The sequence below is a fragment of the Lactuca virosa genome, chromosome 4 (assembly GCF_052849685.1).
Source record: "Lactuca virosa cultivar CGN04683 chromosome 4, Lactuca_virosa_CGN04683_v6, whole genome shotgun sequence".
NCBI classification, from domain to species: Eukaryota; Viridiplantae; Streptophyta; class Magnoliopsida; order Asterales; family Asteraceae; genus Lactuca; species Lactuca virosa.
The window spans coordinates 41,381,699-41,453,787 of NC_136429.1; the positions used below are offsets into that span (position 1 = coordinate 41,381,699).

Sequence of the window (72,089 nt, forward strand, 5' to 3'; positions counted from 1 at the left end):
AGTTGATCCAGCAGGTCCGTAGCAGACTACAGACTGCGCAGAGTCGGCAGAAGAGTTACGCCAAGAGGAGACGTTCGGATTTGGAGTTTCAGGTGGGAGATATGGTCCTCCTGAAGGTATCACCCTAGAAGGGTGTTATCAGGTTTCGAAAGAGGGGCAAGTTGGGCCCCAGGTTCATTGGTCCGTTTAGGGTTTTGGCCCGGGTGGGTCGGGTCGCTTATCGGTTGGATCTTCCAGCAGAGCTTAGCCAGATCCACAACACTTTCCATGTTTCTCAGTTGAGGAAGTGTTTGGCGGACGAGTCAGCAGTTGTACCCTTGGAGGATATTCAGGTTGATAGCGGCCTGAATTATATTGAGAGACCCGTTGCGATCTTGGATCGGAAAACGAAGACCTTGAGGAACAAGGTAGTCCAGCTAGTGAAGGTGCAGTGGCATCACCGAAAGGGTTCAGAGTGGACGTGGGAGACCGAGGAGGAAATGAGGGAGCATTATCCAGAGTTGTTTATAGATTCAGCAGCAGCAGACTTCGAGGACGAAGTCTAAGATAAGTGGGAGAGAGTTGTAACGCCCCATTTCTGGTATGTAATTTAAATAAAGTAATTTTCATTTTCTTAAGGGATACTCGACGAGTCTGTAGCCCAACTCGTCGAGTAGAGACGGGGTGTTCACGCATTTTAAGTTGGCTACTCGGCGAGTCCATATGAAGGGACTCGGCGAGTCTGCCTGTCTGGATGAAGCCCTAATTTCAAGGGTTTGTACCCTATATAAACGTCATTATAGCCTCCCACCCCAGCCTCCAGCACCTTTAGAGCATTTCCTCTGTAAACCCTAGCCCCCATTGTTGACCTTGAGTGTGTTTGTGCTAGTTTGGAGGTTTTGGTAGATAAAGAAAGAAGGAAGATCCAAAGGAGAAGAAGAAGATCCGGAGTCTCTTGATCATCAGCCTCACATTCTGGTACTAAAGCTTGTACCTTGCTTGTTATTTCCATTTGATAGTCTTGTATGCTTAGATGTGCTTCTTTTTGGGACTTTTTGGATCCAAACTCGAGATTGGGACTCCTATAAGGAAATGGATCATAGATCTGAGTATATTTGAGCTGTAGGAGCTCAAAGTAGCTGCCTTTATGCACCCAAGGTCGAGTTCCAAATCCTAAGACCCCATTCTTAGCTTATTTTGATGTTCTAGCCTCATTTCTTCATGCATGCACGTAAAGTTGGAAACTTTACGTGTAAAACCAACCCCAAGAGCCTAGATCTATGATTTGGAAGCACTGAAATCGATTAGAATCGACTGTATAGTAATAGCATGCTTGGGACTCGACGAGTTGTTCTTCAGACTCGACGAGTTGTTCTTACGACTCGGCGAGTCGCAGACTGGACGTGTTCATATGATGAAGGAGAACTCGACGAGTTGTTCATACAACTCGGCGAGTCGGATGATGATAGACTCGATGTACATATCGAAGAGGAACTCGTCGAGTCTTCGCCAAACTCGACGAGTAGAAGCAAGTAGAGGACTAGAACGGATGAAAAGGACTCGGCGACTTGGCGGCCCAACTCGGCGAGTCCGGTCAACTGGAAGTTGACTTTGACCAGGAAGTTGACTTTGACCAGGAAGTTGACTTTGACCAGGAAGTTGACTTTGACCGGGGGTAAAATAGTCATTTCACCCTCAGTTTATTTATCAGTATTTGATTGAGTATATTTATGGGAATTGTAGCCGGGGAGATACCGGAGCAGCAGCAGACAGTTCCCGAGTAGTTTTTTTCAGCATTCAGCCTACGAGGTGAGTTTCCTTCCAGTAGGAATGGGTCTACGGCCACAATTCCGACCCGTTTAGTTAGCAGTAGTTCCAGACTTCGGTCCGATGCCGGGAGGGTCCCGAGAAGTAGATATGTATGCTTGTTGTCTTCGTGATTCATGCATGTTATGTTCGGTTATGTTATGTGCTATAGTTCCGGGCTTCGGTCCGATGCCGGGCAGGGCCCGATGTAGTGGACGGGGCCCAAGCTAGTTCCAGACTTCGGTCCGATGCCGGGCGGGGCCCGATGTAGTGGGCGGGGCCCAAGCTAATTCCGGACTTCGGTCTGATGTCGGGCCGGGCCCAAGCTAGTTCCGGACTTCAGTCCGATGCCGGGCGGGGCCCGATGCAGTGGGCGGGGCCCAGTATTTGCTTACATGTCGTTGTATGGTATGTGGTAGTTTGGGGGAACTCACTAAGCTTTGTGCTTATAGTTTCAGTTTTTGGTTTCAGGTACTTCCGCAAGTAAGGGGAAGAGCTCGGGATGATGGCATGGCACACACCACAAATTCAGTTTTATCCTGGGAGTTTCATTAAGATATTTTGATATGATTGATACAGTATTTGTTTGACACAGTTATGTGACTTTTGAGTTACTCATTTTATGGTTCTTAGTATGTATGACATTCGATGATGTGATTTTAGTAATATCAAAACAAAAATTTTTGGGTCGTATTTTGGGATGTTACACATGCATGGAAGGAAAGCTAGGAACTTTACGTGTCCAACTGATGTTCAGAGCCTAGATCTAGTATAGTTTGCCTTGGTTTAGGGTGTGATGACTTGTGGACCAAGATCTATGTTCTAGAGAAGTTAGGGTTTGATCTAAACCCATTAAGAAGGACTAAGAGCGGGTAAAGTTGGAAACTTTACCCTTAAAAGTGTATTCCCAGTGTGTAGACGAAGTTTGGAGCTTGGATCTGAAGGGTAATAGCTTAATCCTTTTAGATGGCTCAACCAGACATGGGAACTCGGCGAGTCCATAGAGGGACTCGACGAGTTGATTTGGTTTGTCCCGCTTTAGCTTCAGGAAGAACTCGACGAGTCAGTGAAGGGACTCGGCGGGTTAAATCGGTAGATCGCGACTATGAGTAGCCTGGAAACTCGACGAGTCAGGGGGAGAATCGACGAGTTAGATCGTGATTTTAGGATCTAGGACTCGACGAGTTGATGGAACAACTCGACGATTTGGGTCAACCAGAAGGTTGACTTTGACCCACACGTTGACTTTGACCAGGGGTAAAATGGTCATTTTACCCTAAGAAGGATTATCAGATTCTGATTAAGTGTTGTTATGAAATTGATAGTCGAGGAGTCGCCAGAGTAGCAGTCAGAGATTCTTCACTCATGTTTTCAGCAGTTAGCCTTGCGAGGTGAGTTTCCTTCAGTAGGAATGGGTCTACGGCACCAAGGCCGGCCCGTATAAGTGATATGATAGTAGCTGAGTGTGGGCGGGGCCCGAATCTCATAGTAGCCGAGTGTGGGCGAGGCCCGAATCTCGTAGTATTATTTGAGTATAGTTATGTGACTGCTTGATAGGAATAGATATACTTGTTGTCTGTATGATACTTGTATGCATGTTAGACAGTGGAGTGTGGGCAGGGCCCGAATCTCCTAGATAGCGGAATGTGGGTGGGGCCCGAATCTCCTAGACAGCAGTGTGTGGGCGGGGCCCGAATCTCTTAGACAACAGAATGTGGGCGGGGCGCGAATCTCCTAGACAGGAGAGTGTGGGTGGGGCCCGAATCTCCATGAGAGTGGGCGGGGCCCGTATCTCCTAGTTGCATGTTTTGTGTATGGTATGTGGTAGTTTGGGGAGACTCACTAAGCTTCGTGCTTACAGTTTTCAGTTTTGGTTTCAGGTACCTCCGTTAGCAAGGGGAAGGGCTCGGGATGATTGCAGTGCAGACATCATTTGTTCAGCCTGGGATGTTTTTACTCTGATATTTTGATATACATTTATATGATGTTTGAGATAATATGACATGTGTTTTGGATAATTATGGTTTTATTAATAATTAAAAACGAAAATTTTGGTCTGTATTTTTGGGATGTTTCAAGTTGGTATCAGAGCCTTGGTTTGAGGGATTCGGGCACACTGTCAGGTATGTCTGAACTCAAACTGAGGACTTGGTATAAAAGTTTTCAAAAGAAAATCATTTTTATAGAAAGAACTTTGAGAAAAAGAAAAGAATTTTGAAAAGAGAAAAGAACTTTGAGAAAGAGAAAAGGGTGTGGTGCATGCAATCAGCCGAGCTCAAGTAAGTACTCCCAAATTACCCATACAAGTTTATGTCATTATATGTTTATGAGAACTGCATGCTAGATTAGGACTAAGGATCTAGGAAGGATGCCTTATGTGCCTATTATATGTGTATCAGCTTTATGAGAATTTCATACTAGATTAGGACTAAGGATCTAGGAATGATGCCTTATGTGCCTGTTATATGTATCTCAACTTTATGAACCGCATGCTAGTACATATTAGTCAGGGATAACCTGAGAGGGATATGCTTGTTTATGTTTACTCGATGCTCGAATGCTGCTTGCTTTGTGCTTATAGGAGTTCTAGTGATCTTTTACTAACTAGTAAATGAATATGTTAAGTTACTTATTGCGAGGACTAAATAATTTTAGAAGGTTAGGTCTAGCTCTATTGTGCAGCTCTAGTTTGAGTCCAACCGTTATAGGGTAGGAACTCTCATTCGAAGAATTATCTAGTCTTAGTGATATGTAATAGTATTCATGAGCTAGTTAGGGAGAGATAACAAGGACTTCTTATGCAACTGAAAGCGGAGAGTGGGTTGGTGATTACTCTAGGGCAAGCCTAGGATGAGTTTAGCATGAGATCAACAGTAGTAGTAGAAGGGACTTGGTGGAGTCGAGGCAGTTCTTGAGGAAAGTACGGATAGATGTGGAAGGTAGTATCGACCCATACAACTGAAAACAGAGGATCCGTACTCAAATCAAGGAAGGCTGAAATGAATCCAAGAAACTTGTAGTGTGTTAGATCCCTCGAGATATGATGAGTATAATGATGTTTGTTATGGTGTATTTTCAGTATGGTGACGCTACACACTAGGCCAGTTGGCACTTCAGGCACTGGTATGGGATCAGGCTCGGGCACTGGAGCCGGGCAGCTTGACGAACAGACGAGGGAGTTCATCTCGTCTGAGATCACACGTACCATTCTTGACCAGAATCCTGTGATCTTTGGTTCGGTCAAGGAGGGTATTTTGGAGCTTCTAGATGAGAAGTTGAGCGCATTCTGCACCGAGGTGGCGGCCATGATGGGGTCGCGCACACTGAATTTCAGGGAGTTCAGAGCTTGTGGAGCTCCCGACTACCATGGGGCTAGGGACCCCATTGCTAGCACCAGATGGTTGGCAGGAGTCGCCAATGCATTCCACACCAGCAGATGTCCCGAGGGGGACAAGGTTAGACTTGCGTCCTGTCTTCTGAAGGACAGGGCACATGACTAGTGGGAGGAGGTTGGGAGAGCCATTGGAGATGATGCGGTTTTGGATTCGATGACCTAGGGTGATTTTTCGACCAGGTTCAAGGCCGATTTTGCACCTTTGATTGAGGTGCAACGGTTAGCGAGAGAGTTCCAGGATTTGGAGCAGACGACTGAGACTGTGGCGGAGATCACCGCCAAGTTTAGGGAGAGGGCCCTTCTCGTTCCGCAGTATGTGGCGGACGAGGAGATGAAGAAGGCCCGATATCATGAGATGTTGCGGAGTGATATCCGCCATTTTGTGAGCCGCTCCTGCTGCAAAACGCTAGAGGATATGATTGCTAGGGCTCGTGAGAGAGATATTGATTTGGAGATGGAGAGGAAGAGGAAGCCAGAGTCGGTATCTGGCGAGGAGGGCTCAGGCAAAAAGCCCAAGGTAGATTCCCGAGGGAAGGGCCAGCAGGGCCGAGGCCGCTGCGAAAAGTGTGACAGGGGGCATGATGGGTCGTGTTGGGCTGGTAGTTCGAGCTGCTTCAAGTGCAACCGAACTGGGCATGTTAGCAAGGATTGTACTGCTACCACCACCATCACATCATATGATCTGATTTGTTTTCAGTGCAATCAGAGGGGCCACAAGAGGTCCCAATGTCCGAGTTTGGCAGCAGCAGGGAAGGTGGTGGCACCCGCCCATGCTACATTGAGGATTACAGACGACCGTCAGGGCCGGACAGAGGTGCCAGTGGCGAAGAGCAGAGTCTTCCAGTTGACGGCAGAGGAGGCACGAGCAGCTCCTGATGTCGTTACGGGTATGTATCTTCTCCTTATCTCTTTATTTATCTTGATTATTGCTTATGTTTATGTGTTTGTTATAGGATCGTTCTTAGTGAATGGTATATCAGCCTTGGTACTATTTGATTCAGGGGCAACCCGATCTTTTGTGTCGCTCGCGCTCAGCAGGCGATTCCTAGGAGCTCCGGGGGAGCTAGATTGCCCACTGGATGTGGAGATAGCAGACGACAGGACCGTTAGGGTTGCGAGGGTTCACATAGGTTGTACACTACTGTTATTCAATGAGCAGTTTTCAGTAGATCTGGTTCCTATTCCCCTGCGAGGGAATAAGGTTATAGTGGGTATGGATTGGTTGAGCCCCAATGGGGCAGTGATTCACTGTGAATAGCAGCTAGTGAGAGTTTAGACTCCTAGTGGGGTAGGGTTAGTGATTCAGGGCGAGAGGCCACAACACGAACCGACTTTATGTTCAACGACGAGGGCAAGGTGTTACCTTCAGCAGGGTTGCGCATGTTATGTCACTTATTTGATGGATACCCGGGATAATGGTAAGGCGACAATGGATGATGTACCGGTCGTGCGAGAGTACTCGGATGTATTCCCGGAGGATTTTCCTGGGATACCTCCGGAGAGGCAGGTTGAGTTTAGGATCGACTTAGTCCCTGGTGCGGCTCCGATAGCCAAGGCACCATATCGGTTGGCCCCTCCCGAGATGCAAGAGTTGTCTACGCAGCTGCAAGAGCTGCCAGACAAGAGATTTATCAGACCGAGTAGTTCTCCATGGGGAGCCCCGATCCTGTTTGTGAGAAACAAGGACGGGTGGCATCTGATGTGCATAGATTATCGGGAGCTGAATAAGGTAACGGTGAAGAACCGTTATCCCCTCCCGAGGATTGATGATTCATTTGACCAGCTACAGGGTGCGTCTTGGTTCTCCAAGATTTACCTGTGTCGGGTTATCACCAGATGCGAGTCATGGACGAGGATGTGCAGAAGACAGCATTTAGGACTCGCTATGGTCATTATGAGTTCGTGGTGATTCCGTTTGGGCTCACCAATGCTCCAGCCGCATTCATGGACCTCATGAATCGCGTGTGTAGAACGATGTTGGATCGGTCTGTGATAGTCTTCATCGATGATATATTGGTCTATTCCAAGACTCAGGAGCAGCATGCGGAGCATCTGAGGGAGGTACTAGAGACACTGACGAGGGAGAGACTTTTTGCGAAGTTCTCCAAGTGTGAGTTCTGGTTGCGCGAGGTGCAATTTCTTGGGCATCTCGTCAACCAGAAGGGTATTCTGGTCGATCCGGCCAAGATAGAGGCCGTGATGCAGTGGGAGGTTCCAAGGTCTTCAACTGAGATTTAGAGTTTTCTTGGTCTAGCGGGTTATTACCGGAGATTCATTCAGGATTTCTCCAAGATCGTTGTTCCTTTGACTCGAATAACCAAGAAGTCGGGGACATTCCGCTGGGGGCCTGAGTAGCAGGCAGCCTTCGAGACTCTTAGACAGTGGTCATGCGAGGTACCGATTTTGACTCTGCCCGAGGGAGTGGATTACTTCGTAGTTTATTGTGACGTGTCGATTACGGGCATAGGTGCAGTTTTGATGCAGAAGGGTCATGTGATAGCTTACGCATCGAGGCAACTGAAGCCTCACGAGGCTAACTATCCGACACATGATTTAGAGCAGGGGGTTGTGGTTTTCGCCCTCAAGATTTGGCGGCATTACCTCTACGGAGTCTGTTGTACTATTTACACAGACCACAAATGTTTGAGGTACCTCATGGATCATCCGAATCTGAACATGAGGCAGCGTCGGTTGTTAGATGTGGTGAAGGATTATGACTGTGAGATCCTTTACCACTCGGGCAAGGCCAATGTGGTGGCCGACGCCCTGAGTCGCAAGGCGGTGGCGGCTCCGATTAGAGATATATGTTTGATGATGACAGTGATTACTCCACTGTTGGAGTAGTTTAGAGAGGCGCTGGTTGAGGGCTTGAAAGAAGAGCGCCATAAGTGTGAGCGGATTGTAGGCCGGGTGGCCTCGTTTGATTATGACAGCCGAGGGTTTTTGACCCTGCGTAGGAGGGTCTGGGTTCCGTATTGGGGTGGATTACGACAGGTTCTGATGGATGAGGCCCATAATTCGAGGTTCTCCATCCATCCTGGGGCAACGAAGATGTATCGGGATCTTCGCCCTGATTAATGGTGGCCCTGCATGAAGCGGGACGTGTATTGGTACGTAGAGCGGTGTTTGACCTGCAAGAAGGTCAAGGCCGAACATCAGCGCCCCCACGACAAGATGCAGCCACTGGACATTCCCGTGTGGAAATGGGAAGAAATCACTATGGATTTCATTACCAAGCTTCCCAAGACCGTACGTGGAGTAGATTCGATATGGGTCATTGAAAGAACCCATTTCTCTAAACTTTATTATTACTCCAAACATGCTACATGCATATTCATAAAAATATTTTACATATATGGTTTTATTACAAAAGACTGGATACAAACCGACTAACGAGTTTTTATAAAATTTTATATATATTACATAACTTCCCAGGAATTTATACATTATATACAAAAACTATAATATTATCTATTCTACATCTTCTACCAGTATATGACTATACTGGATGCTTATCACCTGCAATAGATTAAACATTGAGAGGGATAAGCGAGTGACGCTTAGTGAGTTCAATAACAGTTACAATACAACGCTATGCCATATACATATCAATATGACAGAAGCAAAGAGGGACAAAGAACAACAAAGGCATATGTGTATCATGTGACAGGCTTTCCAGATCAACCGAAAATCTGATTCAATGATTTACAATCAATGAGACATAACAATTTCAACTTGATATACATCAATAAAGCTTCAGCCCAAATGGCACAGAAAATACAATTTCGGATTATCATTTTGTTAGAATATACAGGCTTTCAGCCCTACATAGCCCTATGCCAATACCAGAAGTTATACGAGTCATGCTCTACATGGACAAAAGCACAAAGCCAATACCAGAAGTTATACGAGTCATGCTCTACATGGCCAAAGGCATAAATCCGATACCAGAATAATATAGGAAAGCACATTGAACATATAACACATAACATATAATTGTCCCTATATTGAACTCACCGTGAAATAATTGAAGGGTAAAACTATAATTTGTGCAACACTTCGTCTCTAAAAATAACTTTCCTTGACGAAACCGGGGATTTTAGCTGAAAACTGGGCCTTGCGCGGGCAGAGTTTCAACTTGAAAAGATTATTTTCTCGGGTTTTCGGAGCGTTGGGACTTGCTTCGGGTGTCGGTGATGATTCCTAGGCTTCGGGGGGTGTTAGGGCAATTTGGGAGAGTGTAAAGGGTGAGAGAGATTGAAATTTGTAACCAAAATTCGGCTGCCTTCGTTTGCTGTTTATAGGGTCTGAGAGTTCGCATTACGTTGGGCGTAATTCTCCGGTACGCGGGGCGTACTGCCTCGCGCATCTCTTCGCTGGGCGTAACTTCGTACGCTAGGTGTACAAAGTAGATGAGATCAGACGCGTCAAAGCTACGACACGTGACATTGATGCGAAGGAGTAGGGAGGATGATGGACTCCGGGGCTCTTACACGAGTACGCTGGGCGTACTCATGTACGTTGGGCGTACTTGATTTATCAAACTTCAAAAATTCGTAACTTTTGCATACGAGATCCGTTTTTTACGTTCTTTATATTCACATGATGCGACATCGACCTCCGGCGAGTCTTCTGGTCTTCTGCTGCGGCGGAGATCTGGACATCACAGTGCAAAGTCGTTAGAGCCGTCCCAGGGACTGTGCCCCGAGAGCGGACTCCGACGGTCAAGTTCGATCAGCTTGATAGATCTGAGATGGTTCTCCTTAGCTGGAGAGAACCATCTTGGTGCTGGTGGTGGTGTATGGTGGCTGACGGCGGCGGGTGGCGGCTGAGCCACCCGACCGGAGTATTGTGTGGCAGATGAGCCAAGGGGAAGATCTAGGGAATGCTCTTAGGGAAAAGGGTCCTGGGAAAGTCCCCCTTCATGGAAGAGGCACTATTCTATTTATAGTGGACAATTAGGTCAAGGGGAATTGGGTCAAGCCTTGGGCCAGCCCAATTCAGGCCCAACTAGCAAGGAGTTGGGCAAGGCCGCCCGGAGGCGCCGGGCGGGGCTGGCGGGCACGCCCCAGGCAGGGCTGGGGGGCGCGCACCAGGAAGGGATGACAAGGAGGGCGTCATGCAAGGGAACGCCAGGCCGGACCGGCAGGAGAGTCCCCGGCAGGGCTCGCAAGGGAGTCCCCAGCAAGGCTGGCAAGGGAACGCCAGGCAGGGCTGGCAGGAGCGCGCCAGGCCAGGCTGGCGCGCTAGAGCATGTTGGATAAGGTGTCTAAGTCCATAACTATTTCTGGTATGTACTTGACCCGACCCGGCATGGTCCATTTGGGTTGCATGGCACCATGCAATTGGATAGACTAAATGAGAGAAATAACACTTGTGGATTATTAATATATTATAAGTTCTAATATATTTATAATATTATTTAATTAGTTTGATCAAGAATTAATTTAGAATTAATTAAGTGATCAAAAGATAACTAATTAAATATATGGGTTGATTATGTAAATTATGCATAACTTGTATAGTGGGATAAGAGGCTCCATGGATTATCAAGTTGGGTTAAACCCATAGGATGCTCCATGGATGCTCCATGGGAGTTACAAACCCATGGGTCATGGAAATGAAGAGTCATGACACATTAGGGTTTACATGGTGTAACCCTTGATGTGTCAACACTATATAAAGAACCCATGCTCCACCAAAATCGGTTGCACACAAGAATCAAGAGGGCTAGAGCCGATTTTGCAAGTGTAATATTCTCTCATAAATTTACTCCAAAAGCATTTGGTGTTGTGTGAAGCATTTGAGGCATCACACTTAGGGTGCTAGGCTCACAAGGTTTCAAGGATCATAAGCAACAACAAGGTAAGTTATTCTATCTTTCATGCAAGTTAAAATTTGTTCCCCATGTATGCTAGATAGGAATATAACCTTGGAATTCAACTTTGCATGATAATTAGACAAACATAGATCCAATGTTATTAGGGTTGCATGTACACTTAGGAAGTGTTAGAATGCTCAAAACCCAACAGTGGTATCAGAGCCTAGGTTTGTTTGTTGTTTTTTTTTGTGCAAACAGCTTGAAAAAAAAAATCGTTTTTTCTGTTTTCTGCTCGTATGAAAGTTTGCACATTTGTTGCTGGAAATGGACTAGAAACATTACCCTAAACTATTTTGATGTTTTAAAGCTTGTTTTAGATGGTGTAATGTTTATGCTAATCCATTTACAATGGCAATTATTAAAATTACAAGTTTTTTTTTAAGTGTAATTTTTGATTCTTGAAATGTTCATATTCATGTTCTTGAACTTATGAAGATTAGATGATCATAGGAATTATTTGTAACCTACTTGGTAGTTTAATTCTTGATCATAATGTGTTTTAATGGAGTCCATAACTTGTCCTCAAGTCACACTTTTATTAAAGCCATTAAAAGAACACAAGAGTTATAAAAATGAAGAGTCTTCATTTTATTACTCAATTAACTCATAACTTATAAGAAATGAAAAGTTTTGAAAGTTTACAAAACTTGCCCTCAAGTTTTGGAACAAGTAAAGTCTTGATTAAAACTTTAGTTCCAACCCTTAGAATTTTAAAAGTTAAAATTCAACCCTTATACTTTATATTATAAGTTAATAATATATATATGTATAAGATCAAGTCGTCTTACCGCTAGTACGCCTCATTCACGAAGCCGGTCTATAAGGGGGGTATAAGGTTGTTGCCTATAAAATGGCAACTTAATGGGTGTCCACTCTCACCCACCGCTTCCTTGATCGGTGGAGGGTCGTTAGCCGAACGGGTAAGACAAGGAATTATAAATTCTCATTAAAAGTATGATGAATATTATAAAGTAACTAAATGCTTTTATTAAATTCCCAATCTTAGTTACTTTAGGAAAATGTGAATAAGGTGTTAATCCATGAAATTACACTTTACACTTTGTTTAAGTCGTTGGTGGAGCGTGTGTGGTTAACCGGCACACTAACTTGGACTTAACAAGGTAGGTAAAGGGTGACTTAAGGTTTACCATAGCATCGGTGGAGCGTGTGTGGTTTACCGACACATCGATTGAGTGATAAACCTTGAGGGTACCAAGTGATTTGCATGGTTACTTCACACCTCGTTTTGTGATCCTCGGTATCCCAGTCACAAAACTTGGAGGGCACACTCGAGATTGAAACATGCCTTTGAAAAGTTCATTGAATCTCAAAAGAATCTAGGAATTTCTAAGAACCAATTAAAAACCTAATATTTATATTTCGTTTTTCATGGTGGAAATTGGTGAATCGTCATTCACCTACCTTTCAAATATGTTATAGCTTGGATTACGGCATACCTCTTCTAAGTTATAATATATTGTGATTGGATCCTAGCCTTAATATTACATTTGGGTGTTTTATTAAGGTCTCTCTTAATATCTAAACTAATCCGTTCTCTTCTTTCAGATGTCTTCAAACAATGCTGCTTCTGGCTCTAATCCTAATAGCTCCTTTACCCTTATGAACTTGTGTGGGAAAGTCACTTTTGATGGATCCAACTTCAATGAATGGATCAGAAACATCAGGATGATTACCCGCTACGAGGACAAAGAATATGTCCTTGACAAGGAGCTTAAGGAGATTGATGAGACCACTGCAACTCCCCAGGAGATCGCTGACTTCCGGGCACATGAAAGGGATGCTACAAAAGTGGCATGCATCATGTTGGCCACCATGACAGCGGAACTCCAAAAGTCCTATGAGGACTTCTACCCTTTTGAAATGCACCAAGATCTGATGGAAAGATACCATCAAAGTGCACGACAAGAGAGGTATGAAATCATATGCTCTATCATAACAACCATGATGAAGGACGGGGAATCCGTCACGAGCCACATGCAGAAAATGCAAAGGTATGTGGATCGGTTGCTGAAGCTTAATGTGAACTTCCCTGAGGAGCTTGCAATAGATATCATTTTGCACTCCTTACCATCGTGCTATGATCAATTTCGCATGACATATCACATGAATAAGGAAGAGGTCACACTCAGCAAACTTCAGGGACTCCTCAAGACCGCAGAAACAGGTCTTAAGGGTAAGTCGGTTGTTAACACTCCTACTCCAAACTCCGCCCCTGTTTTGGCAATCAGGAAAGGTAGAGGGAAGAAGAGGAAGAGCTCTTCGAAGGGTACCAAGGCTAGGACCCTTGATGGCTCTTCTTCAAGTGGAACCAAGAAAGGTTTTGTCACTCCTTCTTCTGACCCTAAAGAGGCTGAATGCTTCTATTGCCATGAAAAGTCACATTGGAAGCGGAACTGCCCAAAGTACAAGCAAGATGTGAAGGATGAGAAAGTTAAACCCAACCATGCAGGTATTTACACTATCTTATCTAATAACTCACCCCATTCTAACTCTTGGGTCCTTGATACCGGTTGTGGTATTCATATATGTTCTGATTTGCAGGGACTAAGAAGAAGTGAGAATGTGGAGCATGGAAGAATAAACTTAATCATGGGGAATAGGAAAGCTTTACCTGTCACCAAGATTGGAGTTTATACTTTATCGCTAAGTAGTGGGTTTAGTTTAGATTTGAATAAATGTTGTTATTCGCCAGAAATGGCAAGAAATATTATTTCCTTTCATGCATTGTATAAACAAGGTTTCACCTTTTCATTTGATAATGAAGTTGGTTCGATTAATGCTTTCTTTAATAATGTTCTTTATTTTAAAGCATTACCTTGTGATGGTGTGTATGAAACTGTATCTGTGGTTGATAACTTAGGAAATAATGTATTGTATATTGATTCTGTTGATGATAATAACTTGGATAAAGCATCATTATGGCATTGTCGTCTTGGACATATAAGCAAGAAACGCATAGGCCAACTCCAAAAGGATGGAGTATTGGAGTCATTTGACCTAAAGTCAGATGATAGTTGCGAATCATGCTTACTTGGAAAAATGACAAAGTCACCCTTCACAGGTTCTTGTGAGAGGGGTGAAGGTTTGTTGGATCTTATACACACGGATGTGTGTGGGCCCTTCAAACATGCCACAAGGGATGCTAATCGTTATTATTTGACTTTTACTGATGATTACAGTAGATATGGATATGTTTACTTAATAAAGCATAAGTCAGAGACTTTTGAGAGGTTTAAAGAGTTTAAACAGGAAGTTGAGAATCAATTGGGCAGGAACATTAAGATGCTTCGATCCGATCGAGGTGATGAGTATCTTAGTTCAGAGTTCCTAGACTATCTTAGGGAATGTGGGATTGTCTCACAATTGAAACCTCCCAGGACACCGCAGTTGAATGGTGTAGCTGAGAGGCGTAATCAAACCTTGTTGGATATGGTTCGTTCCATGATGAGTCGAGCTTCGCTACCAATCTCATTTTGGGGGTATGCCTTAGAGACTGCCGCCCATATCCTTAATCTAGTTCCCACAAAGAAAGTTGCCAAAACTCCTCATGAGATGTGGACTGGTAAAGTACCCAAACTAGACCACATTAAGATTTGGGGTTGCGAGGCTTTCGTGAGACGCGAGACTCATGATAAGCTCAAACCTCGAAGTGAGAGGTGTATTTTTATCGGCTACCCACAGAAATCCTTTGGTTACCTCTTCTACAGACCTAGTGAGAATGTGGTCTTTGTAGCTAGGAGGGCTGTCTTTCGAGAGAGAGAGTTCATAAGCCAAGGAGACAGTGGGAGGCAAGTTGACCTTGAAGAAATTCAAGAGTCAAGTGGTGAAGGAACTTCAAACCCTAGCACTCAACTTGAGGAGGAAACTCCTGTTGAGCCAATTGACAAGTCTGTACCTCTAAGGCGTTCCACAAGGGTTAGGAATGCACCTGAGCATTACTATGGATTCCATATTACTGTGGAAGGTGATACACTTATCAGTGATGAGACACTGATAGGTCTGGATGAACCTAACAGTTACGCGGAAGCCATGGCAGGCCCTGAGTCAGCTAAGTGGAAAGAGGCAATGGACAGCGAGATACAGTCCATGTATGACAATCAAGTTTGGAACTTGGTTGAGAATGTACCAGGTCGTAAGACTGTAGGGTGCAAATGGATCTTCAAGAAGAAGACCGACATAGATGGTAATGTACACACTTATAAGGCACGACTGGTTGCAAAGGGTTTCTCACAAACTCCGGGAGTTGATTATGATGAGACCTTTTCTCCAGTGGCCAAGATTAAGTCTATTAGGGTTCTGTTAGCCATAGCCGCATTTCATGACTATGAAATATGGCAAATGGATGTCAAAACCGCTTTCCTTAATGGAAAGTTGGCTGAGGATGTTTACATGAGTCAGCCAGAGGGTTTTGTCAACACAGAGTACCCTAATAGAGTGTGTAAGCTTGAGAAATCCATTTATGGGTTAAAGCAAGCACCTCGCAGATGGAATCTTTGCTTTGATGAGAAAGTCAAGGAATTTGGCTTTTCTAGGAGTGAAGATGAATCTTGTGTATATGTCAAGGCTAGTGGGGGTATAGTTAGCTTTTTGGTATTGTATGTGGATGACATACTACTCATAGGAAATGACATCCCAACTCTGCAGGAAGTTAAGTCCTGGCTTGGGAAGTGTTTCTCTATGAAGGACCTAGGAGAAGCTGCCTATATTCTAGGGATAAGGATCTTGAGAGACCGGAGTAAAAGACTAATTGGACTTAGTCAGAGTACTTACTTGGATAAGGTGTTGAAGAGATTCGGCATGCAGGACTCCAAGAAAGGAGAGTTACCCATCCAGAGTAATGCCAGATTGAGTAAGACACAAAGCCCTAGTACTGAGGCTGAGATAGCAGAAATGAGTCGAATACCTTATGCTTCGGCTGTAGGATCGATCATGTATGCTATGACATGTACTCGACCTGATGTAGCCTTTGCTTTGAGCATGGTTAGCAGGTATCAGGGGAACCCTGGCAAGGCACACTGGACTGCGGTAAATAATATCCTCAAGTACCTACGGAGGACTAAGGACTGGGTCCTTACCCTCGGTGGGAGTGAAGACTTGAGAGTTGTAGGGTATAGTGATGCTAGCTTTCAGACTGATAGGGATAATTTCCACTCTCAGTCAGGCTGGGTCTTTACCTTAAATGGAGGAGCAATTTCTTGGAAGAGTTCCAAGCAAGAGACAGTGGCTGATTCAACTTGCGAATCAGAATATATAGCAGCTAGCGAGGCAGCAAAGGAGGCGATATGGCTGAAGAACTTCATTGGAGACCTTGGAGTTGTACCAGCTATTAAAGAGCCAATGGAAATTTTCTGTGATAGTGAAAGTGCAGTTGCCTTAGCCAAGGAACCAAGGGATCAGGGGAGATCCAGACACATCGACAGAAAATACCATTTCATCAGACATCGAATAGAAGAAGGACTCATCGTGGCAAAGAGGGTATCATCGGATGAGAATCCAGCAAATCCCCTCACGAAGGGACTGACTCGGGTTAAGCATCTCCAGCATGCTCGGAGCATAGGGCTGAAGGATGATATTAGATTTAGTAGTTAGATAACCTTGAAATTTGTAAAGTGTAATTGACATTAGATGATGAATAAAAGGTGTTTTATTTATGAGTAAAGTGTTGCTATCTCTTGTCGATCGTTTACTATATTTCTTTTGCATGTTTTTGACTTCCAGAATAATTATGTTTGGTATATCATATTATTCGAACCTCCACAGTCGGTCATATGTCGGAAGTAGGTATGAATCAAGACTATCATGATTGATTGCAGAGGTCTAAGGTGTTAGACATGGCTACAACAATCATGAGTGCTCATAAGTTCTGAGCATTGGACTCAACCCACGCTCACTGGAATCACTTCATGGAATTTATCTCGAGTGATCGTGAGACGGTAATATCATATGAGTCTTCAAACCTAGAGATATGATTTGTTACTTATGAGTTGGTTATGCAATGATTGTACGAAAACGCATTGGTAACTCGATGTTATAAAACGTGCTTTTGTGTATAATTCAATGAGTGGTAGAACAAACATATGAGTCGAAGTTTATCTGTTCCTTCTTGGATTAGAAGCTGATATCTGGGCCCCTCGATGATTTTGTTTTGACCTATGTACCGGGCCCGGTCAGAACTAAGTTGATGTGTTCAATTAAGTTCTTTGTCAAACAAATCGAAAATCGGGAAACAAACTGCTGGACAATAAGTAAGATATTGTTCCATGTATTTGTCCGGCTGATATCTCGAACAGAGGATTATATGATCACTTATCTTAAATGGCGTATCATCATCTTCTCAGTTCCGAGAGACCTTGAAAGAGCTACGATTGTCGTTCGGTTCCTGAAGTATTACAGTTATAGTTATTAGACTTATCCAAGTGGGAGACTGTTGGATAAGGTGTCTAAGTCCATAACTATTTCTGGTATGTACTTGACCCGACCCGGCATGGTCCATTTGGGTTGCATGGCACCATGCAATTGGATAGACTAAATGAGAGAAATAACACTTGTGGATTATTAATATATTATAAGTTCTAATATATTAATAATATTATTTAATTAGTTTGATCAAGAATTAATTTAGAATTAATTAAGTGATCAAAAGATAACTAATTAAATATATGGGTTGATTATGTAAATTACGCATAACTTGTATAGTGGGCTAAGAGGCTCCATGGATTATCAAGTTGGGTTAAACCCATAGGATGCTCCATGGGAGTTACAAACCCATGGGTCATGGAAATGAAGAGTCATGACACATTAGGGTTTACATGGTGTAACCCTAGATGTGTCAACACTATATAAAGAACCCATGCTCCACCAAAATCGGTTGCACACAAGAATCAAGAGGGCTAGAGCCGATTTTGCAAGTGTAATATTCTCTCATAAGTTTACTCCAAAAGCATTTGGTGTTGTGTGAAGCATTTGAGGCATCACACTTGGGATGCTAGGCTCACAAGGTTTCAAGGATCATAAGCAACAACAAGGTAAGTTATTCTATCTTTCATGCAAGTTAAAATTTGTTCCCCATGTATGCTAGATAGGAATATAACCTTGGAATTCAACTTTTCATGATAATTAGACAAACATAGATCCAAGGTTATTAGGGTTGCATGTACACTTAGGAAGTGTTAGAATGCTCAAAACCCAACAGAGAAGTCTAGGCCATTCCAGTGGATCATATATCATCAAGTCCCCCCAGTCTGGTGTTATTGGTATGCGGCCAATGACATCGGACTGGAACTAGTCATATCAACTGTGCATCGTCAAGTCCCCCTAGTCTGATGCGAGTGGGTTGCTGACAATCGGATCGGACTAGATAAAGCACCAAAGCATTTAAATAATAGAGAGAACGACTGAACCTCGCCCACGAGTTATGCGAAGAGCCAAACATTGCTTATGTAGCTTGAGATGACTTGATACTCCTTCATTGAGAGGAGTGCGAGCCGATCGGTGCGATGCAACGTAACTATTGTTGCGATCATGCGGACCGAGGCTGCTAGAGAGTGTTACGCGACACTGATGTCGATAAAATGTCGGGGCGGGGTAGCTAAGAACCGTAACCTCACCATACAGTCTCTTAGACCATTGTCGAGCTTCGAAGTCTGTAAATAGATACAACGCACTTGGTCCATGATTCCCGCGTTCCAGTCACAGCTGAAAGTTGTTAATAGAAATAGACGCTCTGAGTGTCGCGCGCACACCCCGGCGAGAGGGACGAGACTCGTAGCCAACACCGGGTGGGGAGTTATATTTCTATGCCCGCTGAATGGGAACTTTGAGTGACTGGTCAGCGGTTCACACTTCGCAAGTCCCCTGTAAATGCTTTACAGACCGGGCTTTGCTACGCGAGTTTGTTGTTGGCGCACCCTGAGTGTCGCGATGCTGGAACGAGTATCTGAAAATACAACTCAATAAGATAGTATTTTTTCTTGAAATAATAAATCGATTCATATTGCTCGTTACGATTGTTTCTAAACGCTTCACGAGTAGTAGTAGTAGTGATGCACTACTCTTCTCCCTCCTTTTTTTTATCGAGTGATCCGGGCTGCAACATGTATTCTGAAAGCATATTTGTTGCGCGGGGCTTGCGGTGCGCGAGTATCAAATGGCTGATTTTTGGTTTGCAAAATTGGGTCATTTTTGTATTGTGGAGGTAGCCCATTAAGCACCACTTTATATGAAGCCCAAATTGCCATAGCCCAAAATTGTTATTGTTTTGTTGGGCTCGCAAATAATGTAGCCCAAATTCCTTTTTTTTGTGAGGCTTGAAGCCCGCGAACAATGGTTATTTTCTATTTTGCAAAAGTGATCCCATTTATTTGATGAAGTGGCCGAATTTAATGTCGAAATTGATATATAATCTAAGGATAAATCTGTTTGAAGCCCACTTGTAAAATATTCAGCCCATTTGTAATTATGAGCCTATAATAACGACCCATTGCTGCTTATTGTGAGCCTTATTACTTGATTCAACCCAAACCCTATTTTTTCTTTTTGCGCATATGGAATTAAAGACAACCCATATGCCAAAATTTATGGGAAACCCAAATCGGATGTTATAGCCCACATAACCCGTTAGGGTTGAAGGAGTTAGGGGCCCAAATACTACTTTTTGTGTTTGAAACGCATCCAGTAAGAGCATCGTGACAGTTCTTCACTTTCACGCTTTGGTTCAAGAAGGTGCCCAAAAGAGGAAATCGGCAACTGTTGAGGAAAATCAGAGCAATGATGCGGTTTCCAGCGCCGGTCTGCTATTCGTCGGGTGTTGGCGCCGGCGATGCTATAGCTACTGGTGTGAATCAAGAAAAAGGAGGTCGGCGATGGGAGGCTCTTTCGTTCACGGTGGAGGCAGCATAGTGGTTCTTCGCCTGGGATACTTGACTGAAAATGGAGATCGAAGCAGCGAGTTTTTGTAACATTGACCTGTCAAGTCGGAAGTTGAAAGTGATTGCCGGTGATGTTGTTGCAGGTATGGTGGACCTGCGACTGCTGATTGGAGGTAATCTGGAAGAAGTCGGTGATTGATTGAAAGATGAGGTCGCTATTGGGGGTGGTCATTGTTGGAGTGTGTTGGTCGGAAAACACCATCAAAATAGCGAGGATTTGGCCTCGCTTGCTGTCGATGGTTACTGTAATGGTGGGCCAGCGGGTGGCGATGACGATGTTGGTTTGGTGGTTCGGTGATGCCAAGGTAATCGGCGTTTAAACCCCAGTCCTACGGTCGCAGGAGGATGATGGGTGGTGCTTTGGGTTCCGACTTGAGGTCTAGGGATGGCGATTGGAACAGTCAGAGCCACCGGTGGAACAGTCAGAGCCACCGGTGGTTGTGGCGATTGTCGAAGTTTCCTGCGTCGGTGGTGGCCAGCGGTTATGTTGCTAGCGAATTGAGGAAAATGGAAGTCAGTCACCACTGCCGATGACGAGGGCAGGAGCCGCTGTCGGAGGTTGTGGCCGGCGACGGGATGAGATGGCAATTCAGCAACTGGTTCGACCGGTGGAGGTTTTAGCGGTTCCTTTTTTTAATTCGTCACCAGTAGGTGGAGATTGGAGATGCGATTTCACCAGCGACGTGGTTCCGCTGGGTCGCTGGGATCGTAACAAGAGGTGGTACATCGGAGCGGCGACGCTAGCTTTTTGACTCGCTGGCAATGTCGATTGAAGCTGAGACTTTACCAACGACTTTGGTTTGTTAGGCCGCCGGCTGGAGATGGTCGATAGACGTAGGCGGTTTGGTGCTCACGTTCCAGCGAGAGAAGCTCGGGTTTCGGGGAGTCTTTGGCTGCCTGGGAAAATGTGCTGACCCGGTGGGTCCCGGCTGTTTTGTTTTTTCTGTACATAAGGGATTGGACCAGATGGGGTCCAGCTTTGTTTTTGTATAGACAGCTCTGTCATTTGTCTTGTCATGTGTTTGGTGCACTTTGCACCTTTACCCCTTTTTTTGTTACAGTCGGCAGTAGATAGACAAGACATACACCATTTTTTGATGTATTTTTTGTGTTAATAAATGTGAGCTGTAAATATGATTTTCTCTGTGCATATATACTTGTTTTTTATTTTGTTTTTTTATATATAACTATTAATTAAAATGGTAAAACTATGAAGTAAAAATAACTTACATTAGTTACAGCACAACTTAAAGAAATTTGTATATTTAGATTCATTACCAAAATTAACTTTTGATAATATGACAACTGAAAGATGGTAAAAAGCTCATAAGAATTTTTTTCTTTTTTACAGATATCAGTTCTTCTTATAGAACTCCTCTCCACCTTTTTTTTACTGGTGGGATGGAACTATATTGATGGTAAATATAATTTCTGAAATAAAATAGACTTTGGAATATACAAGTACCACAGCTGTGTTTACAACTTAAACACACTTGTACCCCAAAAATCATTACTGAAATGAATTTTAATATGAAGTGAAATGGATGGTAAAAACACATATTTAGATGGAAATACAAACAACTTGAGAAAGCTCATAACTAAATTATTTCTTTCTTCAAGCTTTTAAGTAACTTGGATAAACTTGTATAAAGAAAATCATAAACTAAATGAGATTTTCTAGAAACATATAAACTGAAAGTGGGATAGAACCCATAAAGAACCTTTTCTTCTCTCTTTTCTTTTCCTGAAGAGTTTTGTAAAATGTACAAGCTACACAGTTTTATGTACAAATAAATGTTTCAGGAATTGAAGTTCTTTACAAAAATCGTTTTTTTGTAACACATAAACTAAAAATGAGGTAAAAACTCGTAAGAATTTCTTTTCTTCTGAAATTGCTCAACAAACCCCCAAAATAAAAACAAAAACGGATCTAAGAAGGTTTTTGAAAGCTTGGGGAGTATTTGAGTGAAGAAAATTATATAGATCCATAGATCTGAACTAAAAACGAAATGGATCTACAGCTCTGAAAGATTTGTGAAGCAAATTTGGACAGATCTTGCAAAAAACGAAGGAGATCTGAGCAAATGATGGGGTAAAATTCATAAAGAACTTCTTTTCTTCTCAACTTACAGAGAAACCCCCAAAATATAAACAAAAAACAGATCTAACTAGGTTTTGTCCTCACTAAACCTTCTCTACTCTTCAGCTTGCTCAACAGATCTGAAAATCTTTTGTTTTCCATCTCTAAGCTTCTAGAGGAAGCATCAAATAAACAACTTGAACGAAGTTGTACATGAGAAATCAGGAAACAAAGACTGATTTTCTCGAAAATGAGCAAGCCAAAGAAGTAAAAACTTGCAAAATATTGTTTGTTCTTCCATTTGCTGGATAAAACTCGAAAATATGAACAAATATAGGGAAAAAACTCATAGAGATCTCTTTTCTCCCCAACTTTCTGAATAATCCAACAAAGATGGATCTGATAAAATCTTTTAACTTGAGAATTGCTCAAATAAACTAAAACAAGGCATATTTAGATATCTGAGCAAAAACAAGGTAGATTTAACGATCTGAGCAAAAAACTCAACAGATCTAAAGATCTGAACAAAAAAAAAGGTGAACAGATTAAGAGATCTGAATGATGGTTAGACAGATCTGAAGAGATCTTGGCAAGATCCAAACGGATCTGAACAAATGATGGTTAGAAATGAACATATCTGAACAAACCTTAGATGAAAACACATCAGATCTGAACAAATCTGGGCAAAAACGAGGTTGAGGCCAACTGAGGCTTTTGCTACTTGCTCGAATCCGGGATGGCGCCAAATGATGCGACATCGACCTCCGGCGAGTCTTCTGGTCTTCTGCTGCGGCGGAGATCTGGACATCACAATGCAAAGTCGTTAGAGCCGTCCCAGGGACTGTGCCCCGGGAGCGGACTCCGACGGTCAAGTTCGATCAGCTTGATAGATCTGATATAGTTCTCCTTAGCTGGAGAGAACCATCTTGGTGCTGGTGGTGGTGTATGGTGGCTGACGGCGGCGGGTGGCGGCTGAGCCACCCGACCGGAGTATAGTGTGGCAGCTGAGCCAAGGGGAAGATCTAGGGAAAGCTCTTAGGGAAAAGGTTCCTGGGAAAGTCCCCCTTCATGGAAGAGGCACTATTCTATTTATAGTGGACAATTAGGTCAGGGGGAATTGGGTTAGGCCTTGGGCCAGCCCAATTCAGGCCCAACTAGCAAGGAACTGGGCAAGGCCGCCCGGAGGCGCCGGGCGGGACTGGCGGGCACGCCCCAGGCAGGGCTGGCGGGCGCGCACCAGGAAGGGATGACAAGGAGGGCGTCAGGCAAGGGAACGCCAGGCCGGACCGGTAGGAGAGTCCCCAGCAGGGCTGGCAAGGGAGTCCCCAGCAAGGCTGGCAAGGGAACGCCAGGCAGGGCTGGCAGGATCGCGCCATGCCAGGCTGGCGCGCTAGAGCAGTCTAGGTCATGCCAGTGGACCATATATCATCACCACGCGTAGGTGAAATTATACTCTACAACTTTTGTTTAGACTCCATTGGCTAATTTTGAATTTATTTTTAAAGTTATATTTTTAACGGGCCGGGACAGGAAAAGTCCGTTAAAAATTCATAACGTCTTTATCCAACGTCCGTTTTCTTCTGTCTTTTTACCGTTGTACTACTATTGACAAGATCTTCAATTCTCGTTTAGGTTGTGTTAGCTAAAAATCACTCGATCTTTATTTCGAGTTTCGGGTTGTGTACTGCTATGCTGATTCTTAGAAAAATCATAACTTCCTCATACGAAGTCAGATTTGGACGTTATTTTTATGAAAATTCTCGGTTTAACGAATACTACGACTTTCATTTAGATCACTTAAGCTAAAAAGTAGTTTATCGTATACTTAACGTCATATGGCGTCGTGTCGGTTCTGTCGTGAAACTTCAATAAGTCATAACTTCTTCGTTAGAACTCAGATTTCGATAAGGTTTTCGCCTAAACGTTTCTAACGAGATAATTGACAACTTTCAATATCATTATTTTTACTTATTTCCCACTTAAATTTTTACATTTTCGTTAATTTTAATATTTGACTTTTGATTGGAATCTCATAAGACTTCCAATACTTCCCGAATGATTCTAAACATAGTTTTACTTCAATTCTCATAAAACTATCTTGTTAGAACTCAATACCCAAAACCATATAATATTTAATATTATTTATTAACAAAACACGATAACTGAACGTGTATGTTACAGTCATCATGGATCGGTTGACCAAGAGCGCTCATTTTATCCCGATCCAGGAGAGTATTACGGTCGAGAAGCTGGCCGAGATATACATGCGCGAGATACTAGCACGACATGGAGTGCCTGTCTCGGTGGTGTCAGACCGAGATGTATGTTTCACTTCTAGATTCTGGAAGCGGTTTCACGAGGAGATGTGTACTCATCTCCACTTCAGCACCGCTTTCCACCCTCATACAGACGGGCAGAGCGAGAGAACGATACAGACTCTCGAGGACATGCCGCGCACATGTGTTTTAGATTTTGGTGGCAGTTGGGATACGTATCTTCCGTTAGCGGAATTTTCGTATAACAATAGTTACCACGCCAGCATAGACCGACCTCCCTTTGAGATGCTCTATGGGAGGAAGTGTAGGACCCCAATCTGTTGGGGCAAGGTCGGTCAGAGAGTCATGGGGAGTACTCAGGTAGTACTCAAGACTACAGAGAGGATCCAGCAGGTCCAGAGCAGGCTCCAGACTGCTCAGATTCGACAGAAGAGCTACGCCGACAAGCGGCGTTCGGATTTAGAGTTTCAGGTGGGTGATATGGTCCTCCTGAAGGTGTCACCTATGAAAGGTGTCACATGGTTCCGGAAACGGGGCAAGCTGGGCCCTAGGTACATTGTTCCTTTTAGGGTTATAGCCCGGGTGGGCAGGGTGGCTAATCGGTTGGATATACCGGCAGAGCTTAGTGGATGATTCAACGATTATGCCCTTGTAGGATATTCAGGTTGACGACAACCTGAACTACATCGAGAGACTGGTGGCGATTCTGGTTTGCAAGACAAAAACCTTGAGGAACAAGGTTGTTCAGTTAGTGAAGGTGCAGTGGCAGCACCGCAAGGGTTCAGAGTGGACATGGGAGCCCCAGGAGGAGATGAGGGAGCACTACCTAGAGTTGTTTTCAGACGCAACATACTTTGAGGACGAAGTCTAAGACAAGTGGGGGAGAATTGTAACGCCCAGACTCTGGTACGCATTTATTTACAAATTATTCTTGTTTGAAAGGCTACTCCACGAGTTGGAATCCCCAGACTCGTCGAGTAGAAGTTAGCATTGGATGCGAGATTCAGCCACCTACTCGACGAGTCAAGAGCTCTGGACTCGGCGAGTAGGCCTGGCAGAGTGAAACCCTAATTTCGGGGTTTTGCACCCTATTTAAGCATCTTAATCCACACCCCTTGGCCTCATTTACAACCTCTTTGTCCCAAACCATAATCCACGAAACCCTAGAGCATCTTGTGAGTGTGTGAGCCATTTGTAAGCAACCTCTTGAGTTCTTGAAGCTTGGAGAAGAAGGAGTTAGAAGGCTCAAGAGGAAGGGAGTAGATCCAGAAACTACACCTCTTTGGCTACATTTTCTGGTAATCAAGTCTCTAACTTGATCATTCTTTTCTTAGATCTACTTTCTTTCATTTTATGAGGGTTTTGGTTCAAGAACCTTGGTCTTTGGGATTTGGATGTCCCAAGTGACTTATATCTCAGATTTGGGATCTAGAAGGGGTTCCTATGCATAAAGGTGCAAACTTTATGACCATGGAAGGCCCATGCAAGCTTATAAGCATTAATATGGCCTTTTTAGCCCTAAGAGGCCATGCATGGAAGGAAATCTAGGAACTTTACGTGTCCAACTGATGTTCAGAGCCTAAATCTAATATAGTTTGCCTTGGTTTAGGGTGTGATGACTTGTGTGATGGGTTTTGAGCATTCTAACACTTCCTAAGTGTACATGCAACCCTAATAACCTTGGATCTATGTTTGTCTAATAATCATGCAAAGTTGAATTCCAAGGTTATATTCCCTATCTAGCATACATGGGGAACATTTTTAACTTGAATGAAAGATAGAATAACTTACCTTGTTGTTGATTATGATCCTTGAAACCTTGTGAGCCTAGCACCCCAAGTGTGATGCCTCAAATGCTTCACACAACACCAAATGCAAAGGAGTAAACTTTGAGAGAATCTTACACTTGCAAAATCGGCTCTAGCCTTCTTGTTTCTTAGTGTCGCCTATTTTGGTGGAGAACATGTTGCTTATATAGTGTGTCACATCTAGGGTTACACCATGTAAACCCTAATGTGGCATGACTCTTCATTTCCATGACCCATGGGTTTGTGACTCCCATGGAGCCTCCATGGAGCTTTCAATGGGTTTAACCCAACTTGATTATCCATGGAGCCTTTTAGCCCACTATACAAGTTATGGATGATTTACATGATCAACCCATATATTTAATTAGTCATCTTTTGATTACTTAATTAATCCTAGATTAATTCTTGATCAATACTAATTAAATAGTACTATTAATATATTAGAACTTATAATATATTAATAAACCACAAGTGTTATTTCTCTCATTTAGTCTATCCAAATGCATGATGCCATGCAACCCAAATGGACCATGCCGGGTCGGGTCAAGTACATACCAGAAATAGTTATGGACTTAGACACCTTATCCAACAGTCTCCCACTTGGATAAGTCTAATAACTATAACTGCAAGTATGACTTCAGGAACCGATCAGCAATCGTAGCTCTTTTCAAGGTTTCTCGGAACTGAGAAGATGATGATACGCCATTTCAGATAAGTGATCATATAATCCTCTGTTCTAGATATCAGCCAGACAAATACATGGAACAATGTCTTGCTTATTGTCCAGCAGTTTGTTTCCTGATTTCCGATTTGTTTGACAAAGAACTTAATTGAACACATCAACTTAGTTCTGACCGGGCCCGGTACATAGGTCAAAACAAAATCATCGAGGGGCCAAGATATCAGCTTCTAATCCAAGAAGGAACAGATAAACTTCGACTCATCTGTTTGTTCTACTACTCATTGAATTATACACAAGAGCACGTTTTATAACATCGAGTTACCAATGCATTTTCGTACAATCAATGCATAATCAACTCATAAGTAACAAATCATATCTCTAGGTTTGAAGACTTATATGATATTACCGTCTCACGATCACTCGAGATAAATTCCATGAAGTGATTCCAGTGAGCGTGGGTTGAGTCCAATGCTCAGAACTTATGAGCACTCATGAGTGTTGTAGCCATGTCCAACAACTTAGACCTCTGCAACCAATCATGACAGTCTTGATTCATACCTACTTCCAACATATGACCGAATGTGAAGGTTCGAATAATATGATATACCAAACATAATTATTCTGGAAGTCAAAACATGCAAAAGAAATATGGTAAACGATCGACAAGAGATAGCAACACTTTACTCATAAATAAAACAACTTTTATTCATCATCTAATGTCAATTACACTTTACAAATTTCAAGGTTGTCTAACTACTAAATCTAATATCATCCTTCAGCCCTATGCTCCGAGCATGCTGGAGATGCTTAACCCGAGTCAGTCCCTTCGTGAGGGGATCTGCTGGATTCTCATCCGATGATACCCTCTTTGCCACGAGGAGTCCTTCTTCTATTTGATGTCTGATGAAATGGTATTTTCTGTCGATGTGTCTGGATCTCCCGTGATCCCTTGGTTCCTTGGCTAAGGAAACTGCACTTTCACTATCACAGAAAATTTCCATTGGCTCTTTAATAGTTGGTACAACTCCAAGGTCTCCAATGAAGTTCTTCAGCCATATCGCCTCCTTTGCTGCCTCGCTAGCTGCTATATACTCTGATTCGCAAGTTCAATCAGCCACTGTCTCTTGCTTGGAACTCTTCCAAGAAATTGCTCCTCCGTTTAAGGTAAAGACCCAGCCTGAATGAGAGCGGAAATTATCCCTATCAGTCTGAAAGCTAGCATCACTATACCCTACAACTCTCAAGTCTTCACTCCCACCGAGGGTAAGGACCCAGTCCTTAGTCCTCCGTAGGTACTTGAGGATATTCTTTACCGCAGTCCAGTGTGCCTTGCCAGGGTTCCCCTGATACCTGCTAACCATGCTCAAAGCAAAGGCTACATCAGGTCGAGTACACGTCATAGCATACATGATCGATCCTATAGCCGAAGCATAAGGTATTCGACTCATTTCTGCTATCTCAGCCTCAGTACTAGGGCTTTGTGTCTTACTCAATCTGGCGTTACTCTGGATGGGTAACTCTCCTTTCTTGGAGTCCTGCATGCCGAATCTCTTCAACACCTTATCCAAGTAAGTACTCTGACTAAGTCCAATTAGTCTTTTACTCCGGTCTCTCAAGATCCTTATCCCTAGAATATAGGCAGCTTCTCCTAGGTCCTTCATAGAGAAACACTTCCCAAGCCAGGACTTAACTTCCTGCAGAGTTGGGATGTCATTTCCTATGAGTAGTATGTCATCCACAAGATTCATCTTCACTCATAGAAAAGCCAAATTCCTTGACTTTCTCATCAAAGCAAAGATTCCATCTGCGAGGTGCTTGCTTTAACCCATAAATGGATATCTCAAGCTTACACACTCTATTAGGGTACTCTGTGTTGACAAAACCCTCTGGCTGACTCATGTAAACATCCTCAGCCAACTTTCCATTAAGGAAAGCGGTTTTGACATCCATTTGCCATATTTCATAGTCATGAAATGCGGCTATGGCTAACAGAACCCTAATAGACTTAATCTTGGCCACTGGAGAAAAGGTCTCATCATAATCAACTCCCGGAGTTTGTGAGAAACCCTTTGCAACCAGTCGTGCCTTATATGTGTGTACATTACCATCCATGTCGGTTTTCTTCTTGAAGATCCATTTGCACCCTACAGTCTTACGACTTGGTACATTCTCAACCAAGTTCCAAACTTGATTGTCATACATGGACTGTATCTCGCTGTCCATTGCCTCTTTCCACTTGGCTGACTCAGGGCCTTCCATGGCTTCCGCGTAACTGTTAGGTTCATCCAGACCTATCAGTGTCTCATCACTGATAAGTGTATCACCTTCCGCAGTAATATGGAATCCATAGTAATGCTCAGGTGCATTCCTAACCCTTGTGGAACGCCTCAGAGGTACATACTTGTCAATTGGCTCAACAGAAGTTCCCTCCTCAAGTTGAGTGCTAGGGTTTGAAGTTCCTTCACCACTTGACTCTTGAATTTCTTCAAGGTCAACTTGCCTCCCACTGTCTCCTTGGCATATGAACTCTCTCTCTCTCTCTCGAAAGAAAGCTCTCCTAGCTACAAAGACCACATTCTCACTAGGTCTGTAGAAGAGGTAACCAAAGGATTTCTGTGGGTAGCCGATGAAAATACACCTCTCACTTCGAGGTTCGAGCTTATCATGAGTCTCGCGTCTCACGAAAGCCTCGCAACCCCAAATCTTAATGTGGTCTAGTTTGGGTACTTTACCAGTCCATATCTCATGAGGAGTTTTGGCAACTTTCTTTGTGGGGACTAGATTAAGGATATGGGCGGCAGTCTCTAAGGCATACCCCCAAAATGAGATTGGTAGCGAAGCTCGACTCATCATGGAACGAACCATATCCAACAAGGTTCGATTACGCCTCTCAGCTACACCATTCAATTGCGGTGTCCTGGCAGGTGTCAATTGTGAGACAATCCCACATTCCCTAAGATAGTCGAGGAACTCTGAACTAAGATACTCACCACCTCGATCGGATCGAAGCATCTTAATGTTCCTGCCCAATTGATTCTCGACTTCCTATTTAAACTCTTTAAACCTCTCAAAAGTCTCTGACTTATGCTTGATTAAGTAGACATATCCATATCTACTGTAATCATCAGTAAAAGTCAAATAATAACGATTAGCATCCCTTGTGGCATGTTTGAAGGGCCCACACACATCCGTGTGTATAAGATTCAACAAACCTTCACCCCTCTCACAAGAACCTGTGAAGGGTGACTTTGTCATTTTTCCAAGTAAGCATGATTCGCAACTATCATCTGACTTTAGGTCAAATGACTCTAATACTCCATCCTTTTGGAGTTGGCCTATGCGTTTCTTGCTTATATGTCCAAGACGACAATGCCATAATTATGCTTTATCCAAGTTATTATTATTAACAGAATCAATACACAATACATTATTTCCTAAGTTATCAACCACAGATACAGTTTCATACACGCCATCACAAGGTAATGCTTTAAAATAAAGAACATTATTAAAGAAAGCATTAATCGAACCAACTTCATTATCAAATGAAAACGTGAAACCTTGTTTATACAATGCATGAAAGGAAATAATGTTTCTTGCCATTTCTGGCGAATAACAACACTTATTCAAATCTAAACTAAACCCACTACTTAGCAATAAAGTATAAACTTCAATCTTGGTGACAGGTAAAGCTTTCCTATTCCCCATGATTAAGTTTATTCTTCCATGCTCCACATTCTCACTTCTTCTTAGCCCTGCAAATCAGAACAGATATGAATACCACAACCGGTATCAAGGACCCAAGAGTTAGAATGGGGTGAGTTATTAGGTAAGATAGTGTAAATACCTGCATGGTTGGGTTTAACTTTCCCATCCTTCACATCTTGCTGGTACTTTGGGCCGTTCCACTTCCAATGTGACTTTTCATGGCAATAGAAGCATTCAGCCTCTTTAGGGTCAGAAGAAGGAGTGACAAAACCTTTCTTGGTTCCACTTGAAGAAGAGCCATCAAGGGTCCTAGCCTTGGTACCCTTCGAAGAGCTCTTCCTCTTCTTCCCTCTACCTTTCCCGATTGCCAAAACCGGGGCGGAGTTTGGAGTAGGAGTGTTAACAACCAACTTACCCTTAAGACCTGTTTCTGTGGTCTTGAGGAGTCCCTGAAGTTTGCTGAGTGTGACCTCTTCCTTATTCATGTGATATGTCATGCAGAATTGATCATAACACGATGGTAAGGAGTGCAAAATGATATCTATTGCAAGCTCCTCAGGGAAGTTCACATTAAGCTTCAGCAACCGATCCACATACCTTTGCATTTTATGCATGTGGCTCGTGACGGATTCCCCGTCCTTCATCATGGTTGTTATGATAGAGCATATGATTTCATACCTCTCTTGTCGTGCACTTTGATGGTATCTTTCCATCAGATCTTGGTGCATTTCAAAAGGGTAGAAGTCCTCATAGGACTTTTGGAGTTCCGCTGTCATGGTGGCCAACATGATGCATGCCACTTTTGTAGCATCCCTTTCATGTGCCCGGAAGTCAGCGATCTCCTGGGGAGTTGCAGTGGTCTCATCAATCTCCTTAAGCTCCTTGTTAAGGACATATTCTTTGTCCTCGTAGCGGGTAATCATCCTGATGTTTCTGATCCATTCATTGAAGTTGGATCCATCAAAAGTAACTTTCCCACACAAGTTCATAAGGGTAAAGGAGCCATTAGGATTAGAGCCAGAAGCAGCATTGTTTGAAGACATCTGAAAGAAGAGAACAAGATTAGTTTATGTGACAACCGTCAAATTTCGGTCAATTCAAAGTCAACAAGTCAAACCGGTCAACTCCAATAACCCTTGTATGCTAGGGTTACGTTATGTAATCACTATACAATTCGCTATTTTAATGAGAAATCATCATTTGGAAAGTTCATGTGTTTGATTTTCCTTAGCCTTATCAATGTTAAACAACAAACCAAAGCGATAAAACACTATTGCACAATCATCGGGATTGTGTAAGACACTAAATCATGGCTTAACGGGGTTTATGGACCTTTCGTTGCGAAGCCGGACACTCAAAAAGATCACAAACGAAACCTCTCACAATCTCTTTCACTCAACCTCTCTCTATTAAAATCTCTCCCAAATCTCTCCCGAATCTCTCCCAAATCTCTCCCAAATCTCTCTCAAAAGTTCCTTTAATTTTTTGTAATCATTCGGGCCATCCCGACCCTTAACTGGGTCAAAAACCACTTGAAACGGGGTAAAAACGGGTAAAATAGGCTTAAGGACCCAAAACTGAAGCTTCAGGACCGAAGTCCCTGTCATAAAGGGACGACACACATTTGTCTGTCGTAAACTTACGACTCGCGTGTTTAGGACATGCAATGAGTATCAAGGAAGCCCCTGTCATAAAAGAAGACGACATGCATGTTTGCGTGTCATAATTTTTCCGGTTTTTCGACTACGACTTCGTTTTAACTCCGTTTTTCATTATTTTAACGTGGGATTTTCACCCAAAACTTTATTTTATAAACTAAGGCCCCAAAATATATAAATCTCCAGGGTTTTTATAAAAATGTATTAAAAGAATTGGTGGTTGGACTAATTATTGAGGGAATATTTGCTTTTCCTTATTTTATGACAAAAGCAAGCCACCACCACCTCACTCTATGATCATCCACTCTTTCCCACTACTCCTTGTCTCCTTAGTGGACCTTTACAACCAATCTCCAGCTCTTCCCACGTTCTAAGAGCTGGAGGATTGATCCTCTCTCCTCATCCTCCATAAAAACTCTTTCATTCTACACTTAGCAACCAAGAACACTCTCCAAAATTCTCTCATCTTTTCTCTCAACTTCAAGAACTTCAAGGCTTTCTCCAGGGATTTCTTGCTTCAATTAGTAAGTATCTTCATCATTCACATAATTATTAAACTCCATTCTACTCAAATCATTGATATCTTACACAAGTTCCATCTTATTCGGTGTTAGATTTTCGAATCATCAAGACATCTTCTTAGTGTTCTTGAGTTGAACACTTCCTCTCTCTCACTTTCATCCACTGAAACCACATAAAGTGAGTTCATACCCCTACATTTACATGTTTTTCTTAAGTTTTAAGGGGGGGAATACAAGTAAAATCATCAAGAACACCATTAAACTTTTTCTAACAGATTACATCAGAAAAGATGGACTTTATTCACGGACTGTTTTGGTCAACTTAAATATTTTAGTTTTCAAAACTGTTCCAGGTGCAAGTCGTTCAAACTCTTAGCTTTAAAATGCCTACTTGCACATCTCCATATGATTTTTCTACAATTTATGGTGATTTTTACAAAACTGCCTGTCATTTCAGAGGCAAACCCGGACCAGTCTGTGATTATGAACATTTTCACCTCTGTTAGAGATCACTAAAAATCATGATAAAATTTACAAACAAACTAGACTCATATTCCAAACTCTCAAAATTTGCGGATTTGGATTTAGAGCTTTGATGATTTTTCTATAAATTTTCTAAGAACAGTAACAGAAACTGTTTTCAACGAAAAGTTGCTGTTAATTTCATTTCACCTTGTAACATGTTGAGCAAGGTGTATATCTTTATGTGATTATATGTTATTGCAATATATGACATTTTATCTTAATATTTAGACACACATCAGTTTACAAATGGATTTGGACATATAAAATATAAAGAATAACAAGTGATTATAATCAAAGTACAATCGATACATTCAAACATTTAATAAACTATTTTGAATATAGTTTGCATACATTACTACGTACTACCCTTGGTTGATAAACTATAATAGGTATAGTTTATGATACATTACATAACACATACATTTAAAAAGGGTACATTTATACAAAGGATATTTTCATTAAGCAAGGTACGGCCATACGGTACCAAGTTTTCATAACACGTAATTCCGTTAATGACTTTGTGAGACATTTACTTCAAATTACCATTAAGTCCTGTATTGTAACCAGAGTCTCCTTGAGGGAGAGCGTGATACTTGTGTATAGATCTATATTGGGTTTGACAAACCCACACCTAAGCTGCATGCAACAGCTAGACCGGCAGGTCTGGGGTGACAAATGTCATAACATTTCCGACGCCTGAAGAACGTCGTTTCAGGCCAACTAGGTCATAGCATGGTTATAATAACTCACATAAAGTATTAATAAACATTGGAATTTACGGGAACTTCATTAAAATTTAACGAGTTTATGTCGATTTAAACTTGCATTGTTTTACTATAAATATGACAAATTACTTGTACATTTCGGTCTTTGGGTTTTAAGACTACATTTACACATTAAGGAAAATATTGGATTTTTCTAACACAAATACTACTTTTACAAATGAAAAGCTTATGAACTCACCAACCTTTGTGTTGACACTTTTTCAAACAACTTGTATTCTCAGGAAATCATTAAACAGGTAATCAAGTGCTTTTGAGGATGGGACGCTAAGGCGTCTACTATTTCATATTTTATCAACATATTGTAATTGATTCGTAAACATGTAATTCATACAATGATGTAATATTTTTTTCAATTATATATATGTTGGTTGTGTTTGCTTGAATTACTATTACAATCGCTGTTATGATACTATACATGAAGTCCTCCACCCCCGGACGTTTCCGCCATCCTTGGTTTGGGGGTGTGACAGATTGGTATCAGAGCGCAGTTTATAGTGAATTAAGTATATCAAACCACATAAGATATACAAACTATAAACACAATTGGGACTAATAGTCTCTGATTTGTGCATTTTTCAAATAAATATACTTTTAGAAAATAAATGATTCTTTTTATTAAAAAGTATAAATACATGCATACATGCTCACATAGTGTCATAACTACAACAACATAAAATAAAAGAAGAGGAGTTGTACATTATGGGTATGCCTTGGTATATGTAAATCAAGTCTGGGAAGGATATAGCCTGATCAACTATATCTGTCCGGGAATTGACTTGCATATACCGGGGGATGGTCAGGATGGACAACAAATCTAACAAACTCGTCTTACCGCTAGTACGCCTCATTCACGAAGCCGGTCTATAAGGGGGGTATAAGGTTGTTGCCTATAAAATGGCAACTTAATGGGTGTCCACTCTCACCCACCGCTTCCTTGATCGGTGGAGGGTCGTTAGCCGAACGGGTAAGACAAGGACTTATAAATTCTCATTAAAAGTATGATGAATATTATAAAGTAACTAAATGCTTTAAAAACTCAAAACTAAACATTTACAAATACTATAGGAGTATTTTGTGTTACTATAATAAAAATATTTTATACTTTCATTTTACCTCATAACCCAATGTATTGGGTCAATAAAAAGTATAAAATCGTATGTATCGTAAACATACCGGAAAACAACGTAATAATATACTTTATGTATAAAAGATTTCTCTCCCTATAAATACACTTTTACTAAAAGTACATTGGTTTACGACTTATGACAGAACCATGCCGCCAAGAAGAAGACCAAGACCTTCCAGCAACACAGCAACACCTCCTCCGCCGCCGCCTCCACAGTTTGATCCCGCGATCTTCCAGGCTGCAGTAACAGCAGCCGTAGCGGCCGCAATGTCACATATAGGGACCAACGGAGCTGGTGGTTCGGGATCGGGAGCTACACACTCTATCCACGGAGACAGTACGTGGCGTGCAAAAGAGTGTTCATACAAGGACTTCACAAATGGCAAACCCGACAACTTCAATGGAAGCGGGGGAGTCATCACGTTGATGCAATGGTTTGAAAAGACCGAAGTAGTCTTTCAGGTGTGCTCCTGCCCCGAAGCGAGCAAAGTTAAGTTCGCAACCTTAACCTTCACCGGCCGGGCCCTTACTTGGTGGAACTGCCGGGTTAAGTCACTTACTCTCGAAGTGGCTAGCTCCATAACCTGGGCAGAACTAAAAACGTTGATGATGAAGGAGTACTGCCCGAGAGGTGAAATTCAAAAGCTGGAACAAGAACTCTGGAACCTCAGGATGACGGGCTCTGACCTTGAAACCTACACCACCCGATTCAATGAATTGGCTCTCCTCTGCCCAACAATGGTTACTCCGGAGGAGAAAAAGGTGGAGCGATACCTTTGGGGACTGTCTCTCCACGTGCAAAGTAGTGTCCTGGCTTCAAGGCCAACTACTTTTGACAGTGCCAGGGAGCTGGCACAACAACTTGTTGACCACCGAGCCGGTCATAATACTACAACCACCACCACTGATAAATCAAAAGGGGGAAACAACAAAAGGAAGTTCTGGAACGAAAAGAAGAGCCAACCAGCACAGGACCCCGCTAAGAAGCAACAAATTGTTGCTGTCCATGCTGCCACTAATGCTGCCACTACTGCTACCACTCCAGCACCACCGAAGCCATATGCGGGAAAACTACCTAAGTGCAACAAGTGCAACTTTCACCACAATGGTGCTTGTAGGGAGATGCACTGTAACAACTGCGACAGGAAGGGGCACACTGCTCGTTTCTGTAAAGCGCCGGCTCAACCAATCAACCAAGTCGCCAGTACGGGGGCAACCCGGACCTGCTACAACTGTGGAGACGCAGGTCACTTCAAAAGAGACTGCCCCAAAGCACAAGCCCCTAATGCTGGTGGAGTAGGAAGAGTCCTGGCAATAGGACACGGGGAAGCAGTCGAGGATCCCACGGTGGTTACCGGTACGTTTCTCCTCAATAACTCTTATGCATGCGTACTATTCGATAGTGGAGCGGAGAGGAGTTTCGTGAGCCACCAATATAAACATTTACTTGAACAAAATCCCCAATCACTAAAGGATACTTATGTAGTATAAATGGCAAATGGGAAAATAGAAAGCACTAGCGATATATACTCAGAATGTAATCTCACTCTAGACAACCATACATTTAAAATTGACCTGATGCCAGTCACCATAAAAAGCTTCGACGTAATCATCGGGATGGATTGGTTAGTTCCTCACCGTGCCGACATTCTATGTTACGAAAGGGCCGTTCGCCTCAATCTACCAAATGACGAAACCCTTCTTATCTATGGTGACAAACCTAGTGCGAATTTACAAATCATCTAATGCATCAAAGCCCAAAAGTATCTCCGGAAGGAGTACCACGCCTTCTTAGCCCACATAGTAGACAAGAAACAAGACGTGAAAGACATCAAGGACATCCCCGAAGTGTGTAACTTCCCGGATGTGTTCCCAGAGGATCTTCCTGGTGTACCACTCGCACGACAAGTCGATTTCAGAATTGACTTAATACCCGGAGCTACCCCCGTAGCCAGAGCTCCATACCGCCTCGCACCATCAGAAATGCAGGAGTTGTCCAGTCAATTAACCGAGCTTTTGAACAAAGGGTTCATCAGACCAAGCTTCTCACCTTGGGGAGCACCAGTCCTTTTTGTAAAGAAGAAGGACGGATCCTTTCGCATGTGCATCGATTATCGGGAACTAAACAAGCTCACCATCAAAAACCGATATCCTCTGCCCCGAATCGACGACCTTTTCGACCAACTCCAAGGAGCAAATTTCTTCTCAAAGATCGACCTAAGGTCAGGCTACCATCAACTACGAGTTCAAGAAGAAGATATTCCCAAAACTGCATTCAGAACTCGCTATGGACACTACGAGTTTGTGGTGATGTCCTTCGGTTTAACAAACGCACCTGCGGTATTCATGGACCTAATGAATAGAGTGTGTCGACCCTACCTAGACAAGTTTGTAATCGTATTCATCGACGATATCTTGATCTACTCGCGAAGCGAGGAGGAGCATCGCCTACATCTACGCCAAGTGCTAGAGACGCTAAGAGCGGAGAAGCTTTATGCTAAGTTCTCTAAGTGTGAATTCTGGATTAGAGAAGTGGATTTCCTTGGACATGTGGTAAGTGAGAAAGGCATACATGTGGATCCCTCCAAGATCAAGGCAATCGAGAATTGGTCAGCACCCAAGACGCCAACCGAAATTCGACAATTCCTTGGGCTTGCTGGCTACTATCGAAGATTTATACAAAACTTCTCCAAGATTGCGAAACCACTCACCACTTTGACGCAGAAAGGTGTGATATTCAAGTGGGAAAATAAACAAGAAACTGCTTTCCAAACGTTAAAACAAGCCCTATGCAGCGCACCGATCTTGTCTCTCCCAGAGGGAACCGAGGACTTCGTAGTGTACTGTGATGCTTCGAATCAAGGCCTCGGATGTGTGCTCATGCAGAGAGGGAAGGTTATCGCGTATGCATCGAGACAGCTTAAGACGCACGAGGTTAATTATACTACGCACGACCTGGAATTAGGAGCAGTGGTATTCGCTTTGAAGATCTGGAGACACTACCTCTACGGCACGAAATGCACTATCTTCACTGATCACAAAAGTCTTCAGCATATCCTCAATCAGAAAGAGCTCAACATGCGACAGAGGAGATGGGTGGAGTTGCTGAATGACTACGAGTGCGAAATTCGTTATCATCCGGGCAAGGCCAATGTAGTGGCCGATGCTCTAAGCAGGAAGGAGTACTCGGGCCGCCGAGTAAAATCCTTAACAATGACAATCCATTCCCACCTGACCATACAAATCAAGGAAGCTCAACTGGAAGCTTTGAAACCAGAAAAGGTGGCAGGAGAGACATTAAGGGGAATGGATAAAAACTTAGAAGTCAAGGAGGATGGAGCACGTTATATCATGAACCGGATTTGGACACCGAAGTTCGGTGGACTCCGAGATGTCGTCATGAATGAAGCACACAAGACTCGATACTCCATCCATCCCGGGTCGGATAAGATGTATCTGGACCTCAAGAAATTATACTGGTGGCCGAACATGAAAGCTGAGATTGCTACCTATGTGAGCAAGTGCCTGACTTGCGCTAAGGTCAAAACCGAATACCAGAAACCATCCGGGCTATTACAACAGCCGGATATACCTGAGTGGAAGTGGGAACGAATAACAATGGACTTCATAACCAAGCTGCCTAAGACATCGGGCGGTCTTGACACAATATGGGTAATTGTAGACAGATTGACCAAATCAGCACACTTTCTTCCAATAAAAGAAACCGACAAGATGGAGAAGCTGACTAGAACGTACATCAGAGAGATTGTACGACTCCATGGTGTGCCGATATCCATTATCTCCGATAGAGATAGTAGATTTACCTCACGGTTTTGGCAGTCTCTACAAAAATCATTGGGAACTAGGCTTGACATGAGTACGGCCTACCACCCACAAACCGACGGACAGAGCGAGCGAACCATTCAAACGTTGGAAGACATGTTAAGAGCTTGTGTGATAGACTTCGGTAAAGCATGGGATACCCATCTACCACTTATCGAATTCTCCTACAATAACAGCTATCATACTAGCATCAAAGTCGCTCCATTCGAAGCTCTTTACGGTCGCAAATGCAGATCACCCCTGTGTTGGACTGAGGTGGGGGATACACAGCTAGCTAGAGGGCAAGTCTCTAATAGCACTCTCACCGGTCCAGAAATCATCCGCGAAACCACCGAAAAGATCGTACAAATCCGAGCACGACTTAAAGCCTCAAGAGACCGACAGAAAAGCTACGCGGACAAGCGGAGGAAACCCTTGGAATTCCAGGTGGGAGACCGAGTCCTTTTGAAAGTCTCACCCTGGAAAGGCTTGATACGCTTCGGAAAGCGTGGGAAGCTGAATCCAAGATACATAGGACCTTTTGAGATTCTCGCTAGAATCGGCCCCGTAGCTTACAAACTCAATCTACCCCGCGAACTTAGTAATGTGCATCCTACCTTCCACGTCTCGAACTTGAAAAAGTGCCTATCCGATGAGACTCTCATTATTCCACTCGAGGAAATCGAGATCAATGAGAGCCTCAACTTCGTGGAAGAACCTGTGGAGATCATGGACCGGGAAATCAAACGAACGAAACAAAGTCGTATTCCCATCGTGAAGGTACGTTGGAACGCTAAACGAGGACCCGAATTCACCTGGGAACGCGAGGATCAGATGAAACAAAAGTATCCACATCTCTTCCCAAACTCTTGAAATCCCAGTCAAAATGAAAATTTCGGGACGAAATTCCTTCTAACGGGGGGATGATGTGACAACCGTCAAATTTCGGTCAATTCAAAGTCAACAAGTCAAACCGGTCAACTCCAATAACCCTTGTATGCTAGGGTTACGTTATGTAATCACTATACAATTCGCTATTTTAATGAGAAATCATCATTTGGAAAGTTCATGTGTTTGATTTTCCTTAGCCTTATCAATGCTAAACAACAAACCAAAGCGATAAAACACTATTGCACAATCATCGGGATTGTGTAAGACACTAAATCATGGCTTAACGGGGTTTATGGACCTTTCGTTGCGAAGCCGGACACTCAAAAAGATCACAAAGGAAACCTCTCACAATCTCTTTCACTCAACCTCTCTCTATTAAAATCTCTCCCAAATCTCTCCCGAATCTCTCCCAAATCTCTCCCAAATCTCTCTCAAAAGTTCCTTTAATTTTTTGTAATCATTCGGGCCATCCCGACCCTTAACTGGGTCAAAAACCACTTGAAACGGGGTAAAAACGGGTAAAATAGGCTTAAGGACCCAAAACTGAAGCTTCAGGACCGAAGTCCCTGTCATAAAGGAAGACGACACACATTTGTCTGTCGTAAACTTACGACTCGCGTGTTTAGGACATGCAATGAGTATCAAGGAAGCCCCTGTCATAAAAGAAGACGACATGCATGTTTGCGTGTCATAATTTTTCCGGTTTTTCGACTACGACTTCGTTTTAACTCCGTTTTTCATTATTTTAACGTGGGATTTTCACCCAAAACTTTATTTTATAAACTAAGGCCCCAAAATATATAAATCTCCAGGGTTTTTATAAAAATGTATTAAAAGAATTGGTGGTTGGACTAATTATTGAGGGAATATTTGCTTTTCCTTATTTTATGACAAAAGCAAGCCACCACCACCTCACTCTATGATCATCCACTCTTTCCCACTACTCCTTGTCTCCTTAGTGGACCTTTACAACCAATCTCCAGCTCTTCCCACGTTCTAAGAGCTGGAGGATTGATCCTCTCTCCTCATCCTCCATAAAAACTCTTTCATTCTACACTTAGCAACCAAGAACACTCTCCAAAATTCTCTCATCTTTTCTCTCAACTTCAAGAACTTCAAGGCTTTCTCCAGGGATTTCTTGCTTCAATTAGTAAGTATCTTCATCATTCACATAATTATTAAACTCCATTCTACTCAAATCATTGATATCTTACACAAGTTCCATCTTATTCGGTGTTAGATTTTCGAATCATCAAGACATCTTCTTAGTGTTCTTGAGTTGAACACTTCCTCTCTCTCACTTTCATCCACTGAAACCACATAAAGTGAGTTCATACCCCTACATTTACATGTTTTTCTTAAGTTTTAAGGGGGGGAATACAAGTAAAATCATCAAGAACACCATTAAACTTTTTCTAACAGATTACATCAGAAAAGATGGACTTTATTCACGGACTGTTTTGGTCAACTTAAATATTTTAGTTTTCAAAACTGTTCCAGGTGCAAGTCGTTCAAACTCTTAGCTTTAAAATGCCTACTTGCACATCTCCATATGATTTTTCTACAATTTATGGTGATTTTTACAAAACTGCCTGTCATTTCAGAGGCAAACCCGGACCAGTCTGTGATTATGAACATTTTCACCTCTGTTAGAGATCACTAAAAATCATGATAAAATTTACGAACAAACTAGACTCATATTCCAAACTCTCAAAATTTGCGGATTTGGATTTAGAGCTTTGATGATTTTTCTATAAATTTTCTAAGAACAGTAACAGAAACTGTTTTCAACGAAAAGTTGCTGTTAATTTCATTTCACCTTGTAACATGTTGAGCAAGGTGTATATCTTTATGTGATTATATGTTATTGCAATATATGACATTTTATCTTAATATTTAGACACACATCAGTTTACAAATGGATTTGGACATATAAAATATAAAGAATAACAAGTGATTATAATCAAAGTACAATCGATACATTCAAACATTTAATAAACTATTTTGAATATAGTTTGCATACATTACTACGTACTACCCTTGGTTGATAAACTATAATAGGTATAGTTTATGATACATTACATAACACATACATTTAAAAAGGGTACATTTATACAAAGGATATTTTCATTAAGCAAGGTACGGCCATACGGTACCAAGTTTTCATAACACGTAATTCCGTTAATGACTTTGTGAGACATTTACTTCAAATTACCATTAAGTCCTGTATTGTAACCAGAGTCTCCTTGAGGGAGAGCGTGATACTTGTGTATAGATCTATATTGGGTTTGACAAACCCACACCTAAGCTGCATGCAACAGCTAGACCGGCAGGTCTGGGGTGACAAATGTCATAACATTTCCGACGCCTGAAGAACGTCGTTTCAGGCCAACTAGGTCATAGCATGGTTATAATAACTCACATAAAGTATTAATAAACATTGGAATTTACGGGAACTTCATTAAAATTTAACGAGTTTATGTCGATTTAAACTTGCATTGTTTTACTATAAATATGACAAATTACTTGTACATTTCGGTCTTTGGGTTTTAAGACTACATTTACACATTAAGGAAAATATTGGATTTTTCTAACACAAATACTACTTTTACAAATGAAAAGCTTATGAACTCACCAACCTTTGTGTTGACACTTTTTCAAACAACTTGTATTCTCAGGAAATCATTAAACAGGTAATCAAGTGCTTTTGAGGATGGGACGCTAAGGCGTCTACTATTTCATATTTTATCAACATATTGTAATTGATTCGTAAACATGTAATTCATACAATGATGTAATATTTTTTTCAATTATATATATGTTGGTTGTGTTTGCTTGAATTACTATTACAATCGCTGTTATGATACTATACATGAAGTCCTCCACCCCCGGACGTTTCCGCCATCCTTGGTTTGGGGGTGTGACAGTTTAGATATTAAGAGAGTCCTTAATTAAACACCCAAATGTAATATTAAGGCTAGGATCCAATCACAATATATTATAACTTAGAAGAGGTATGCCGTAATCCAAGCTATAACATATTTGAAAGGTAGGTGAATGACGATTCACCAATTTCCACCATGAAAAACGAAATATAGATATTAGGTTTTTAATTGGTTCTTAGAAATTCCTAGATTCTTTTGAGATTCAATGAACTTTTCAAAGGCATGTTTCAATCTCGAGTGTGCCCTCCAAGTTTTGTGACTGGGATACCGAGGATCACAAAATGAGGTGTGAAGTAACCATGCAAATCACTTGGTACCCTTAATGTTTATTTCTCAATCGATGTGCCGGTTAACCACACGAGCTCCACCGACCTATAATAAACTTTAAGTCACCCTTTACCTACCTTGTTAAGTCCAAGTTAGTGTGCCGGTTAACCACACGAGCTCCACTAACGACTTAAACAAAGTGTAAAGTGTAATTTCATGGATTAGCACCTTATTCACATTTTCCTAAAGTAACTAAGATTGGGAATTTAATAAAAGCATTTAGTTACTTTATGATATTCATCATACTTTTAATGAGAATTTATAAGTCCTTGTCCTACCCGTTCGGCTAACGACCCTCCACCGATCAAGGAAGCGGTGGGTGAGAGTGGACACCCATTAAGTTGCCATTTTATAGGCAACAACCTTATACCCCCCTTATAGACCGGCTTCGTGAATGAGGCGTACTAGCGGTAAGACGACTTGATCTTATACATATATATATATATATATATATATATATATATATATATATATATATATATATATATATATATATTAGTAACTTATAATATTATAAAGTATAAGGGTTGAATTTTAATTTTTAAAATTCTAAGGGTTGGAACTAAAGTTTTAATCAAGACTTTACTTGTTCCAAAACTTGAGGGCAAGTTTTGTAAACTTCCAAAACTTTTAATTTCTTATAACTTATGAATTAATTGAGTAATAAAAATGAAGACTCTTCATTTTTATAACTCTTGTGTTCTTTTAATGGCTTTAATAAAAGTGAGACTTTTGGTTTTCCATAACTTGAGGACAAGTTATGGACTCCATTAAAACACATTATGATCATGAATTAAACTACCATGAAGGTTACAAACAATTCCTATGATCATCTAATCTTCATAAGTTCAAGAACATGAATATAAACACTTTCAAGAATCAAAAATTACACTTAAAAAAAAACTTGTAATTTTAATAATTGCCATTGTAAATGGATTAGCATAAACATTACACCATCTAAAACAAGCTTTAAAACATCAAAACAGTTTAGGGTAATGTTTCTAGTCCATTTCCAGCAACAAATGTGCAAACTTTCATACGAGCAGAAAACAGAAAAACGATTTTTTTCAAGTTGTTTGCACACAAAAAAAAAACAAAAAAAACAACAAACAAACCTAGGCTCTGATACCACTGATGGGTTTTGAGCATTCTAACACTTCCTAAGTGTACATGCAACCCTAATAACCTTGGATCTATGTTTGTCTAATAATCATGCAAAGTTGAATTCCAAGGTTATATTCCCTATCTAGCATACATGGGGAACATTTTTAACTTGAATGAAAGATAGAATAACTTACCTTGTTGTTGATTATGATCCTTGAAACCTTGTGAGCCTAGCACCCCAAGTGTGATGCCTCAAATGCTTCACACAACACCAAATGCAAAGGAGTAAACTTTGAGAGAATCTTACACTTGCAAAATCGGCTCTAGCCCTCTTGTTTCTTAGTGTCGCCTATTTTGGTGGAGAACATGTTGCTTATATAGTGTGTCACATCTAGGGTTACACCATGTAAACCCTAATGTGGCATGACTCTTCATTTCCATGACCCATGGGTTTGTAACTCCCATGGAGCCTCCATGGAGCATTCAATGGGTTTAACCCAACTTGATTATCCATGGAGCCTTTTAGCCCACTATATAAGTTATGGATGATTTACATGATCAACCCATATATTTAATTAGTCATCTTTTGATCACTTAATTAATCCTAGATTAATTCTTGATCAATACTAATTAAATAATACTATTAATATATTAGAACTTATAATATATTAATAAACCACAAGTGTTATTTCTCTCATTTAGTCTATCCAAATGCATGATGCCATGCAACCCAAATGGACCATGCCGGGTCGGGTCAAGTACATACCAGAAATAGTTATGGACTTAGACACCTTATCCAACATTGTGGACCAAGATCTATGTTCTAGAGAATTTAGGTTTTGAGATAAACCCATTAAGAAGGACTAAGAGCGGGTAAAGTTGGAAACTTTACCCTTAAAAGTGTATTCCCAGTGTGTAGATGAAGTTTGGAGCTTGGATCTGAAGGGTAGTAGCTTAATCCTTTGAGATGGCTCAATCAGACAGGGGAACTCGGCGAGTCCATAGAGGGACTCGGCGAGTTGATTAGGTTTGTCCCGTTTTAGCTTCAGGAAGAACTCAACGAGTCGGTGAAGGGACTTGGCGAGTTAAATCGGTAGATCGCGACTGTGAGTAGCCTGGAAACTCGACGAGTCAGGGGGGGGGGACTCGACGAATTAGATCGCGATTTCAGGATCTAAGACTCGACAAGTTGATGGAACAACTCGACGAGTTGGGTCAACCAGAAGGTTGGCTTTAACCCACGCGTTGACTTTGACCAGGGGTAAAATGGTCATTTTACCCTAAGAAGGATTATCAGATTCTGATTAAGTGTTGTTACGAAATTGATAGTCGAGGAGTCGCCGGAGCAGCAGTCAGAGATTCCTCACTCGAGTTTTCAGCATTCAGCCTTGCAAGGTGAGTTTTCTTCAGTAGGAACGGGTCTACGACACCAAGGCCGGACCGTATAAGTCATATGATAGTAGTTGAGTGTGGGCGGGGCCCGAATCTCATAGTAGCCGAGTGTGGACGAGGCCCGAATCTCGTAGTATTATTTGAGTATAGTTATGTGACTGCTTGATAGAAATAGATATACTTGTTGTCTATGTGATACTTGTATGCATGTTAGACAGCGGACTGTGGGTGGGGCCGAATCTGCTCGATAGCGGAGTGTGGGCGGGGCCCGAATCTCCTAGACAGCAGAGTGTGGGCGGGGCCCGAGTCTCCTAGACAGTGGAGTGTGGGCGGGGCTCGAATTTCCTAGACAGAAGAGTGTGTGCAAGGCCCAAATCTCCATGAGAGTGGTCGGGGCCCGTATCTCCTAGTTGCATGTTATGTGTATGGTATGTGGTAGTTTGGGGAGACTCACTAAGCTTCGTGTTTACAGTTTTCAGATTTGGTTTCAGGTACTTCCGGTAGCAAGGGGAAGGGCTCGGGATGCTTGCAATGCATACACCATTTGTTCAGCCTGGGATGTTTTTACTCTGATATTTTGATATACATTGATATGATGTTTGAGATAATATGACATGTGTTTTGGATAATTATGGTTTTATTAATAATTAAAAATGAAATTTTTGGTTTGTATTTTTGGGATGTTTCAAGTTGGGTCCCCGATAAATCGGGCCATTCAGGATCACTGCTAGGGTTGGCAAGGTGGCGTATAGACTAGACCTCCCTGAGGAGCTTAGTCAGATCCACATCACTTTCCATGTCTCACAGTGACAAAAGTGCATTCAGGATGGGGAGGCAGTAGTATCACTAGATGATATTCAAGTCGATGAGCGCCTGAAGTTCATGGAGTGGCCAATGACTGTTCTTGAGAGGAAGGTAAAGGTTCTACGAAACAAGGAAGTACCTCTGGTAAAGGTACAGTGGGAGCACATGAGGGGATCTGATTGGACATGGGAGCTGGAGGCAGAGATGCGGGAGCACTATCCAGAATTGTTCGCTGCAGCAGACTTCGAGGACGAAGTCTAGTTCAAGTGGGGGAGATTTGTAACACCCCGACTCCCAGGTATATTTTTAAAAGCTTTTTAGTCATTTTATTGAAGGAACTAGACGAGTTGGAGGCCCCAACTCGTCGTGTAGAACTTAGTCATCCCACGTGGGTTTTGACTCCTACACGACGAGTCATAGGACCCCAACTCGACGAGTAGGGGTTGTGCATGGAAACCCTAATTTTCAGGGTTTACCCCCTATTTAAAGATCCTTGACTCCCCTCCCCATCCTCCCTTACCAGCCTATCGTGCACAAACAAACCCTAGCAAGATAACTCTCCATTTTTTAATGTGTGAGGCTAAAAGAGTGTGTTTTGGTGCATTTCTTGAAGAGATTTGAAGACTTAGAAGCTTGGAACGAGAAGAAGCCTATGGATCCAGCATCCACTTCATTTTGGCATTCATTTGAAGGTAAAAAGTCTTTACCTTGGCTTTCCATTTCTTAGATCTTCTCTCATGCATGAATATGGTCATTTTGGGGAAAATGGGGTCATTCTTGGATTTGAACTTGTCCAGAAGATATGGTCTCAGATCTGGATTCTTCTAGGTCCCAAATTCAGAAATCCATTAGCTTTATCTAGTATTAACCCTTCACCATGCCCTAAACCCCATTCTAGACTTGGTTTTGGTGTTCTAAGCATGTAGGACCTTGCATGCACGTAAAGTTTGCAACTTTACGTGGAATATGTGCCTTAGGAAGATAGATATACAAGTTGGAGATTTGGAGTAGCTTAAAAACATATGTATAAGAAATGGAATGCATGAACTCGACGAGTCGCATAGCCGACTCGGCGAGTCGGATGAAGGCTGCCAGTGTCTGATTCTGCATGAACTCGGCGAGTCAGTAAGAGGACTCGATGAGTCATTTAGGGTTTTCCCCGACATCTGGACACGCATGGACTCGACGAGTCAGTTTGGGTTTTATGACTTCCTAAGTTCTTAAGGAACTCGATCAGTTGCTAGCTGCACTTGATGAGTCGGGTCAACATGGACCGTTGACTTTGACCCTTGACCTTGACTTTGACCAAGGGGTGACCAGTTGGACTTTTGAGGGTATTTTTGTAAATTGGGATTCTGATGGACTTGGTCCTATGGTGGTTATAGGTGGTTGAGTTCGTGACAGTGATTCAGGAGTTTGATCTTACCGCTACAGTTTGACACTTGTGAGGTGAGTTCTCCTCACTATATCAACAGGGTCTAAGACACCAATGCCGACCCTTTTCGGATTTGTATCTGGGTTATTGCATGATATGCTTATTGATTTACATCCTTGTAGTTAGTATGGTGATATGTTTAGTGACCTGGTTAGGTCGGTATCCTGGTATATAGGATGATGTTATGTGAGTGACCGGTTAGGTCTGTATCCTGGTTATAGGATGTTGCTATGATTAGTGATCTGTTAGATCGGTTTGACTGTTATATATGCTAGCGTATGATATTTATGTGCACATGTTTGTTTGATTGGGGGTTGGGTTGAGGCGGTCCTGATTTGTGTTGAAGGCCAACATACCCAGGGCGGTCCGGATAGACCGAAGGCCCTGCGAGGCGGTCCAGTCAGGCCGAAGGCCCAGTGAGCGGTCCAGATAGGTTGTAGGCCTGTGAGGCGGTCCATTCAGGCTGAAGGCTCATTATGCATGTTGTTTGCTTATATGTTATTTATATGTTTTTATGGCATTGGTATTTTGGGGGTAACTCACTAAGCCTTCGAGCTTACATTTATCGATTATTGTTTCAAGTACTTCTGATGATCGCGGGAAGGCAAAGGCGTGATCGTACACCTCCTTATGTTTCATGATTTGATTCTGGGATACTCTGACATTATACTGTTTTGAAAAACAAGTTTTGTAATAACCATTGGTTTTGAAATGTTTTAAAAAGTTTAAATTTGACATGATTTTTATGGATGTTACATGGTCCCTGTGGTATGCATATTTTCTGAGTTTTAGTCCAAACAACAACTATTTTTTTTGGATCGGTGGTCCTTTTGAGCATGTTTGTATGTAGTTTTGGTCCATCTGAAAATTGAAAAGACTAAAATGCCCTTCTGATATATTTTTTATACTTTTTTTATTTAATTTAATGTTTTATTAATAATAAAAATCTTTTCTCTCTTTCTCTCTCTCTCTCTCTATCTCTGTCCTCTCTCTCTCTACCATTTCATCTTCTCCATTAACTCCCTCACCTAAAACTTGATATGGTCTAAAAACTTTGGTGGAAATTTGTATCTCTTCATATGTGAAAACATCAAGATTGACATATCCAGGATTCTTGTGAAGTTCTTTAACATCTTTGGTGATCCCCATACAATTTCTTGGACTTTTCATTTGAGGCGACTCCATGATTTTTGGTTTAATCAGCGATGTACATTTTTCTTTCGTGGGATATGGTCTAGTTTCAACTAAAATGTTTCAAAATTTAACATCAATCAACTTCAAATCTTCCAAACATGAATACATGCTTTTAGAATTAGAATCTGTGAATCCATGAATCATTAACAAAAACTAATCCAATCTACTCAAGAACGTTTATAAAAATGCTTACAAGAATCTTGCAAAATATCAAATAAAAGTACCTTTCGTGGTCTGGAAAGAATGATTTGCATCGTATTCAGAAGTGAAACAAATACCCGTTAGATAAATTTAAAGAAACAAACAACAAATCAAATTCACATTTTCCCAAAAAATAGCACATTGCTAAAGACTTCATCGATTTTGACTACATAATAAGTCAAACACCACTCTCGATCACTATTTCAAGAAAACTCAAAGCCAGACTTTGCCGATTTATCAAAATTTCATACAAGTCGCCGACGATTGTAAATACTCCATCGATATTCGATATGGGTCCACTCAAGAAACCAAATTCAGTGAAATTTTGAAAGAAACGATGGATCTTACCAATGTACAAAGGAAGACCCTTTCTATAGTAAAAAAATGATTAACAACGTTGCAAGAATAGGACGCCAGTGGAGGTGCTAGTGGTGATGGAGTTGGAGTTTGGGCCGCGGTAATGGTGGCGAAGAGGAGTGTCGAGGTGTCGATGATGTTTTTTTCCAGCAAAGCTCTCGAAATTGACACTTTTCGGCCCAAACGAAATCCAGAAATCGATTTACAGGTTTGTGTTTACACTGTTCATTTGTGAACCTAGATATATTAAATTGATTTGTGTGTGTTTCCAGAAACTTGTTCAAGAAATCGAATATCTTATTGTCTTGTGTATGTGTTTCCAGAAATGATTTTTGTGTCTTCAAAACATGATTTTTCAATCGATTTTGGAAGAAATCAATCTATGTTCATCGTGTTCACCATTTATGTTAAATGTGTTCATCATGTTCCCCAAAAGAAATTTATGGGTCTTCAAATATGTTCCTCCAAGTAGGTAGGAGAGAGAGAGAGAGAGAGAGAGAGAGATGGGCCCTTTTTATGTTTAAGAATTATAAAACATTTAAGAAAATGAAAGAAAAATAGAAAATAAATAGCCCAAGGGTATTAAAGTCATTTCACTTTCCAGAGGGACCAAATCCGCAATGAAACTAGCTCAAAATGTCCATGGTGAAAAAAAGTCAAAGGGTTGGACTAAACCTCGGAAAAAATGCATATCATAGGGACCATTTTTGCAATTTTGTCAAGTAAGTTATATATCTATAGAATATACAGTTATGACAAAACTGCAAAAATAGTCCATGTGGTATGTTTTTTTTGGGGTTTTGGTCCAATTCCTAACGTTTTTGGCTTTGCGGTCATTTTGACCATGTTTCTATGTGGTTTTGGTCCCTCAAAAAATTGAAATTACTGAAATACCCTTGTGTATTTATTTTTCATTTTTCTTTCATTTTCTTATCTATTTTAATAATTAAAAAATAATTGAGGTCTCTCTCTCTCTCTCACACACACACACACACACTCACACACATACATAGACACCTGGTCTTCTTCTTCCTTAAAAAAACCCACATCTCCATTGCCATCGGAAGTCACTCAGCCTCCGCCACCACCGGCGACAACCGTTCATGCGCCAACGTCATCAATAGGGTTACTATGCACTAGTAGCCTCCCAACCATTCTCAAGTTACCATTTTACAACACCAAATCCCCATTTCTTCGAACCCTTTTTCCTCTAAATCCATCACCACATCTTCAAAGTTCAAATATTTTTCATCAAATATCACAAATATAACAAAACCCCATAACAGTAATCACATCATCATCGTCGTCGTCGATGGCTTCCACAACTCAAACAGACAAAAGTACAGAAAAACCTTCTCTGTTCTATTCGTCTGCTTGGGAAACATCTGTAGAAGCCCATCTGCTGACAGCGTCTTTACTAATTGGTCAAAAAAACGAGATCTTTCTTCCAAATTTCTCATCTTCTGCTTTGATTTTGAACCCAAAAACCATTCACAAACTACCCATTTTAGTCTCTACCTGAATCAAACCTTATCTCCCTTCATCCTCCTTCACCATCACCGTAAAAAAAGTTGATTTTGAAACCTAATCTTAATCTAAATCAATTTTCGAAACCCAATAACTATACTGACTTCTTCCCTTTGCACAAATGCTTTGAGTTATTGATTCCAGAGGACCTGAGTGAAACATAGAAAACCCTGAAACAAAAATTGAAAGCATTCGAACCCCCCACACATTTTCTTCAAAAACCAGATCTTAAAGCTTCGATTTTGTCTATTTGCTGAACCAAAACCCAAAAAAACTGACTTGTTTTCTCTACTGTTGTTCATCATTATGTGCAAGTATATGTGTGTTTACAATGTGTACGTGTGTTAAGCACATGTCTTATAGTTTCGATTGTGTGTTTTCATCAAGAGACATCAGAGATGTAAGTAGGGATGGAGAGGCTGAAGATCTTCACATAGTAGGTCGTCTTGTAGAGAGACATTTGTTGAAGATGCATTTCATTAATGGTGAAGAATATAAACAAGTCTTCTCATGTAATTCTTCACCCAATCAACTTTTATCAAGAAAGAGAGAGAGACTCTTATTTTTTAATTATTTAAATAAATAAATAAGTATTAGATTTTAAAAAATGAAAGAAAAATAAAAGATAAATACCTAAGGGTATTAAAGTCATTTCAGTTTACCAAGGGACCAAATACGTAACGAAACTAGCTCAAAAGGACCACGAAGCCCAAAAAAGTCGGGGTTTGGACCAAAATCCGGGGAAAATGCATACCACATGGATCATTTTTGCAGTTTTTTCTACACTTATTATTTATCAAATAAAATAAAGAGTAAATAATATTTTCGGTCCCTGTTTTTGAAATTTTGACAAAATGAATCCTTGTGGTTTAAAGAAATTACACTGTGCATCCATGGTCTATTTAAAAAGACCATTTTACCCTTTCTTTCACATTTTGTTCGCATACATTTTTTGATGATTTGTTTGTGAATGGTTTTTTTCATTTTTGTTATTTGTCATCGAATATATTTTTTTAATGTTTTTTTTGACCTTTTGTTTGTTTATATTTTTGTAAAGATTTTTATAATATGTTTTGTAAAAAAATGTAATTTTTTTAAATAGAATATGATTAACATAGATTAGTTATAATATTTATTTTTTTTAATAGGATTAATATATAGGCTAACCGAAATTCTAAAAGGGTGTCAAGTTATACATAGGTTAACCGAAGTCTGTATAACTCGAAAATGAACAAAATTTCTAAAAATAAGAAAATGAACTTGAAAACATTCACACCTATTTTCGAGTCATACAAATACCGAAGGGTAAAGGCTAATAAAAAACTAGTGTCAATGTTTTGGTGTTCATTTTTTATTTTTAGAAGTTTTGTTCTTTTTAAAGTTATATGGATTCAGATTATCCTATGTATAACATGACACCCGTTTCAAAAACCTCTTACCATATATATATATATATATATATATATATATATATATATATATATATATATATATATATATATAGAGAGAGAGAGAGAGATTGGGGGGGGGGGGTAAATGTTGAGAATTAGAGAATCATTCTCAGCCAATCATTTATTTTTGCCGCAAAATGCTTTGTCCTACTGACACGAAGAGTGATATGTAATATTCATATGTGATTATAAATGTAAGTAAATTCATATATGAATCCACCACCTCTTCTCTCCTTCGCCACCATCACCTCCACTAACTCTACCACCATGTAACACCCGTTTTCCAAGATGAATCGAATTAGGGTTTCGAGGAGTCAAAAGGTTGGATTTTGGAAGAAAAGAAGCCTCACAATGTGAGATTGGAGGCTCACGACGTGAGATGGGTTGCATGAAAACTTTTGTTGGGGACTACTATGTGTCCTATCACACTTATGTTCTCAAAGATCCCAACACTAAACTTCCTAGACTTGTTTTATAGGATTCCCATCATCCACGCTTTTATACCACTAGAAGTCTCTGCTAGCATTGATAGTCACCTCGTGTATGCTGGTCGTATATAATCAAGGATTGAATAGACGGTAGAATAAATGATTCTACCCTAAGCCCACAACCAAACAAGGAACGTGAATTAAGGCTCAAGCATGCATTCTAAGGATATAGAATCTTAGTCATTTGCATCAAACGGGTGAAACTTAGGTTTTACTTGATAGTTGACCAACTAAGTGACTTGGACTAAGTTTGTATAGTTTATGATGGAAAGGGACTATTTTGGAAGAGTAGAAGTTCCTTAGTTATTTTGGAGTCATTGTGAAAGAGCTTTTGTAAGGAGCGACTAAAAGTGGTTAAGTGAGATGTGTCTATTTGAAGCATCCTTCTTCCTCATTTCTTCCATTCATGATTTCAGCCTCTTTCCCTCTCCATGGATCAATTTCACCTCCAAAATCCATGTTGCCATGATGCTTGAAGATTCAAATTGAAGCTTGCTCAAATTCCTTTACAATCCAACAACCAAAGGTAGTTTTCTTCTTCCTTTTCTGTTTAATTTTCTGTTAATGGCCACGTGGATCTCCAATTATGATTTCTTCTTCAATATTTTGTGTTTTCAAGAAGTTTATGTTGTGATTTCACTCCATGGTCCATCTACAAGCTCCAACTAGCTAATAATTGTGAGTTTTGTATGTTTTGGGTTGTTTTGATGGGATTTCTAAACCCTAGATGGTGAAATCCGAATATAATGTTATTTGTTTAGAATTAATCTTGATTTTATGATTATTGAATGTACTTAACTTCAAATCTATGATCTATTTGTCAAATTCTGACTTATGGTGAGATTTTCTTGATCCTTGCTTCAAATCCAACATTCATGGGGATGATTTGGGTGTTTTCAATTCTAGGAATCATTGATCTAGTTTTAGTGAACCAATGTTGTTATAAAGTTGTTTTCATACTTAGATGATGATTTATGTTCCAAAATCTAAGTCATATTGTGATTCATGCTTCAATTTGTATTTGTTGAGCTTTTATGAGATGTTGAGCTTCATTGAAGTTCATATGAAGATTTAAACTCAATTAAGGAGTGGATAATATTCATGAGCTCTCAATTTCATATGTTTTAAGTTGTAGGAATCATGTTTGGTCTTATTGGTTCACCAACCATTCACATATAGTGAATTGATACAACTTGATTTCTTATTTACCCTTTAGTATTCCAATTTGAGTTATGAAATGATCTTAGTAAATTTGTATAATCCAAGGATATGGAATTGTGGGGATCCTTTCTTATTTTAATTGAAGTGTTTTAACATGTATTTGAAGCCCCTTGAGTTATTTGGATGTTTGGATGCATTGGGACCAAAGTATGATGCATAAAAATGAGATTTTGGCCATTTTTGACCTGTTGGGTTGACACGGATCATGTCAATTGACACGGCTTCGTGTCCAGTGTTCTGATCTCATGTCACAACGAAAAAGCTTGTTTTGGTCATAAATTTTTCATCCGGACCCAAAATCGTGCAAAGTTTTCGTCTGCATTCTTGTTTTAACATGAGGAAGGTTTTGAAACCATAAAATTTAAGTTTTGGAATTAAGAAATTAATATGTGACTTAATAGACCATTTTGGGGTATTTTGAACTTAGAATGTTAAGTTGACCCATAGAAGGGTATTATAGTCTTTTGGAGATTTTGGAGTTTGAAGTGGTATAACTCATGATTAGACGATCTTTGATGTTGCAAGCTTAGGAATTAAGGCGAGTACACTTACCTTGGAACATTTGTCCCCAAAAATGAGTAATCTACTTGTGTTTTCCTTTTTGTGTTATATTATACATATGTATATTATTTGAAAACATATATTTCGTTTTCTCGTTATGATAGTTTATTATTCGGGGACGACCTTTTAAATTAAGGACATGTTTTGATAAATTGATTTATTTGTTGGGGGTAAACTTATTCTTTAGTAATATGGGAACAATTTCCTTTTTGGTTTTTCTTGTGAAATATTGGGAGTACACATATCTTATTGTTGATTTTGTGTTTTGGAAACTATTTAACATATACTTGATTTCTAGTTGCCCTTATGGGGATTATTTGTGAATTCATGAAATGTAATTTTTGGAAATGATTTGATACTTAAAGAAAAAAGGTTTTATTTTTGGAGAATTATTTTGAGCATTCATATGTGCATATCATGCTAGGATGGGTGTGACTCCCGGGTACCCAATTGGAAAATTGTTGTTGCTTGTATTTGTTTGTGAGTAGATTTCTAGATAATCCTCATGTGCACGAGTAAAGGCTCGCTACTCCTTGTGTGGCCTAGGTTAGATGGCCCATAGTGCCTGATTTGTTGTGGGTGTAAGGCGACTCGACAATTTTGTCAGTCGTGTGTTCTACACACCCGATCATCATTACGTTGTTCTCGGAGGTGAGTATTGTACATCCGACGTTTTTTGTGAGCTGGACTTTGAGATTGACAATGTAACACTCATAAAAATCATGCAAAATTTAAACTTTTTAAAACCAACCAATTTCACAAATTGTTTACAAACATTGTTTCAAAATCATTTCAACATCAGATTTCTAAAAATTCATAAGTCCAAAACATGAGGATGTGTACAGTCACGCCTTTGACTTCCTGCGGTCCTCTGAAGTACCTGAAACATAACCCAAAACTGTAAGCCAACGCTTAGTGAGTTCCCCCAAAATACCAACACATAATATAAGCATAATACAGACAGCATGCATACAGAGCCTTCAGTCTGAATGGAATGCCCCACTGGCCTACAGTCTATCTGGTACGCTCACAGAACCTTCAGCATGACTGGTACACCTCACCGGGCCTTCAACCTATTTGGAACGTTCTTCGGGCCTTCTGACTGACTGGTATGCCTCTCGGGCCTGCAATCTATCCAGGACGCCCTGGGTTACTTGGCCTTCAGTCTACACTGGTACGCCTCAACCCAACCACACATAAACCATGTCGACATATACATAACAGATAAGCATACATATAATCAGCTAATAGACAACCAGACAGATCTTACAGATCACTAAGCATAACATCATCCTATCTACCAGGATAAAGATCTAACATATCACTACAGCATACCAATATGTGATAAACCAAGATAACAATCCAATGGGTCGGCCTTGGTGCCTTCGACCCAAAAGTACAGTGAGGAAGACTCACCTCGCAAATCCGTAAAGGTAGCAGAAAAGAATATCGCTATGTGAATCCACTCTAGAGGTCACCTATACACAGGGAGAGACCCGGTCCTTAGGCTTCATAACAAAATACCCAAAATTCCCCTAAGTTCATGCTAGTTCAAAAGCCAACGGAAAGTCAACGGTCAACGGAAAGTCAACCCAGCTGAGTACGCCCAGTGTACTCAGCTCCTACACCCCGCGTACCCAATGGTACGCCCAGCGTACGCAACTGCCATACAAAACTTCCATTAAGTGCTTAATTCAGCAAGTCCAAATGTCCAAATCTAGATCTAATCCTAAAAAGGTGTTCCAAACCATAAAGTTTCCAACTTTATGGTTATGCATGCGTTAATAAGTCCCAATACCAAAACCAAAGTTTGTCTTAACCACTTAAGACTTCTATAACTAGCATGCAATCATCAAATGAGTCAAGATAGCATTTTTACAACTTAATGCACCTCAAATCTTCTGAAAGGAAAACTCATTTGGTCTTAGAGTAGCTCATACTCATTAAGTCCAAGAAAGGGGACTAAAAACTCATAAAACTTCTAATGTAAAGGTCTTAAGGAAATACAAGTCAAGATCAAAGCTTTATAACTTCTGGAGCTTCCCAAGGAAGCAAAGATCCCAGATCTACAAGCTTGCTTCCACACCAAGGCTCCTCAATATATCTTCTTTCTTCCTTCAACACACCAAGAACAGACACTTAAGCTCAAAACACACACTCAAAGGATTAGGGTTTGCAAAAACGTCTCAAGGGGAGTGGAGGCTGAAGAGGTAAGGGAAAATAAGGTTATAAGGATGGTTATATAGGGGTTCAAACCTAAAATTTAGGGTTTCCAAACCTGACAAGTACGCCCTGTGTATGCTGATAGTGCACGCATGTACGCATGGCGTACTCCCATTCTTCCCAATTTACAATTTTGTCACTAGGGCTTCTAATGGACACATTCTTCTACTTAGGGACTGGAATGCAACATAATTAAATTATAGGGATGAAATTAGGAGTACCTCGCCATCAGGATGTTACAGACAAGGGGTTGGGAGTAGTTACATGCATTGCATCCTACATATATGTAATTGATCTTCTTTAATCCCTTTGTTATTGTGAGACGTGTTGTCTCTTTTTGGAAACTTAAATGTTTTATGGAAACCTTTTGGGCATGTAAGACCCTTATATTATTGTTGGATTATAAATCTGTCACACCCCCAAACCAGACGACGGAAACGTCCGGGGGTGGAGGACTTCATTTGTAGTATCACAACACATGCATCATAGTAATCAAAGTACAAACAACCATTGTATTTAAAAAGTATAAGTATTTACATGTGTTCAATCATTGTATATTGAAACCAAAATAGTTATACAAAAGAAGAAGATATGACTCAAAATAGCTCCATCTTCTCAAAAAGCTCGGGGAGTACCTGTTTATTATTTCCCTGAGAATACAAGTAATTTGAAAAGAGAGTATCAACATAAAGTTGAGTGAGTGCATAAGTATTTATGTTTGAAAGGATGTCTCTGTATCTTGAATATGTAAACTGTTCCAGAAAATCATATATTTTCTGCTGTATATGAAAAGTAGTTTTATTCACATAAAACCGTTCTATTTGTAAACCAATGTTCTGTATTTGTATTCCTTTATGTAAAACTTGTAACTGAGAGTGTGTCTGGTTTCACCAGTTGTTATTGAAAACTGTAATGTGCTATTGTAGTTTGTATTTTGTAAACTGGTACTTTGAAGATGTACTTACGTTTAGTTGATTATACACTAATGTATTGTTAATATCTTTTTAATGAATTATTATAACCATACTGAGACTAGATGGCCCGAAACAAACGCTTTGTAGGCGTTTAAACTGTTGATAACAATTGTCACTCATTGGCGTGTATGTCTGATTGTAGCTAGCAGCCTGAGTGAGGGGTTGTCAATCCCAATATAGATCTACACACAACTTGTTTCGATCCCGTGACTAGAGACTCTGGTTATAATATCAGGACTTTAACTATGTTGTTTAAATGAATTAAACAACCTGAATTGAATGACTCATAAAAAGCATATAAACGTTACATGTATAATAGTTGTGAAAACCCAATCATCCTGAAATAATGATTGATTGTATATTCCTGAATTAGTATTTTTAGCATGTATTTGAAAGTTGTATATCCTTGATTTGTTTTGAATCAAACCTTTGTTTCTTGTAAACCGGTGTATTCTAGTATGCTTGAATCATGAATTAATGTTCTATATATCATAAATTATACCAATTATAATTTATATGTACTTTCTGAATTGGTGTTAACTGTTTTTGAATGTAACCCCTTGCTCAACATGTTACAAAGGGTATTTAAACTGATGAAATAACTTTTATATTTATATACATATACAATTATGTATAAGTAAAATTTAAACGACATTCGGACAAATAACCGGTACTATAAGCCCACATCAAACAAGGAAAAGGACCCAGAATGAGTTATCAGTCCTAGGCCTTTTAAATATTATTTATATAAATATATATATATATATATATATATATATATATATATATATATATATATATATATATAAACATGAATTTTGGGGAAAAACATAAGTTTATAAAGGAGTTTAATATTTTGAGTATTTTTGATGACTTAATGTTATTTTATCACGATTTGAAATCATTTGTTTGTAACACAAAAATTCTTGTGTTATACTTGTATTCCCCCCCTTAAAACAGTAAAAATTATGAAAATACGGGGGTATGAACTCACATGATAGATAGTGATTTGGATAGCGTTTTGTTTTCTGGAAAGGAGTTTATTTGAAGAAAAATCGGCTTTATTTGGACAGAGTTTCGACTGGAGAAGGTTGTTTTTCTCGGGAATCTCGGGGCTTTGAGGCTTGCTTAGGGTTTTAGACTTGATACCGGGGCTTTGGGGGTTGTACGTGAGGTTGTGGGAGTGAAAGAGATGAAAGTGTGTGAAATTTGGGGTGAAAATAGTCTTGGAACCGAGAGGTCTCGCATGCCTTTTATAGGCTGAAGTTCGGATCCGAAGGGAGGAGTCAGCAGGCGAGGTGGCAGCGAGGGAAGGAGGACGCGTGGCTCGGCTCGCATGCGGACACGGGTCCGAGCTCGGAGGCATCTTCGTGCGAAGGGTGTCGGATGCGCACTGGACCGCGGCTTCGGTCCAATCAGAAGCTGACACGATGCGACACGCGGCAGCCTTGCATGCGAGGGGACGTGGTCGGTTCTCAGCCTTGCGAAATTTCCCGGTTTTCTATGATTTCTCAATTTTTGAGCCAAAAACTTCTGAAATTCATCACTTTCGCATACAAGCTCCGTTTTTTACGTTCTTTATATGCATGCGTATGTAAAATTATACTCTACGACTTTCGTTTATACTTTGTCGGCTAATTTTGAATTTATTTTTAATATTATTATTTTTCACAGACCAGGACAGGAAAATCCGTTAAAAATTCATAACTTCTTCATCCGACGTCCGTTTTTGTCTGTCTTTTTACCGTTGTACTACTATTGACGAGAGCTTCAATTCTTGTTTAGGTTGTGTTGGCTAAAAATCACTCGATCTTTATTTCGAGTTTTTAGCTGTATACTACTATACTGAAACTTAGAAAAATCATAACCTCCTCATACGAAGTCAGATTTTGACTTTCTTTTTATGAAAGTTCTCGGTTTAACATAATCTACAACTTTCATTTAGATTGTTATGGCTAAAAAGTCTTTTATTGAAAATTCACTTTTTACACTAAACAGTGTTTTGCCAGTTTTGTCGCGGATTTTCGATTGGTCATAACTTCTTCGTTATAACTCGGATTTTAGTGTTCTTTATATTTTTGGAAACCTTGTTACAATCTCTACCACTTTGTTCATCCCAATCGAGATTGTTTAATAATTCATTTTTGAGGGTCAATTATGTAAATGTACACAGTATGCTAAAATTTCTCTTTATTATTTTAAAAAGAACTACAAATTGACCTATATTATTACATAAGTTTGAAATAACGGTTTGTTACAAAATCCAATTTTTAAATTTATTTGGATGTATTGGAAGTATTGAATGTGAAAATGTGGATTTCTATCCTGTTTTAGCCCACTCAAGCATTTAATAGTTTGACTATTATATTTTGTTCTGTTTATTGAGAGGTTCTACTCTGAGTACACCCACTTGCTACTATTTAATTAATAGTGAAATTTATTTGGGAATTGTCAAAAATGACAATGTACTTTGCTTATGTCCCGTTTTACCCCCAAGTTGACTTTCGATGTTGATTTGAGATGGTATGGGTTTGTACATTGGTGTATGAACCATAATGTTCATTCATACATTGAACATAATGTTTAACCATGGGATCGTACTCACTGGGATCCCCATAGCCTAACCCACTTGTTGATTAATTATTGCAGGTTAGTAGATATTTTCAGAAGCTTAAGAAACTTATGAGCTTTGGATTTTAAAAGACCTTTGGTTTGTAATATTATCTTAAACCTTTGTTTTATTATCTGTTATAGCACTATAACACCCCATTCTCGCCTTATAGTATAAACGACCAGTCACATAAATAAACATCTTTGATAGAAGACTATTTAGGATGAAATGTCTTTACGAAAGTTGTAGTAATTTCAAAACTGAGTGCTTGCGTATAAAGAACGTTCAAATCTGACTTCATAAGAGGAAATTATGATTTTTAGGAGTTGCAGCGTAGCAGTGTGCGACACAGAAACCGAAATAGAAATCGGTCGATTGTTAGGAAAAATAATCTAAACGAGAGTTGAATATCTCGTCTATATGATTCCGTCAATATAAAGGCAGTCGAGAATGGAATTCATATGAGAGAGTTATGATTTTTATACGGGCTTTAACAGTCTAAGTCTGTTAAAAATATAGCTTTACAAATAAAGTGAGACTTAGCCGACAAAGTCTAAATGAAAGTTGTAGATCTCGTCGATAGCTACACGTGGATATAAAGAACGTCTAAAACGGAACTCGTATGAAGAAGATATGATTTTTTGAAAAATCAGAAAATCCCACGGGTAGATGCGCACGCCGACAAGGTGCATGGCATGCATTGTCACACCAACAGCTTGCTGACACGTGTCACCACTCAGACAACTCCATGTCATCACGGACGACCAGGTGCGCGACGCACATGCTGGAATTCGCCCTATAAATATTACATCTCTTTCTAAATTTGACCTAAATTTGAGAGCCCGGTGGAGTAGAAGTGCTCGGTATCGAAGTTCTGCTTGCGTATATTCTTGTTTTCGCTAGGATCCCTGTAAGTTAAGATACGCTTTTAGTGTAACTTATATTTATATTCATAGTCGTTGTTATGGATATATATATATATATATATATATATATATATATATATATATATATATATATATAAGATTTATCGGTAATTCTAGTTATAATTCTAATTGATCTACTTACGGTAGAGGTGTCTAGAATGGTCACGTTGGCTTGGTTGTTGGATTTCAGAAAGGCTATATGTCAAAATGGTCCTGCCTCCCAACCGTCCTGCCTTGTTGATCCTTATTTGGTAGAACTCTCGGTATTCATTGAGATTAGTGATGGATCTAGCTTTCGTTATCAGATTGTCATAGGGACTGATAAGTTATACTATTCTAGGTTAATATTTGTTAGGGCTGTGCATGGGTCGGTTTGGGTCGGTTTTGGACCCAAACCCAACCCAACCCATAAATGTTCGGTTTCTGGTTTTCAGAACCCAATAGGATCAGTTTCCGGTCGGTTCGGTTTCTTGGGTTCTGAGGTCGGTTTGGTCGGTTTCTTGGGTTCAACCCATACACTCACGGGTTCTGGGTTTAAACCCATGGGTTTTGGGTTTTAATCCATTTTCCAAAAACGAAGCAAGAAGTAAAATACTTCAAAAACACCAAATTGAAGTTAAATACTTCAAAACATGAGTCTTACAACCAAATAGTCTACTATAAGTTACAACCAAAGCCCAAAATAGTCTATTATAACAAAAAAAACAATCAAGTATGAGTCGGTTTCTCGGGTTGGATGGGTCGGTTTCTGGGTAAAAACCGAAACCGAACCCGACTTTTCGGTTTTTAAAAAATTCAAACCCTAACCGTTGGTTTTGCTTCGGTTTCGTTTTTTTCGGTTTCGGTTTCGTCGGTTTTAGTCGGTTTCTCGGTTTGTTGGTTTGGGTTTGCTCACCCCTAATATTTGTTAGACGGGTTACCCATTACGTCGGAGGGATATCTGTCAATCATCGGAGTAATTGTCCAGGTGAGTTATCTCACTATACTATGTATTACATTACCTGTCCATATATGTTAGGATAGAGAACTAATAGAGTAGAGCTGATAAATTAGTCTATATGTGCTTAAGTGTAAATTGGTAGAGTAGAAGTATAATTATGCATGTATTAGTAGAATCTAAAGTGCAGTCTCTATGTGCGTAATTGTTGTAATTAAAGACTTAGTTAATGGATAATGGTGGAACGGATAAAGAGGTTGGGAGCCTATAGGCCCGCATGTCAACGAAATGGCGTGTAGGTCGTAAGTACACATAAAATTGTGTTAATTAAATGACATGTAGGCTGTAAGTACAGATACCGTTATGTATGTTGGGCGGGGCCCATTAGGTAGTTGGGTGGGGACCATTATGTAGTTTGGGCAGGGCCCATTTGTATGCATGTATATGTATTGTGGTATATGTTATCTTGGGTAACTCACTAAGCTTAGCACTCACCCAGTTGTTACAAATGTTTTTCAGGAACTCCATTGGTTCGTGAGAAGGGAAAGGTTCGATTGTACGCATCGCATCCTTTCTCATTGTATAAAAAAATAATTTTCCAAAATGTTTGAAAAAATTCTGAGATCCTTAGTTTGTGTTTGGAATCACACAAAGGTTCATCCAAATCCCTCGAACCAAGACTCTGATACCAACTTGTAACGTCCCGATTTTCAACCAAAAAATTTCATTTGTAAAAACATAAATAGAATAACTCCAAAACCCCTTTTTCATTAAAAGATCATAGTCTTATATTCATTAAATATGAAAGAGAGTTTAGCGAAAGTCTAAAACATAATTATTTCTTCGATACGAGTAAAGTCATGCTGGAGCATTCCCCGGATCAAAGGAACAACCAGAAAAGCATTTAACCAAAAATCAGGGCCGGTCCAAACGTAAATGGGGCCCGGGGCGAAAAGAAAAAAAGGGCCCCTTAAAGAAAAATATAATAAAGATTCAAAAAAATATCATTTATTCTTCACTATAAATGCGTTCAATTAGCAATAACAAGCAAGCCAAATTGCTTATCTTTTGAGCTAGTTTGAGTTTGAACCAACTTTAGGCCCTAAAAATCATTTAGGTAATAATTTTATATATATATATACACTACAAAACCCAGGAATTTTGGTCCCCCTGGAGACGTGGGCCCTGGGTGGTTGCCCACCGTCTGGACCGGCCCTGCCTAAAATTGTAAGTCAATGCTTAGTGAGTTCTCCAAGATACCACATACCACAAGATACATAATATGCATACAATAAATGGCATTCAACACAAAGTTGGTCCGCCCCTTGGCCTTCAACATAAGTTGGTCCGCCTCTTTGAGCATAAAGTTGGTACGCCCGAGTATTTTAGCCTTCAACACAAATTTGGTCCGCCCTTAATTCACAACATGATATGCCAACATATATAACAGAAAAACAAACAAACAGTTCAACACAAGTCAGTTGCATAACATCACTCTACATCAACACAACATCCTAAAATACATAGGATACATACTATAATATATATATATATATATATATATATATATATATATATATATATATATATATAGTGAGAGAAAACTCATTTGAACAATCTCGAAGCAGTTAAGTATGTTGGTTTGCAGACGCCTCAACCAGCACGTAACAACCTATAATATATTATGTTGGTTACTGACTATTTGAGCATACCAACTAAATATTTAGATCATTCATAAATCCCAAAAATATACTTTCATGGCTATCAAATAGGAATCATCAAGTGAAGAAAGTGAGGAGGCAAGACCATTTCGGCATATTGCTTTTCTGAAACCCAACAACCAGGCTAACATGTCTATCCTAGATACCTCTCTGGTAAGTAAACCAATCTATACATAATTAGAATCAATGAATAATCTAACTCTTATAGATTCCATAACATGGACTATGAATATAACCAACTATAGATAAGGGTAAGTGTAACTTAGTCACTTGAACAAAATCCGAATAGCCGTGAGCAGAACTTCGACGCCTACTTTCTTATATCCTTTCGAAACTTCCAAAGCTTCGCTAACCAGATTACAGAACGAGAAGTCGAATCACGAGGAACCGAAATACTTGAGGGAGAGAGAGGGGGGGAGAGAGACTTTGAAAGACAATGGGGAAACAAATGAGGGAGGCCAAGACCTCAATCTACATACTGAAAATGAGAAAGACGTGATGCATCCTATGATTATTGCTGACAAATTATTTTGTGCACGCAACATCAGCTTTGGTGTACCCAATCTTAACTATAGATGTCAGGTGCATTAAATGTGGCGCCCTATCTCCTTTATAGACGCCCCAGAGCTTCTGGAATTCGTCAGAATTTCGAAAAATGATAACTTTCTCATACAAACTCCATTTTCGATGTTCTTTATATCTATATACATTTAGTTAAATATAAATAAAAAGAAAACTGCATATTTGGTCTTATGGTTTGTTGAAAACTATGGATAAATTACAACTATTCCTAACTTGCGTTACTGGTCGATTGTTTTCTTTTGTAGATTTGGTCCTTGTTAAACCTAAAATGTAATTTATACCCTTTTATTTGTTATTTTCCTTTTTACTGTTTATTTGAATGTTTTTGTAATTAGAAATAAACAAGAGCCCATCATACTCTCTCTCTCTCTCTCTCTCTCTCTCTCTCTCTATACCACTTACTTGTTTTAATTTTAGGACCCACCCTCATGTTGATTTATGGAGCCTGATTCACCCTTTAAACTTATATCCACTATGGGTCAAGGAGTAACCGCCCCAAAATAAATTTTATGTGGGCTAGTTCCTTTATAAGTTTTGGCATCAAAATGAGTCATAAGCCAAATTTATCACAGTTTTCGGGGTTAGCCATATTAATATATTTTAGGTCATTGTGTTCCTATAAATAGATTTCCTAAATTTGTGTAGCCCAAGCTAAGTTAGATATTAAAATTGTAATTTAGCATTCAAAAATAAAATCTCCCTCTCTCTCGTGTTCTCCTATTGATAAAGTCGGTCACTCGTATTGTGGTAACCACGTTAAATGTCATGTGTAAAATCATTTGAATTGTTTGTTGAAATGCTTAAGTTATAACACCTTTGTGACCAACCAACCCATCCTCATCACATACACCAGTAACATCTTCCTCCCTCGTCCAGCCAAAAGGTCCTTCCCTTTATTATCATCAACCCCATATCTCATTCGTTCGTAGCACAAACATTGTTGTGTCACGTTTGTCAATGATAGATTACATGGGTGGTGACAGAGCCTCTACTCTATGCACAAATTGAGACCGTGAATGTATGTATTATTAAATAAAAACCAAACATGTTGTAAAATAACTAGGAAACTCACATCGAATGTTGTTTATAATTGTGGGTTTTATTGCCACCATTGCTCACGTATGATTTTTGTTTGAAACGAATCAAGGGCGTATCTACCAAGACACAAGGTAGGTCCTAGGACCTACCTAAATTTTCAATTTCATTTACAATATATATCCTACAAAAATTAGGAACTATCTTAGAAAAAATAAATGACCTACCTTGAGTTTGTTTTTTAAAAAATGTCTAAAAAATCATTTTAAAAGGAGAAAAAAATAAATTACTTGGGTCAATTTGTTATTTTAAATTATGAGATTAATAACAAAAAATTAACCACTCTTAATCGGCACTCTCAAAATATCAATAAATAAATAAATCGCTCTGATAAAAAGAAGCCCACATGCCAAAGACTCTCACTCTCCGTTCACCGCTTTATCAATGGACTAATAATCAACTAGTTTTTCATTAAAACGTACGGTTTTTGTCATTTATATTTCAATCGGTTTTTTAAAATTTTTAATCGGTGGTGCATGATCGGTTTTAATAGGTTGAACTGATTGGTCCAGTTTTTTTAAGGTACACGATCCGACCCGACCCAACCTCACACAAGTGTTGTTGATTTTCTAGTGGCTTCACTTAATTTGGGAACCACATGACTTTTTGGTCTAGATTCGCCACTAAAACGAATCCCATCTTGGTGTGTAGTTTTAGTGGCTATCGTTTTATCAGGAAAAAAAACATAAACCATTAATATTGTGTTGTTCAACATATTAAATTTTTTATTTTAGGTTATGATTTTGGTTTGATGTTGTTTGAGATATATCAAAATTCGACATTAGTTAGGTTTAGGATTATTTAAGTGGTGTGAAGATGATAGGAATGTGAACTTACATATATTGTTCTAAACAAAAATACAGTCTGTTTTCTAGTAACCAATGCACAATGCGAGAGAGAGAGAGAGAGAGAGAGAGAGAGAGATTTTCATCCGGTAGGAGGAAGAATGATATATGGGGGTGGGGGTGGGGCCAAAATGAAATAATAATTTTCTACCCTAATAAATAAGAATGATTTTGTCATATGTCATCTTCTCCTTTATTTTAACACTTGTCATTTTCTAGATTTTTTGGAATTATTTAATATCCACTTGTCATTTTTATAGTTTTTTTCTTTTTTATTTAAATTTCACCTATTAAATGTCACCTCATATTAATTAATTTTATAAATATATTAATTAATGTACAAAATAACTTTCTAATTGTGAATTCTTCTTTCCATTGATATATTAATTAATGTATATGTATATTAATGTAGATAGTACATTCCATTTGTGAATTCATATTAATTAATTTTATTAGTATAAATTAATTAAGACCAAATTACATAAATAGTCCATGCGGGTTACCAAAAGTCACAAACTCAGTCGTTACTTATTTTTTTTATTTATGAAGATGGTCTTTGTGGTTACCAGAACTTGCGTGAATGATATGTTGTGCTCACATCGTCACTTTTGGTCCTTTTAATAAACCTGTGTAATACACAGATCTCACACCTAGTAATTTATAACTAAAATCGAATAAAAATTCTAAAATAAGTATTATAAACCAAATCCACAATAATCACCAAACTATATGAACCAAATCCACAAAACATATAGTTTTGTACCAATGTTGCAAATTGGAAATTTTTTGTGCACTTTATCTACAGTTTTCAGCAAGCCATAATGACTAAATTTATAGTTTACTAAAACAATAATTATTTTGAAGAATAATAAAATTAAAAGGCAATGTAGTCCAAGTGGATATGTAGCGATGTTGTTAAGCTGAATCTAAATATGTTATGTAGGTTGCCAAGTAAGCTTGAGAACCTATAAACCACGTAGAGTTAAGAGGTTATCTTTAAAGGGCTACAACACACAAAAAAGTTATTAGGGCTAAATGAATAAAAAAATGAAAAGTTTGTTGGGTAAGAATGATATTAACCCAATTACTCACAATTATAGGATGGATGTCATGCTAGTAGTGACGAAAAGCATGGCAGAGATCAAGAAGTTGAGAAAACTTTTGTAGTACTCAATTTGACGTGGAAGGCTTATTGTTTCCGAGTCTAGTGCGGAGTATTATGGTTACACTTGATGACGTGTTCATCATGGAATCTAAAGTTGCAATCAGTTAGAAATGAGTTACTTGTCATATTCAACTTCGATGTTGTTTCTTTATAGATCGTTATTGTCGAGAGCAGTTCAAAAAAGCATTCAAGATTTGGTGGTGTTCATCCCATTTGCCGTTTTTGAAGAACGACGGGCCACCTAGGGGTGGCAAATCGGCAGGGCCAGATTAGAGCATGGGCAAAAAGGACAATTGCACAGGTCCCATTTTTTTTTGGGGCGCATGTTTTTATTAATATATTATATACAGCGGCCTAACAAGAGAAGGACTAGTGCAGAACTGCAGATCACAAACGAAGCTTATTAGCTTTTTCTGGCATAAAAACCCTACAAATACATATCTTCAAGAAAATCTGAATTAAATCTGGGTTGTTCAGCTAACAACAACAATAATCCTTGGATTTGCTGCAAATCTCCTTTTCCTTCGGATCTCTAACTCAAAAATCGATATGTTTCAGCTTTCCAATTTCACCACCAACCTCCAATTTACATCTTCCACCTTAGTTTGCTTGATTGTAGATAGATTTTTTGTTTTTGAAAAGAATCAAAACAGATGAGAAAGAGAAAAGAGTATTTTGTAGTTGTTTTCTATTTATTTTTGCAGGGAGATGAGATGCTTCCCTTAAAGAAATCCATTTTCGAGACTTTTGGTGAAGTTTGGTTGACTCATGGCGTCTCTTTTCACCTTACTTCAAAAATTGGAGCAACAGTAGTAGTTAGAAAAAAAAATGTGCATAACTAATCCTTATATTTAAGCTATATGGCATTATCAGTCCTTGTTATGTTAGTTGTATTGTTTGATTGTTTGAATTTAATATTGTGGATGTTTGAGATATAGTTGTCAATTTTTGCTGTTTTATATAAAAATGAGTTAATTTTGGATAGTAATTTATAGACAAGATAAAGAGCTTTACACAATATAAATAAAAAATTAGGTATAAGGGTTAGAAGTTGCTTAAAAATTAAAATGTATTTACATATTTTGAATCTTATACTTCATTTTATAAAAAACGTGAAGTTAATTCACTTTAGGTCTTATATAAATTTCTTATGCAATAAGTAATTACCGGTAAAGTTATACCTATTTATTATTATCGTGTTGTTTTTGACACTTTATATTATCATACAAGTCATAAGAGAAAGGTCAATGAGTATTTGTTGAATTGTTATCATGATCACGAGGCTATTTGCCAATTGGGGTAGGGTTTCTATGGCTGTGTATGAATAAGCTTGAATGGAATTTGCACAATAACCATTTTAAATAAAATTAAATGCAAACTTAAAACCAGATTCTTTGATATTTTTTCTTTAAAATCATATGTTAAAACATATTATGTTTATTGTTATAAAGTTTATCGTCGTTTTAAAAATATTTTAGTTTATATAATTTAAATTGTTACACGTTAGGGCAAAGATGGCAATTTGTTATGCAGCTCGGGACGAAACGAAATTGTGACGAAATTGAAATTTGAATTCGTGTTCGTGTCGTGTTAAATATAAAAAACACGATGCCGTGTCGTGTTGTGTTCGTGTTCAAAATTCGACACGAAATTGACACGATTTAGCATTTATTTGTCGTGTTTTTCGTGTTTTTCGTGTTTTTCGTGTTATGTATGATGAAATATTAATTAAATAAAGTAATTTTTTTTATTATGTTATATTTGTCGTGTCGTGTCATGTTTGTTGTTTTTTAATCAGATCGTTTTCGTGTTAAATAAAAAAAACAAGACATCGTGTCGTGTCGTGTTACAAAAAACATTGCCGTGTCGTGTCGTGTCAGACAAAAACACGACACGATGACCCGATTTGCCACCCCTACCCCTAGGGCCACCTATGGCTTAAATTAATCTTAGGGTTAATACTCAGGGCGACACATTTTGCTATTGTTCCTTACACTAATTACTGCTTTCTTTACTCCATGCATTCTACACACATTGTTAACGGCCAAATTTAACAAACATCAATTGGTTTCAAGATTCTTGCTTATTAAACTCGTTGATTACTTCCTTGAATCATACATGTAAAGATCAAAATATATAAGATTTATCATCATTCTTACATCCACTTCTTTTACAAAACCACAAAAGTACAACATAGCGGAAAAGAACATAAACAAAACTATGAAGAGAACATATTGATTAACTAAAAAGATTTCCTTTTTGTCAAGCTCAAAATTCAGCAGATATGTATATCCGTTTACATCATCTTCATTTTTCATTTTTAACTTTTTTTATGTAAAGCAAGTGTCGACTCAAATCTTTTGGTAAAGAACTTGATAAACTGCCTGCTTCATAAAAAAAAGTCAAAATTACAAAATCGAAAAATGAAATATGTAAAAACTAATAATTGCTTAGTTATTCTTTGGTGGGTGATGCCTTGGTTGATGGTAATCTTCAGTGAAAGCAACAAAATTCACATTTTTGTTTCTAGAAAGGCCTATTCTCGTAAAACTTGTATGCTTTCCTGTTGGCATAACATTTTTTTTCGCCTTCGGGTGTAGCTTAATTGCTCTGTCGACCACCAATTTTCGGCCTTTCATTGTCTTTTCTCTTGCTGCTGCTGCTGCAGCAACAACGTACACACTCTTGGGGCGTACCTATATGCATCATATTCTTCATAAGTGTCCGAAGCTTCTACTTTTACCGAATTAAGAAGATTATACAGAGTGAAGAAAACATTAATGTGAGTAATATTGTACCTCTACATCTGAAACAGCAATGAATCCAGCATTATTTCCACCTAAAATGGAATATTCAATATAAAAGTTATATTATTATACATAGAGATAGAGATTATAGATGAACATCAGACCTGTTAATTAGAAGTAGGTTTTGTGTATTCTACGTGTGTGGATAGGAGATAAATGAGATTTACCTACCTTTTTTAAATAGAAAAAAAAAGGATCTACGTACTAAAAAAAGAAAAACTATACATGCTGCAGGAAGAGTATAAAACAATCAACGCTGCAAATATTGCATTCTTATGTTGGAGAATGGAATGCAATATTTTCTAACGTTGATAACATGGAGGTCTCCAACTTCGAATACAATATCTCTAACACTAAATGCAGAGAAATTGTATGAGCTAATTAAGCTGCATAACAAATTGCCATCTTTGCACTATTCTGCAGTTATAGAACTTAATTTTTTTTTTTTTTTTTGAATTAAAAGCACGCATGCCCATTGCCCGGTAATGACGATAAAACAAGAACCATGAAAAACGAAGAATAATGAAGGAAGATAGAAGACACTCGCACGCACCTTTGCAACGAAATCCAGTGAATAGTGTGCTTGCAATGACGAATAGGAGTAACGAACTTATAGTAATCAACCTTAAAGACATCATTGTCGACTTTTTTTACCCTTTTTCTTTTTGTATGAGTATGTCTGTTTCAAGAATTTCGGAAGAAGAGAATGAAATGCAGCTTTGTTTAGGTCTATATATAGACTGAATCTCAAGCCAAATTCGCGGTTCAAAATTATTCAGATTAAATTATGGTTTGTATTTTGTAAATTTACATGCATTCTTAAAATCATCAAAATCGGGGACCAAATTGTTTGTAAATGCAATTGTTTAAGGTGTTTACATTAACAATCGTGTCCAACCCCATGTGTATAGTTTCATTAAATTATCAATCACCGATGTTGCCTATGATCTCGAGATAGTTTGGAGATCACAGAATTTTGAATGAATCATAGTGACAATTACTGTAGATTATATATTTTCTCATAATCAAGAATATATATATATATATATATATATATATATATATATATATATATATATATATATATATATATATATTCTTATATATATATAGAGAGAGAGAGAAATGAGGGTTTAATTAGGGGTCAATTTATAACACGACACGACAAAAATACACGAAACGAAACGAAATATGGACGAAATTAAAATTTGAATTCGTGTTCGTGTCGTGTTCGTATCAAAATTAAAAAACACGATGTCGTGTCGTGTCGTGTGTTGTGTTCATAAATCCACACGAAATTGACACGATC

At 39.7% G+C, this 72,089-nt stretch overlaps 1 protein-coding gene and 2 long non-coding RNA genes across 4 annotated transcripts; 2 read left to right on the top strand and 1 right to left on the bottom strand.

Annotated features, from left to right (window-relative positions):
- The first annotated feature begins 32,483 nt into the window (after positions 1–32,483).
- LOC145109877 (uncharacterized) lies at positions 32,484–35,646 on the top strand. Of its 2 annotated transcripts, none has more exons than XR_013709293.1 (3): positions 32,484–32,741; positions 32,832–32,916; positions 35,318–35,646. It is a non-coding gene; the product is annotated as an uncharacterized LOC145109877 (long non-coding RNA). The 2 variants fall into 2 exon arrangements; XR_013709292.1 differs by lacking the exon at positions 35,318–35,646 and adding an exon at positions 34,270–34,442 and having other exon boundaries at positions 32,489–32,741.
- A 5,137-nt stretch (positions 35,647–40,783) lies between these two features.
- Positions 40,784–42,738, top strand: LOC145109815 (uncharacterized). Its single transcript, XR_013709229.1, has 3 exons — positions 40,784–41,037; positions 41,128–41,212; positions 42,566–42,738. It is a non-coding gene; the product is annotated as an uncharacterized LOC145109815 (long non-coding RNA).
- Positions 42,739–70,175: 27,437 nt separating this feature from the next.
- LOC145109861 (uncharacterized) lies at positions 70,176–71,470 on the bottom strand. Its single transcript, XM_079046987.1, has 3 exons — positions 71,334–71,470; positions 70,772–70,812; positions 70,176–70,669 (listed from the first exon to the last, which is right to left on the bottom strand). The coding sequence occupies exons 1-3, from the start codon at positions 71,416–71,418 to the stop codon at positions 70,424–70,426; spliced, it is 372 nt and encodes a 123-aa protein (XP_078903113.1). The 5' UTR covers positions 71,419–71,470; the 3' UTR covers positions 70,176–70,423.
- Between the last annotated feature and the right edge of the window lie 619 nt (positions 71,471–72,089).

Bases quoted from the DNA above. Each gene is read 5' to 3' on its own strand.
- LOC145109861 (XM_079046987.1), bottom strand. From the start codon at position 71,418: ATGATGTCTTTAAGGTTGATTACTATAAGTTCGTTACTCCTATTCGTC. The intron at 70,813-71,333 runs GTGCGTGCGAGT...ATTCCATTTTAG, and splicing joins CACTGGATTTCGTTGCAAAG to GTGGAAATAATGCTGGATTC. The intron at 70,670-70,771 runs GTACAATATTAC...TGATGCATATAG, and splicing joins TTGCTGTTTCAGATGTAGAG to GTACGCCCCAAGAGTGTGTA.